The sequence below is a fragment of the Pelmatolapia mariae genome, linkage group LG6, assembly GCF_036321145.2.
Source record: "Pelmatolapia mariae isolate MD_Pm_ZW linkage group LG6, Pm_UMD_F_2, whole genome shotgun sequence".
Taxonomy (NCBI): domain Eukaryota; kingdom Metazoa; phylum Chordata; class Actinopteri; order Cichliformes; family Cichlidae; genus Pelmatolapia; species Pelmatolapia mariae.
Window position 1 is genome coordinate 27,739,669 of NC_086232.1, and position 72,089 is coordinate 27,811,757.

The 72,089-nt window shown below is 39.5% G+C and overlaps 1 protein-coding gene across 2 annotated transcripts; it reads left to right on the top strand.

Annotated features, from left to right (window-relative positions):
* Window positions 1-8,982: 8,982 nt before the first annotated feature.
* rab11fip4b (RAB11 family interacting protein 4 (class II) b) lies at window positions 8,983-37,753 on the top strand. Of its 2 annotated transcripts, XM_063476486.1 has the most exons (14): window positions 8,983-9,425; window positions 22,709-22,959; window positions 23,483-23,668; window positions 25,986-26,120; window positions 28,597-28,632; window positions 29,545-29,644; window positions 30,003-30,106; window positions 30,546-30,686; window positions 31,022-31,103; window positions 31,872-32,009; window positions 32,194-32,352; window positions 33,898-33,978; window positions 34,428-34,571; window positions 35,278-37,753. In XM_063476486.1, exons 1-14 carry the CDS (start codon window positions 9,348-9,350, stop codon window positions 35,392-35,394), a joined length of 1,752 nt encoding a protein of 583 aa, XP_063332556.1. In that variant the 5' UTR covers window positions 8,983-9,347; the 3' UTR covers window positions 35,395-37,753. The 2 variants fall into 2 exon arrangements, with proteins under 2 accessions (XP_063332556.1, XP_063332557.1); XM_063476487.1 differs by lacking the exon at window positions 33,898-33,978 and having other exon boundaries at window positions 8,984-9,425.
* The last annotated feature ends 34,336 nt before the right edge of the window (window positions 37,754-72,089 follow it).

The following is a 72,089-nucleotide window of genomic DNA, read 5'->3' on the forward strand; positions in this document are numbered from 1 at the left end:
CTACACAACTATAATTGTACACTCCCACTTCCACAAGCCATAGCATTGCATCACACTTGAAGGCTGAGACGCTGGAAAAATAATGATAAGAACCAAAAATCTTTAAACAATTTGCACTGGCATTGTTTTAAATTCAGGAAGACATTTGTAAATAAAACTGAACTGCATAATGTAATCAGGCGGTAACAAAATTAGGGCTGGGAATAGACAAGGATTTAGCAATTCTGATTCCATTATCGATTCTCATTGGGTTTTCATAGGCTCTACTTAGAGAGTCCCGACCATCGCTAAGCAGCATATCAAAGACATTACATTTGTACAAACTAATTGCATGCTGTGTGGCCAAATGTTTGTGCCTGTTGGAGGTATCTCCCCTCATTGTTGTGATCAGAGTTGGGGTCATTACTCAAAAAAGAAATGTATTGCACATATTACACAAAACACATTACATAATGAGAAAACACATACAATCTTTCTCTTAAGCCAGCAGCTCAAGCCAAAAATAAACCCCCACACAAAGAGACTAAAGTAATTCTACTGTAAGAAAAATAAAATAAAATGTACAGGTACAGAGGTGCAGCCTGACTGCTCATCAGTTTGTTACCTGTTGAAGTTCAGAGTCTGGCTGCTGGACTGAGGTGAGCAAAATGCTAATTTGTGGGCACGAAACACTTGACCGATAACCGTGATCCTTCCCAGGCCCTTGCAGTTGGTTGACAGTAAAATCTATCCCGGCGTCCAGGTCGTACTTACGTCTGTAAAGCAACTGGGCTCTCAATATCCTGTTTAAATGTCTCTCCGTAATAATGGTTCCTTGCATTGCCAGGCTTTTCAAAATGCATTTGTAGCTCATTCCCAGCCTAAAATAAAACTCAATCATACTGTCTCTGTCCATGGTGTATAGGTTTAGTCTACTCTTATGCTTATGTCTCTACGCAGCTGTCCAGGAATTGTATCAATATGATGTGCGCACGTTTTCTATTTCGTTGCCACAAATGCGTAATTCGTTGCCACATTATACCCAATTCGTGGCCACAAATAAGTATTTCGTGGGCACGTTACACTATTTCGAGGGCACGAAGTAGTATTTTGTGGCCACAATTTATTTATTTTTTGGACCATGTCATCAGAGGGGCTCCGTAGAAATTAGCAATTTTTAGCGGAGGAACAAAGTTGAACCAATAAGCACGATCAATAAGCAAGGAGACAAAAAATTCCAAGAAACTGGTTAACTGGGAACTGGTACTCTGGAAAAAAAAAACAGTTCTCGATTTCTATCCCTCAACAAAATATTACTCTTATAGTGACAGCTATAAAATCCAAGTAATAAGATTCTATTCATCATCTATACATTATTTTCTTCTTACTATGCAAGTATCTCCATGCCATCACTGGAAGAAATGCCAAGCTGCAACACACAATAAATATACTCATTCGAGAGTAATACGCATTAATCTGTCTATTAGATTTAATTGCTCAATATCCAAAGGTGTCAGAACACCGTTCCAAAGAGTTTTGACTCATTTTAACCTCCGATTTTTAGTTATTTACTCTTGTGTCATTCTCCACTTCATGTTATGGCAGGTTGTAACAGTCCCTTTGCCTTTTAGGAATTAAGTGCTATCATATAGTATTCACAATTAGTTAAAAGTTGGGGTTAGGGCAAGTTTTAGCTTAACTTCAATGTGACAAGAATTAAAAAGGTGTCTTGTTATTATGAAGGAGTAGTCAAGCGCATCTGTTTTGATAGTGTTAGCTTGATGATCTTTACTGTAAACATCCCTGTAAATGATTGAAGTGGCATGACACTTTTCTCATACCAAATTAATTTGTTCCTGCTGGTACCACATCCTGGTTTTGCACATTATTAAACCTCAGGTTTGCAGTATAACCGCAAGAGAAGTTTTGCACAATCAGTTTCAGCCGGTGTTTTTTTGTCCTCTGTAACATCACAACATGGCAGTGCAGAAAAAAAATGCAATAACCGCAGCGATGGCTCAAATAGGTTCTCCACATGAACAAGAACTATAAAGAGGTGATCACTGCCACTTTACTGTGTCAGCATCCAGGTGTCTTTCAACACCAATACTGTGATGCTTTTGTGGAAGTAAAAGAAAAACACTTCCCATGTTGAGCAGACTGAATGATGTCTGCGTTCATCTTTAGGCAGATGCAGAGTGCATACACCGCACTCTGTTCAAGCAGTGCACGTTCATACTGTCTGATGTGTTCGATTTGTTTGCTGCAACTGTAAAGCACCACAAATAGGTGAAAATCACAGTTCTCTTCATGTTTGATGAAAAGTGTGATAGTTAATAAATTAATATTCATGGGTCACTATGGGTTATGGTAATGGCCTCTCACCTGACCTGATTGCAAATGTATATTGGTTTGGTTAATTGGCCACAGTAACCTAAAAATCTGACATTGTTACAGCACTAGTGTCCATTTAGGGTAAAGACTAAAGCTCAAAGGCTGTTTGTGTTTGCATATCCACTTCTCTTTGTTCTTCTCTTTCCACAGTGTATTTGTATTCCATGACCTTCGCCAATGACTCCTTTCATGGTTCAGTGTTTTTTTCCCCCCGTCTGTCAGGCTAATTAGCAGCCATTGTCTAGCTGCATTGTTCCGCTCAGTTCGCACCCTCCCTACCCAGAGTAACCTTTAAAAAGAGGAAGTAAAAACCTCCTATAAACACCAAACATCCTTCTTTTTCTGCTTCTTCTTATTCATTTTTGACCCTCAATTCCACCATGGGCAGTCAGTCAGATCCTTCACTTTGTCTCTCTCTTGCTCGCTTTCCTGTAATCAGACTTGTCTGTATCTCCACCTTCTCCCTTCCTCATTGATTCGTCTGTCGCCCGCTGTCCCAGTGGTGTGGCAATTTGATAGATGGATGGTCAGGTCACGTATTGATCATAAGGATTTGATGTGTTGTCAGTCACCTGTTTGCTGGGCCTACTCAGCATACTGACAGAGTATCAATGTTAGTTATCACTCACTGATAGGGGGGTGAAAAAGCAGTGACTTTACTTCACCACAGGTTGCACCATGTTATATTTGATACAGTTTAAACATCCAGCAGTACTGTTTTGCTGCCTTCATGCAGGGATCAGAAATTAGACCTCGAGGTATGAAACCTTAATTGTGGGGCTTGTTAGATGACTTATAATATTATTCTATGTTAGTTTGCACATAATTGAAAGATAGATGCATTAATCCATCCATGTTTTCTGTATGACATACAAATTTTATCAAACCAAACCAAAGTTGTTCTCTTAAGGTTACCTAACTGCCAGCGTAAACGTAACTTTAAAAGTCAAATAAAATCTGCAAAGAAGAAGCAGGAATAGCAGAAAGCAAAAGTTTGCTTCCCCTGTAAGCTTTACTTAACAGTTTTGCATTTTTTACTGAAGGCACTTTTACCTGCAAAATTACATTTTTAGTTGTATAACACTGACAGGGCCCTGTGACCTACTGAACCAGGACAAGAAAGAGTTTAATGTCTGTTTCCAGGTAAATGTAAATTAGTGCTTCCACTGCAATGTGCAGTCATTTGCATGGTTGCCACATACACTGTCAAAGTGTGTCTGTGTGTATATGTGCAGTTGCATATCTGCATATCTATCCAGCAAGACAGTAAAAATGACCAACTTCTCACCACTTCCTGAACAGTTTTTAATTTACGGTTTTGTACATTCTGGACGTACACTCAGGTCATCCATCGGCCTGTCAGGGTCCACTGTGCCATAACAAATGGATGAATTCTCGCCATGTAAACAGAAATCAATATATCGAGTCACTGACCCAGTGACCTGATTTCACTCCTGTAACAATCACACGGCTACAAATAGAGTTACACGTCTGGGTTATTTTCATAGTATTTTAATTGCAGGATTCCTTGAAAATATTTTCAGTGTTGGTTGATCTTTTCTGTGTAAAAGTAATAAAAGTAAGCTGGTAAATTCCTGGTTAGACTTTCTCTTAATATAAATGTGTGGTTTTCATGACACAAAATCTTACTTGTCATTCGTTTCGCAGAGGCTTTTGTGACATCGCCAACTCTTTTTTTCAACCGATTTTCCAAACCTTGTGAATTTATTACACTTTATTCTGCAAAAAGTGAAAGAAATCGTTTCCAAGAAGATTAAGTCAAGTAATCGATTCATTGTTTCAACTCTTCTTGATGTAGTCTTGTGATTTAGTCAAAATAAGGGGGAAAAATGAAATATCATATTGAATGGCATCTTTTTCCTGGTGTTTGCATGTGTTTCCTGTGCATGCTGGATAGCCTCCAGGTCTTCTGCTTTCCTCCCACGATCCAAAGACTTCCATGCCCACAGGTGTGACTGTGAAACTGAATAGGTGTCTGCCTCTTTTTGTTAGCCTTAAGATATACTGGTGACCTGGCTTAGGTGTAACCTGCCTCCCGACTCATGAAAGCTGGAGTAGGCTCCAGCCCACCACAGCTTCGCAGTCCCAGATATGGCCCACATGTATGTCTCTGCGCTCTTCTCTTCATGGTTTGGTTTGACTTGTCACGCTCATATTCTACATTTTTATTCACATGTATTGAGACTCAGTTATTCATAGCCTCACTGTTTATATCAGCCCTTCGGATAGCAAGAAAATGTTGCAGCAGATTTCATCCTTTTCAGTCTACCATTAGCTCACTCACACTCTGCCTGACCCCTTTCTCTCAACACCTTCTCTGCCAGCATTTCCATTATAGTGACTCTCACAAAACTGCACTTAGTGCTTTCATGTTGTCAGACCTCAGGTTTTATATAATAAACTCCTCCTCCTGTATCATGATAGCAGACTGTTGTGTCTGTAGGACAGAATTAAAAAGGTACCTGTAGTTCTGCAGAATGACCTTAAATTATATTAAAGTTTGTAACAGATGAGTTTGTAATCTTGCACAGGCTTATTTAAATTATTATAATTGGGGAAAAGGGGATAATAAGGGGACATTCCCTCGACAGTACAGCAGTACTGTAAATCTGACAGTACAGTAAATTTATTTTAGGATGATGCATGAAAACAGGACAACGGGGCCCACTACCACCAAACAGATGGTCCTTTGATAACATCAAACAGAAAACAGGTGAGCAGGTTTTAGAAAACAACATGTCCAGGCTCACAAACCAGAGGGTGGGGCTCATCTCTGAAGGGAAAGTAGCGGTGATAATGAAACATGAAAACTCAATAAAAAGAAAAGCTCAGTGAAATATCATTCGGCTTCACTCAGTCCTCATTCTATCATTCTGCGATCAAACAAGACCTGATGTCCACCTAAAGGGACAAAAGATTAAAAGAATGATGGAGTATGCTTCTTTGAAATAAAATCTGAATATCAAAAAATGTTTTCTTCTGGCCTTATGAAAATGTGCCACCATGTCCAAAGCTTGTGTTTCTGCACTTAGCAGCAGAGTTATTGGCATTCAAAGCACTCAGCGCAAATAAGCTGCCCACCAACAACCGCCACCCCCCGCCAACAGTACTGCTGCCTCGTCTACTTTTCGCGAGCTTCTCGTGCTCTCCTTTTCCTCCCTTGTTCTCCGCAGCCTCTTACTCCCTCTCTCTATCTTCTCCACCCCCACCCTCTCCCTCTATCATTCATCTGGCTGCACTGCGAATCCCAGCAGCTGGTTGAGAATCCCCACAGAGCTGTTTCAGCTAAACTCTGCAACATACACATTTGTTAGGTGTTAGGTTTGTGCTTTTTTTTTTTAAATACCCACAATGTGTTTGTGCATTAGAAATATAATTTGGATTCATACACCACCATATCCCCTTTTCCACCTACTCTAATTGCTTTAATCTTGCACCTGCTTTCAGTCCATTAAACCCAGTTACAGAAACTAATGTGATGATTTTGAGCTTGATCTTCCCCTTACTAAAAAATATTACTATAACACTTTGTGAAGGTATGTAGTTAAAACCAACCCTCTTGTCCCTAAGTATGTGCTGCTGAGGCAGGTAGACATGAATAGAATTGTAAATGGCTTCTCTGAAAAGAAGGAAAGGGGCCAACTCTCTAACAAATTGCATGTAAACAAATAGCCACAGACCACTGGCTGAGCAACTGCCAGCATCCTTGAGAAGTAAAGAGGAGAAAGAACAAGACTATACGGTGCATTCCTTTCCCCATAATCTGATTTATTTGGCTGCTTTAATGTAAATCATATCTATTCTTCTTTTTGCCTCTTTCTGACCACCTCTCCCCTTGTTTTTCATCACTGTGTTATTCTAAGACTACACGCATGGGAGACAGAGAGAGAAGCAAAGTATGAGTCACAAAGCTCACACTGAAACACTGAAAATATGTCAACAAGCAGAAGAGAGAGTCAAAGACAGTGAGGAGGTAATAGGTCCACTGGCATTTCCTTGTAATTTTAGCAGGATTAAGATCTGGCTCAGCTGCCTGCAGCTCATGCCAAGAGCTGCTGAGTCCAGTTACCAGAACAAAACGTGGAGTGGTGAAACTTTAGCAAACACCATACAAACAGATACTGTATCACCATTTTATCATTAGAGAATATAGCTTAGATGTCTGTGTAAGGAAATACAGCCACAGGCATTTAAAAATAGAGACACAGAGGAGTTGCCATCTTTCTGAAGTAGAATCAGCAGGGATTTTTTTTGTTATAGGTGGCAGTAGAGTATGATTTATGTTTAGGCTGCATGGGGAACTAGCTGGTTATATTTTAGGTAGCCAGCCAGGGAGGTTCTCATGTGACACTATTAAGAGAAGGCGAATAATAATAATGGTAGTTGTTGATTTGGGCCAAATGAAGCAGCATAATAAAAAAAAACAGCTCATCTCATCTTTCTTTTTCTTTTTTTTTTCTTTTTTGTTAAGAAAATGTAGCCAGATAAACTGGTAGTTCAGGGTTTTTCCTGGATCAGAATAGCACTATGACTTACAACAACAAACACTCAACACATTCTTATTCCAGGCTGTCAAAAACTGCTGTTCTGTCAGTTGCCTCTGACATCTCACAGATTTGGCCAGTGGTGCCTTCACATGCTGGTTATGGCTATATTGGACACCTAGAGATAAAAATCTGTTTTAAGAGAGGAAAAAATGATCAGCTTGTTACTTGGTTGGGTTTAAAATAAACCTTTTTTTAAATTGTTAATATGACGCTTAGCCACTGCATTTAAAAGTGGACCGCATATGATAATCTGGGAGTGAGAGACCCTCTCAATATTGTCATATCTCTGTGCGTCACAGAAACGATACCTAAGGGTACCTTGATTTTTATCTTTGAGACACCAGAAGCTTTGACAAAACAGCAGTATTTGATTCCCTGGGAATGAGAACCGGCTAGATCAGCCCATATACTATAAAGGCTCTGAACTTTGTTATCCTACAGTCAGAAATATATGATTTTTCTCATCATTTGTTAAATATTATGCAATCTGAACTCATTTCATTACAGTGCTGGTAAGTTTCCTTTAATCTTACTTTGGCATAAGTCCTCTTGGGGACACTGCGAATTCTTCTGTGCAGGAAAAACCCTGTAGTTACAACCTGCTGACTGACACTTTGGAATGCAAACTCAATTAGTGCACAGCCAAGTTCAGATAAGTGTAAAGCTGTTTGAAGTCACAGTCATGTAGCCTAATAATAAAAACCTCTACTATATGTTTTTTTTTCCTACAGAGCAGACTATTGAGTTGAGTTTTAGTGTAGAATTACTCAACTATTAAGAAATAAGTAACCAAAAGTAGACAACACACCAAATCGCAGTTTGTTTCTGTATTTCTGTCTCTTATAAGAGACTCTGTGGCAGTGGCCGACTCACAATACAAGTAAGGAGTAAAGCATGGAGTGGAAGTTGTGAGAATGATTCAGATATTCTGTGGAGCTAAGCTAATAATGGTTCACGTTATAGAGAGCCCACTCACAGGCCCTTTTTCCGACATATATAGAATTTTTGGAAGTTACATAAGAGTGCAGAGGAAATGGCATGACTGGAAAAAAAAGTTGTTTTGTCAAATGTTAAAGCAAAAATAGTTTTGCTTTTTAGAGCATCGAGTTATAACATTGAATTATAGCATATTAAAGTTATTTATCCAGGTTTTACCTAAGAATGTAAGCAAGTAAGCACCTTATGAACGTGAAGAATTGGATACATTTTCACTGATCTTCAAAGTTGTCACTTGTCATAGCTGTGAAATGTAAACTTTACAGGCACCAAGAAAAGTATCTTTTCTCAGAATGCATTTTTGAGAGGATTTTCTGTGCCTCCAAGCTTTATTTCTTCACATCCCATAAATGAAATGCAAACATGTCAGTCGCCTACACTGATTTTTCTGAAGTCCAAGCCATATGAGGTATGTTGCCTACAATGGCTGTTTTGTCTGACCAGCCCCCCAAACACATTCTGTTTAACAACATAGAACTGAGTAACTCAGTGAGGGTTTTTTTTTTTCTTAAAAATTAATTTTCTATCATATAATCACTTTATTGTATCTGCTGTCTGCTCCTCTGCTCGAAAAATACATTACAGCCAAGATATTTCCTGACCTCATTAAGTAAAATGAACAACCAGTGCCTCCAGCTTCTTTTCTATCCCCTCTCTCCCTCTCACTCATGCTTCCTGTCTTCTATTTGATCTTCTTTTCCGCTATGACTAACCAGCACATCTTGTATTTTTGACCTATCTCATGCAACCTGCTGCATCACCGAATGCAAACTGTTTCAGTTTTAGTGACAACCGTCACCTTCCTCCCCCTCTTCACAGCCCACACATGCACTGTCCTCTTCTTCACCGGGAGTCCGACTTTTAGGCAGGCCGGGCTTCATATGCAAATATAGCCTGAGTGGGCGGCAGCCGAGAGCCGAGTGTGCAGCAATGTGAGAACTCTCACAAGCCCCGCCCACAGCAGCCAGTTGCTAAGCGACCACCTGCAAGGAGGAGGGAGCGAGGAGGAGAAGGAGGAGGGGCCATGAATTCAACAACTGTTGCCCGATCCGAGCTCTCGCTGTGTGAACGCGAGTCAGCCGGCGAACAAGTGAGCGAGAGAAAGTGTGTGAGGTGCAGAGAGTGTGTGTGTGTGTGTTTGCGCGTGCACGCGTTTGTCAAAAGAGAGGGAGAGAGAGAGAGTCTGCGCTGGTGCGGGAAAAGCCAGTGCAGTGTTTTTAAAGAGAAAGACACAGCCTGCCTCGCTCCTCTGCCTCTCCGTGGACTATACCACTACCGGGGACTCACCCTTTGGACTATTCCGTCGTTTCCGCCTCCCCCCCTCCTCCCCTAACACTTGCCTTTGAAGGGAACACCTGTGCGCGTGAAAGCCAAGACAACGGACTTAGCCCTGGTAAACAGGGCGGCTGGATGACTTCAGTGGATCACGGTTTGGCTGGTGGAAAGAGGGAGACTGCCGATCATGGACTCCCCGCACTAGTTAACGGGGTAAGAGACCAGAGAGTGCAGCAAGCCTGCTGAAATGTGAGGGTGATAAAAGATGACTTGACAGAATGAGAACAAAACACAGAAAGAGGTCCGCAGGGAGAAGCTGGGGTTTAGTGAAAGAAAAGCAGTTTACGCGTTGGGGGAAAGAAAGCTGAGTTAAAGGGGAGTTAAGGGGGGTGATGCTTCAGCGGCGGTCCATTGTCCCCCGGTTTGTGTGTTTGAATGTGAGTGTTGCACGTAGTTGACCCTGCCTCACAGCTTGCCTGTCTGTGTTGCTCAGCTGTTGGTGTCATGCCTGCACACTCCTGTCTCCTCTCTTCTTTTTCCTTTCTCTGCTTTCCTGTGTCCCCCCCCCCCCTCCTGTCATATTCCCTCTGCTTCCTTTGCATCCCAGCATCTCTCCCTGAGGGTAATGGGATTAATTGGAAACTAGGGTAGCTGGAAGGAGACACGGAGAATGACAGAGAGAAGGATCAAAAGACATGTGAAGTGAATGTCCAGGTGTAGTTTATTTAAAAAAAGAAAGAAAGAAAGAAAGAAAGAAAGAAACGGAAAGAACAGCAGATAAATGTGACAGTGAAAGTTATTTTCTACAGTTGTGTTTATAAATGTCAAATAAACTTATCTATCTAATCATCATCATTTTGTGGCATTTCATACTTAAAAATTCCCATCAGCTGATATGAGCCAAACTTCATTAATAACATCCCACAAAACTACAGATTTCCCGTCACATGACCACTGCACATATACAAACTTCTCTTTTTATACATTTAAATTGTTTGCAAATGCTATGATTTATTTAAGCACGCACACTTAAAATACATGGAAAATCCTTCTTGATATTTTTTGCACACATTCTTGTTTGCTGTAACTTTTGAGCGTATTTATTCAACTCTCCAAAAATAGAAAGGCAAGGGGAGTTTTATTTCTATTGTCAGTGGCAACATATCATGACGTCAGACTCTGTAGTCACTTTGAATACACCTGCTGCTCTGTGACTGGACGTTACATAATGAGATTTGTCCTCTCTTAGTTGAGCAGGAAAGTTGCTGTCGATTCCCCCGGACCAAAAAAAACTAAAACATTCTCCAAAGATCTTTCTACTGAAAAGACAAATGTGTTTAATGGCATACACTTTAACAGATTTGCTTTTTACAGTAATTTGATGTTTGTTTCCTGCACTAAAACCGCCCCATAGCCAATTATTTGTACCAGTGCACCTGTATTTCTCAGGGACTAGAATAACTAGATTAACATGCAGTTCTGAGCCGTACTCGGTGAATGAAAGCTAATCTCCAGGAGCCACAGTCACTCCTCTTACACAATTTCTTCCAGGCCTTCTAACACAGTGCTACTGAGAAAAGACACAAAAATCGATAGACAAAATGAGCAATTATCTAAACAGGACCATTCATACTGTAGCTTCTTTGTCACTGAGATCATGTACTCTAGGTTTAAAAATAAATATTAATCGAATGCTGTTGAAGCTCCCCTGGCTCTCACCATTTACCAGTTATAAGTGTTTTAAAGTTACTTTTTAAAAAAACAGATAATACGGTTTTAATGCAACCGCCTATGGCAGACAGGGGCTAGACCACCTGCTGAGTGTCTGCCAAACAGCACGCTGAAATGCTTCCGTTCAATAGCCGACAGCAAGTGGGCTCACAAGCTGTCAGTTAAGAGAAAGACAATGCACTATGTTGAAGAAGGATGATGTCCTTTTTTTCCCCCTTTTCTTTGGACGTGAGTTTGATGACTCATAAAACACTCTAGACACAACACTCTCAAGCTGTGAAATAATGAACCTGAACAGTAAATTGGACAGCGAGTGTTAAGTGCTTGTGAAACTCCAAATGAGTCAGTGTTTCCTCTTTTCTGGAAAGATAACTAACTTCTCTTTTTGCTGGTGATGATGATGATAATTCAAGGGAAACATTAATCAGTGGATTGCAATGCTGAGGACAAAAAGATGAAACAGTCATCAGATTTGATGGTATATTAATTATTTAAGTCTATAATGGATAAAAATATGATTGAGAGTAATTATTTTCTCCTTTTTTCGTGTTTTATATCTCTGGGTTTTAGACTGATAAAGCATTTGAAGTTGCCGCATCTCTTACAGTCATTGACTGCAGTACTTACAGGAAAGCATGCATGATTTTGATATGACAGCTAATACCAACTTCTTTGTTTTGTTTGGCAGGAGCACATAGCACATGTCAAACGAGACCAAGGGCAAATGAGCTAATTCACATACCTACCCACTTTGTGTGACAGCTTCTCATAATTGCACTTCCTCGTAACATATACCTTGGGTTAAACTTAAATTATTGTGACAGATGCTTACACAACTATTATCATTTTAACAGTTTCATTTTTCAAGATGAAACAGACGGTCACTGGGCTTTAATCATTGGTCAAATTGGGCCTGCTTTTTATACCATTGTCATTATATATAAGGTATATTTTTATTATTATTTATCATTATGAAGTGTTTGAAAACCGACACACATGCTTTATTGGTAAATATCAGTGTCACCAGCAACAGTGAGAAGCAACATTTAACTAAAACTAAACTGATATCCTTAATTTTATGTTTTTTTCAGTGTAGTGAAATTTATCAACTCTGCAAGCTTCAGGAGGCTTTGGTGCATGTTGAAACGAGGATGTGTACATGAGCTGAAGTAGTGTTTGTATTATGATACCTTATCTATCTGAACTTGTCCCTAATGCCAAACCCCCACATTATATTAAAAATAGAAAACACATTAAACTAACACAGAAACTGAAGATAAGCCAAATTTGCATTTTTCTAGTTTCGAGCTTTGGCTTCAAGGGTCTGTTGGTACCAAGTACTGTAGGTAACCAACATGTACACAAAAGTCTTCCTGTCCAAAAAAACCCAGCCTGATGATAAAACGTAGAAGGGATGTCAGGATACCAGGAAAGTAGTAGTTTGCACCAATACCGATTAAAACTGCACGATTTTTGATACCCAATTAAATACCGAAACCAAATGATCATTCCATGTATTTAAACATAAACTCATTTATTAATTTTGAAATTGTTGACATGGTAATGGCAGATGTTTATTTAAATTGTTGACGTTGTATTTTGTTGAGTTGACACCGAGTCAAATGTTAGGATGGTTGCCGAGTAGCCTACTGATGTTACTACAAGGTATAACATTAATTGCGTAAGCGTTTATATACTGTTGCCCACTGCAAACATTTAAGCCTGTGGCTGTTTTCTCAATGTATCACAGTCACAAGTGTCACATTAAGTAATGTCCATTTTTTGCCCCAGTGGACCAATTGTTAAAAAAAAAAAAAAGAAAAAAGAAATTTCTATAGAAAATAGTGAAAAAACAGGAACTTTTCAGTGTGTTAATTTTTATTGTTGATCTATAGTTTTGGTGCAGAGTGAATGGCAATCAGGAAGGTCTTTTAAAAGTTGTAAAACTTATGAAAATACATTGAAGTTCAATATTTGTGCCCTCCTTCACATTTTCTAAAGCCATCCAGTGGACCAGATTGGAGTCTTTGCCAGGCTTAATCTGGCCCCTGGGCCTTATGTTTGACAACCCTACTATATGTAGAATAAAAACTGTGTTACATGGCTATAGTAAAAACTTTTCAGTCATGCTGAATCATCTGACTGAAGCTTGAAGTTAAAATGAGAGCATCTGCCAACATAAAAATAAAATTGAGTCACTTGAAACTTCACCAAACTGCTCCTCCCTTGCTCTTAGCTTCCTTCATGTCATTCAGTCTTTCAAGTCAAAGCGATATTTAATCCAAATATCAGATCAGTGCATCTTCAACAAAAACTAAACATTTTCAACCAACCAAATAAATAAATACACTGAGATAAACCTAGTCGCTCTAAAACACTTCAAACTCAACTGAATCAAAACTAAAACTTCAAAATTAAAACTAATGACAAATATAACTAACTCTGATCAGAAACATATAGCAGTTGTTTTTACAAGCTGCTTGTCCTCACTGTTTTGTCACTTTACAGACATGCAGTTCTCAAATTTATGAACACAATGAACTCTGGCACATTAATCATAGGATGTATTTCAGGTTCTCCCTGTTTTTATTAACCACTGCCTTGAACCGTCTAAACTGAATCTTCATTCAGTCAATTCAGAAATACAGAAGCAAATACTGACACGTGCACAGTGTTTTAACTCTAGGGGCATTCGCGTTTCACTGAACGTACCTCCACAGAGTCTCCAGTGTGTGTCTGCAGTCCCTCCCTACAGTGTCCTTTGTCCAGTGTGGCATTTCTTGTAACTCAAGTAGCTACCTGAAACAAACGTCTTTTTTTTTCCCATGTTTCAGTTATGGTTATGGCCTAGTGATGAATGAGCAAGAAGACAGTGAGGCTGTAAAGAGTCTCATGGTTTCCTCATGTTTCAGCATTTCAGTTAGACGTGTGTGTATTTGTGTGTTTAATTCACACAGCATTTCAAACAGCGTTGACCTAAACGGAGTTTAAACATGAGTCAGATATGATTCAGGAAGAATAATGCTTACTGTTGAATCTGAGTAAGGCAGTTACACAGGCAGAAACATGCACATTAAACACAAAGAGCGGATGTTTAAGGAATACATGTAGGTGTGGCTGCAACCGTCTCTCATCAACTCAAGGAATACCGAATGGTTATTTGCTTTACAGATTAACCTAGTGATAATTTTGGGCCCCCCCCCCCCAAAAAAAATGAGGCTACAAAGATGATCATCAAACAAAGGTTAAAAAAAATGACAAAAAAGATAATTTTATTAGTTGCTAACAAGTTATTTCACCATTTATTTATTTGTAAATGTAGCCTTTTAAGTTCTTATAAAGCCTCTTTTGCACTCCATCTGTACCAGAGCTTCTTCTCTGACAGGATCAGAGGCTCAAGGTAATCAAAGCACCAGGCGGCAACAGAGTCAAAATGCTGCATATCAAAGCGGAAGCTTAACTTTTCAGGTTTTAGGTGAATACTTTTGTGGCGCTAACAAACGAGGAGCAAATAGATGTTTGGAGAATAGAGAGTAAAATGAACAAAGAGCGAGAAACTGGGGGGGGAAAAGCCTCTGCAGAGAAACGCCTCTTATCTCTGTGGCTCAGTCTGACAAACACAAGCAGGGAGACACTGCAGCTCTCAGTCTGGATTTCCCATCCTGCTCTTCTCCTTCAATCCCACTTTCCATTTTCTCTTCCATCTTTCCCCCTTTCATTCTGCCTCTCACTCATCTGCTTATCCTCCGGTCCTTTTACTGCTGACTCACTCTAAATCAAAGCTTCATCGGTTTGGATCGATCCGCTCGACAGCAGTTCGTGCGTCTGCTCATCCAAACCCTCTTCAAAGTGGCGTAGCACTCCATCTTTGTTAAGCCTTCTCTATGTACCGCACGACACTTGTTTTGCTCAGTAAGACAACAAAAAGGTGGTTACTGTCTAACTAGTTATTCCACAAACCTGCAGCTGGAACAACACCTTTTTAAAGCCTTATTGAGACGTATAATTCCTTTAATCTGGCTTTGCTCATATGACATCCCACAAATATGTTCTTTAAATATCCTTAAAGGGTGGTACCCAGAAAAAGATTTACTCTCTTAAAGTCATTACAAACTGCAATGTCTCCTGAATAAAATTAAACTTCAAATGATTGAAATATGTAAAGCAGTCGGCTTGAATCAAGATTTATGTTTAAACCAGTCGTCGCCTTCTTTTTACATTAACATCACTTAATTCTTGAAATGCACGGCTGTCCACATAATTCTCCTCTTTACCAGAAGAGCAGATTAATGATTTGTTCAGCACTAAAATGGTATCGACCTTCAGCACCCAGCATAGACTAAATTGGCGCGAGAAGATGTGAATCCCTTTAATTGTGGTCATAATAACGTTGTAGTTGTTTTCCAACCGGATAAATCCTCGGTGGCTCTGCTGAATGAGAGACTGAAGTTGCTGTCACTATTTGTGTGAGTGCTTTGCATATGTGCATTGTCAGCTTTTATTATGCACAAGGATGTATTGTAGCCATGTGTTAATTATACTGAAAAAGACTCATTTTCATTCAGTGTGCTTACAGCAAACTTTTTTTTAGAAGATGTGTATGAGAGTGCACAGCTGCAGATGCAGAGTGGACACGCTCGATTTTGGAGAATATTGTTGCCTAAGGCAAAGTGTGAATGCGCTAACGGTTTGTTTAAAATGTAACCACTCTTTTCTTTTAATATTGCAGGCAAAATAGTCCTGAAATTGCTTTAGAAAAAACATCTCAATTTTGCCATCTTGTTAGCACAAACCATCCTTGAAAGCAACTGAAATGGAAAAAGTTGCACTGTGACAGCTCTTTCTGAGGTTTAAAGAAATGAATACACAAATTCTGAAAAGAAGGGTACTCTAACGTTCGCCTTCACTGACGCTGACACTGCTCGGGTTAAAAAGATGTAGAGACCATTCTGTGGGAGTCATCAATTTCTCTATAATGTTCCCTCAGCTCATAACCCATAATAAGGTACCTGGACTGAGTGGTCACTAAGCAGTCTGGAGTTTTGCAAAAACTTGCCAACAGCACAAAGCGCCGATTAATTTAGTCGATACCTCTTCAGAGAGCCGCACCTCTGCTCATGATCTGCCTGCTTGTTGTTGTTGCCTCAGGGTCCAACATAACAACACTCTGGGGTCCTCTTCAGCTACAGCAGGGATCTTTCTTCTGCTAGGCTTTGCTGCCCAGGCAAAGCAAATACAGTACTTGTAGTATACCCCAAGATAGGTTTACCGCCACCGGATTCCTCCTTCCTTCTTTTCTAGGACAACACCCAGATTCTGTAAAATCAAGAATGTTCAGATATCCCTATGTTCTCTATGCAAACGAGATACCAATCTCTCCTGTACGTCTTTAAAATCACTTTAAGTTCATAGGCTAAATGTTTGTTTAACAAACCTGAGCTCTTTTGATCATAAACCTTCCGTTTGTACTGGGATCCAAGACTTAGAGCTGTGAGTACATTGTTTTCTCGATAACTGAAACCAAATCATTGATTCACCGCCCGGCGTTTTGAGGTTTTCAAAGGTAAACTTAAACTTTTACTCAGCTCTTTTGCCAGCTTGAATATGTCTTCTGAAGCCTCTCTAGGACTGGGTTTGTGTTTTTTTTTAACACTGTTTGATTGTGTACTTTAATCATGATGATTTACTATAGCTATAATTAATAGAGTTGATCTTTTTGTGCTGTACTCACTCTGTTTTTATGTTGTTTTATTGCCTTTATTCCCATTTTACCTGATTGAGTTGCTTTTGCATCTTGTATGTGGGTGGGTCTTTTGACTTCAGGTCACAACACTGGGGAAAATGCTGGGTGTGAATATTGGTAGCAACACTTTGTGTAATTGTATAACAAGAACACATCTGGATGTTTCTCTCCTTTCTTATAATCTGTTACACACCCTCATTTTGTAATGAGAAATTACTGTATACTGTTTGCCTCCCTGGTAACTAATACTCTAGTATTACAAGGGTAATGGCTGTGCAGTAATATCATTTGTATGTCACTGTTTTTTTTATTGCTTAATCTTCCGAAATGTTGCTCAACAACTCTAGCACGAAAAGTGCATGACTCAGTGTTGTGAGTTTCAGGGTTGCGCACTGGCATTATGTCATGCAGTCTCAGCTGAAAAACTAATGTCACTACCAAGCTCAGCTGAAAGTTTATGATTGTAAAATTATTATATGTTTATTTTTTAAAAACTCAAAAGTTTTGAAAGGAATAGCAGTGCTTATTCTAGTTGGTTTAATTTACATTTGGTTGCTTTCTATTTTTTTCCCTTTTGTTTCTCTCTGCTGTTCATTTTCTGTCTTCTTATCTCTTTACTCCTCGCTGCTTAGATTGTTGCAGTGAATATAAATAATATCTGATATTAGTGCATTCTCTTCTTTTTCTTATTCATGACTGATTCTGCACAATTCTGTCTGTATTTCAAAATGTTTAGTAGCATTTAATGGCATGCTTAAAAGCACTACTTATTATAAATAAATGACAATCAATCGGCTTCATGTTAGCACATCTACAGTGATTTGTAGTTGAGTAGTTTGTTTTCAAACCCTGTATGGTTACTAGACATGGTTTTACTAAGGGATGGCTGGATGGTGAGCATACACATAAATACTGCAACACACATGAAACTATCTTTAGCTTGCAAACAAATACACTTACTGTATAGTCTGCAGTGAACAGAAACCTCAACTAACAAAAGGCCTTGCAGGAAGGTACTGATTGTTCTCTCGGCTTCATCTCTCCATCTTGCTCTGTTGCTGATGTTGGCCTCGCTTGGGAGAAGAGCAGGAAAGGAACGATAGGACGTCTGTATTTTAACTGGGTCAGACCCTGCAGCAACAGGCTCACGAAGAGATCAGAAAGTATTTTTCCTATTTGATTTAAATATTGAGATCTGTGTATAACAACGTTCGTGCTGTGCAGTATTACAGCAGAAGCTGGATGCGTACAACATTGTTTAAATTGTTTTTAATGTTCATTTTTTGGGGGAGGTATTGATAATTTATGAATAATATGACTGATTTGGGGGCAGCACGGTGGCACGGTGGTTAGCACTGTTGCCGCACAGCAAGAAGGTCCTGAGTTCAATTCCTACATCAGGCCGGGGTCTTTCTGTGTGGAGTTTGCATGTTCTCCCCGTGTTTGCGTGGGTTCTCTCCGGGTACTCCGGCTTCCTCCCACCGTCCAAAGACATGCAGCTTGTGGGGATAGGTTAATTGGATAATCCAAATTATCACTAGGTGTGGATGTGCGAATGAATGTGAGTGCGAATGGTTGTCTGTCCTTGTGTGTTGGCCCTGCGACAGACTGGCGACCTGTCCAGGGTGTACCCCGCCTCTCGCCCCATGACAGCTGGGATAGGCTCCAGCGCCCCCCACGACCCTGAAAAGGATAAGCGGAAGCGAATGGATGGATGACTGATTTGGTCAAATCAAACATTTAATATCTGGATTTTAAAAAAATCCCCTTTTTGGCCAAATGTGCCAAATGAGATGTGAAGGCATGCCAGCCTTCAGATCGAACAGCTACAGTTAAAAGTACAGCAGATCTTGGCATCCTCAGTTTGTCAGTTCAAAGCCAGTGGCAGTTCAGATGATTTTTTTTTTTTTTTTTTTTTTTTTTTTTGCTTCAGGGAGTCGAGCAACTCAAAATGCTCGGTAGGCTCATGTTTTGGCAGTTGAAGCCCCCTGGCTGTTCTGGAGCAGGCGGGTATAAACAGAAGCGTTCAGTAAACGCATACAAACATGCACTCATAGGCAAAGCTCCTTCCTTAATCATCACTTTTTTAACAGTCTCATCAGGGTAGCTCAAAGTGACTTGTAGAGTACAAAGTGTTTCTGGTTGAAGAAACAAACACTGTAGGATGTAACTGTCCAGCAGCGTCTTTGCCTCAAACGAGTGCTGTTAGAAGAGTTTGCAGCCTAAATGATACCACGTGATCTTCCTGGATGAACTGAATGCCGAGGATGCGTTGGCACCAAATTAATTTCATTGTGAATATTATGAACACACTCTTTAATAGTAGTGCTGAGCCAGCAACAGCTGTTTATCTAAAATGATTGAGTACATCAGAGGGAGAGCTTGGGTTGAGCAGGTTGGAGACAAGGTTAGAGAGGCGAGGCTGAGATGGTGGCGGCATGTTAAATATGGAGATGCCAAACATGGGGAAAGGTGGAAGATCGCAGATGAGTTTCATGGCTGTGGTGAAGGAGGACATGAAGTCAGATGATCCACTGTGGTGGTGACCCCCGAAAGAACATCTCTTGGCAAGTTTACGTTTCCCCCCGCAAACCAATATTTCATTATTTCATATTTAATTTGACTGTTCTGATTGGACCTTTTTGCACATTAATCTGTTGAGGAAACTCAGTTACAGTTAAATCTCCCAAATTTATCCACAACTGTGGCGATGAAGTGAAATTATTTTTTACATGTCTGTACGGAGATCTGGTGTCGGTTATATGCCGTCTTCATGCACCATATCACCTAATTAAAAGGGCAAGTCATGTGGTTTCTCTTTGTCATAGTGGCAGCTTGTATGTCTCCAAGTTACTTTCATTTCCTCTGGTCTTATCTTTAGGATTGTATTCAGCATATAACCCATATTGTCTCACATTTCGGTACCAAAATGAATGTAAATGACACAAAAAGGCAGCGTGTCAAAATGTTTACTTTGGACAAAGTTTATTATTACGCCTTCATTACCACAACAATGCATGGTGTTCCGAGTGGTGTAAAGCTTTCCAGTTAATGTCAGTATAGCGCTGTAATGTTGATGGTATATTCTTTGCATGGGCGTGATTTCTGACATTTCCAGCCTCTGCCGAGGAGCATTTGAAAAACCTTCTCTTGTCTCTTCACAACAGGTGTCACGTCGCCCACTGTGTTAGCTTGTTCGGTTTTCTGAATTGTTGCAGAACAGAGTACCGAGAGTGGGGCTGCCTGCTTCCTTGCCGCACACTGTGTTTCTTTCTCTGCTGCAGGGAAGGAATGCTAAAGAGACCTTTATCCTTTGTTTTATTCTCTGTGACTCACACCCCATGTTGGCTCTTTGTAACGATGCAGTGCCTCAGTTTGTGTAGTAAATGGATAGGCTACTTTTTTTTATTTACTTCTCCATAAGCAGACATGCAAAATCCTTCCTCATAATTTTATAATCATCTGAAACTTTGTTTTCCAGTGGACTTACATGCATAATTAGTCTTTTTTTTATTAATGCTTTATAACAGCATTGTCATTTTCACAAGACCTTTTAAGAAAAAACAGCATTTATCTTCTGTTACAGACTTTATTTCCAGCATTTAAAGGAAAGTTATAAAACATGCATTTTCCAGCTATTTTCCAGCTGTTAAACTGTCTGACCATCAAAATAAAACCATTAACCTGCTCTTGCACAGTCCATCCATCCATAACAGTTATTCAGTTAGGGTCAACAGTCCATCACAGGCCTGATTTATACATTAACATAACATAGGTGCCTTTGGACTGTGGGAGAAAGGCAAAGCATCATTGAAACACTACACAGAAAGGCTTTTGTTTGAACCTGCAGAATCCTTTGTGACGTGACAGTTGTCACCACTACATCACAATCACAGTGCAAATGAAGCAATAGAGATATTCTGTGGAAACTTTGGGTGTAGCTCCTCACTATTTCTGGTTTAAATCCAAATAAGCACATAGAGTTTTTGAGAGCGAGAGAGGGGCAGAGATTCTTTAATCCTTTGTTTGCAATGTTGTTACAAACTAACCTGACTATCCTCTGCTGTGTTGCCTCTCCTCCTGTCTTGCATCTCTTTTATTCTCATGGCTCATTCTTTGACTAATCTCATCCTCATACACGCTGTACTGCTAGCTCCTTTCCAGTCTCTCGTTGCATTGTTGCATTATTCCTTCTCCTCCCTCGTTAGCTCGTTATTCACTCTGCCACCCACTTTTCCATTTCCCTGACTCTCTATAACATATTACTTACCCTGCTCTCTCTTCTCGTTATCCACCTCTTCACCTGCCCCTCATTCTTTATCCTGCTCCTCCATGTTTCAGCTGTTCGGTCATGCTGAGATAAGGCTTTGTTCTCTGTTGCATTAGACCAGATTTTTGGAGGGTGAAACAAGAAGGAGTGAGACCCATGACCTCTGGCCCATCACCCTTTCACCCCCGTAGACCTCCAGACCCCCCTGGTGTGAACTTAGGATGATTCCCACAGTGAAGGAATTTACTAAGTGGGAAATCAAATGACTGAACAGCCCTGCTAAAAACAGTGAACTCAACACAAACTTCACTGTCTAATATTTAAAACATTATTCAGATATAAACAACTGCAAACATTGAATGCCTTTGGTTTATTGCATTTGCTCATTTTTGATTCTTCCTACTTGCAGGTTTATGGTATATTAACTATATACACTATCATGCTCTGCACTGTAAAGGAGTAAAAATATTTCCATGATTTGCCATAATTTAGTCAGTTAAATTGTTTGACCTCTTTATGCCTGAAGGTGAAAATAACTGTGACAGTGGTGGTGGAGTTACAACTTTAAAAGTCCTGAAATGTCAGACGACCCATAAAAGCATTCAATTCCATCATTCATCTGTTAAATTGTCCTTTTACAGTTTTGTGGCTACTAAGCAAATAGGTGAGAGCCCTCCACTGGATAATCACTGCAGTGATTCTTATGTTTTGGCTGGAAACAGGTTATTTAACTTTCAGTGATGCAGTGAGTAGTTTCTCATTGTAAGAAGACATGGACATGAACATTGTCATGGAAATTTTTTTTACTTTGGTTAGATGGGTCAAGTTATTGGCCTGCATCAGATAAAAAAAAACAACTTAAAGATGTTGCTGAAACTGCATGAATATAGGTTAAGAACTGTCCAATTTTATTTTTTTAATGATCGCAATTGGAGAAAATTGTGAAATTAAATCAGAAAATATCAGCAGTAAAGTCACAACTGTGTTTGAGTGTGAGCATTTTCACACGTACAAAGGGAATAAACAGCTGTTTAGCCTTAAGAAAAGCACTTATCAGTCAAATTAATCAGAAAAAGGCTTCAGTTTGTCAGGGCACATTAAGATTCTACTCTGAAGTGATGGAAAAAGGTCACATGGGCGGATGAGTCCAGATTTACCCTTTTCCAGAGTGATGGGCACATTAGAGTATGACGAGAAGCAGATAATGCCTTGTGCCTGTCCTACCAGCCTGTAGGGGCAGGATTATGATCTGGCATTGTTCAGATCATCTAATCTAAAGTCTAATGTTATGGGCCCAAATAAACTGAGGTCAGAATACCTGAATATGGTATTCACAGATGGCTTGGCCACAACAAAGTCCAGATTTTAACTCCACTGACAGTTTTGGGGATGTAGAAATATATGTTTTGACATTGGATAAGCTTATGGAAATGATGCCGGCGTGTATGCATGCATGCATTTTCTACTTTTGATAGCTTAAAAACACAAAAGTCTCTGATACTGAGGCCTGGAAGTGGTTCAGTTTAGGTCCAAAAATGCTTTAAATTCTCTGGTACAAACTCTAAAGATCATACTTTGATGTTTTAAACTTAAGACATGTGGGATATCATTCAGGGCAAATATTATGTCTTTCGCTACTAATAATTGCATATGTACTTCAACTCACTAGTTTTCTCACTATGAACAGTCTCTGTAGTGTGGCCTTGTTCAAACTGATGCTAATCTGTGCTTGTCCCCTTCTGGCATCTGCAGGGTGCTGAGGAGGATCAGGTTTGTCCGGTCATCATGTGCACGCGGGCCTATCCTGACCCCGTCCGTGAGTGCCAGCTGTTCCCAGAAGAGGTGGAGGAGCCTGAGGAGGAGGTGGCAGACGAGGGCAAGGAGAGGGAATCGGACAGAGACAGTGCTGTGGAAAGCACTCAGGGTTCGGAAACCTCAGACGGGCTCACCAGACTGGGAGACAAGGAAGACACACTAGGGGATCTCTTTTTTCCCGGGGAGAAGTAAGCAGTCTTGGGTCATTTTTAACTTACGCCTTCTGTTTTCTTCACTGATTCGTGATCACTTCACTTTCAGGTTCAGATGTCTTTTAGTTTGTTTCACAGACTTTGCTCTGTGTTGTTTCTTTGAGCTTGATGCTCCTGTTTTGTTATATAGTCTAAAATGCCTAAATCTGACAGCCACTGCCAGTTCCTCTATTTAATGCATTTATTCTCATGAGAAACTTTTAGAGTCAAAGTAAAGTAGGATCTGTTACCATAAAAATGCCATTATTTGCATTACTTGCATATGAAGCAGTTTTGTTTATTTGGATGCAGTTAGAGCTCCGTCAGCACTTGTAGTATATACAGAATGACTTTATCACTTGACCCGACTGGAGCTTTACCATCTTCAGACTATAATCTCTTCTCTGTGCACACTGGGAGAAGTGGGTGAAGTTGAGCTAGAAACTTCTCCATTTTAATTTATATCGAAAATAAAGATAACTTCAGATTATAGAGCCAACATCTTCCTCTCTTTCTTCAGGTGTGGTCAGACCAGTATCTCTGTGACCTCTGACCTGTCAACACGTTCGTCGGCTTCTCTGTACGAGGAGCAGTTTGAAGACTACGGAGAAGGGGAGGAGCCAGACTACACTCCCAGCAGCCCTGGTCCGGACGACGAGGCTCGTACCAACGGTTATTCCGACCTTGGCTCATCTGTGCCCTCGAGGTGGGAGCGAGCTAAAGAAAAACATTGTTTTTCATGTTGGGGTACTCGTAACTATAAGACTATGTTCTACATTCATAACTATATTCAGTGTCAATGGTGATCCTCAATATAGTGAAAATCATGACATTAAAAAACATACTTGTAGCTATTTTGTGGATTCGGGTGTTTTCGGTCCCACTGGGACAGGTGTATGGGATCAAGCACCTGACCGTGGAGTCTGCCTTTGCAAACATTTGTGAAAGAATGGGTCGTTCTAAAGAGCTCTCTGAAGCATTTTGCTGTAACAGGATGCCACCATTGCTACAAGTTGGTTTGTGAAATTTCCTCCCTTCTACATATTCCACAATCACTTGTAAGAGATATTATTTCAAAGCTGACACATTTAGGAACCACTGCAACTCGGCCACAAACTGGCAGACCACATAAAGTTACAGAGCAAGGTCACCAAGTGCTGAGGTGTATAGTGTTTAAAAGTCGCCAACGCTCTGCTGGCTCAATAGCTTAAGAGTTCCAAACCTCCTCTGGCATTAACATCAGCACAAATACTGTGTGCTGGGAGCTTCACAGCATTAGTTTTCATGACAGAGCAGTTCCTGTAGGTGTAACATGTAGGTGACCCATTTCTTTTATTCATTATAGTCTATTATTCATCAGGTCCCAGTTTAATCTTATTTCAACAATTGACTGCTTTTATATGGACAGTGTTGTTTTGGACATTCATTGTGGTGGAGTTGTCTGCTAAAAGACCAGACGTGTTACAGTATTGGTACTGCGGGTGCTGCACAGATCTTTGCAGCCCCAGATATGACAGCGCACTCTTGTATGACACAGTGTCAAAGGTATGCAGCCAGGAACCAGTAATTTGGCTCACTTTTGTTCATGTTTGTGCTGTTGCTGCCTTTTTAGCTTAGACCCTGTTGTGGAAAGACAACAGTGAAAATGAAGCAGCAGAGAAAGAAGCATTCTTTTTTTCTTTTTGTGTTTTATTTTCTATTTTTGATGGAGGTTTTTTCCACTCGTCTTTTTCTTCAAAGTGAAACCTGCTGTGGTTTCCTCTTTCCTGTTCTAGCCATCTTTTTAACCAACAAAATTCAGCTTGCATGTAGCATGTGGCTCGTAGGCAACTTGCTCTTGTTTTGTTTGAGAACTGTGTGCAGACTTGGGGTTGGTTGAATTCCGATAATCTCTGCTTTGCTTAAAATCTGTGGAAATGGGAACAAATGTGGAGCCAGTCGAATGCTTGAACATTAAAACATCACAAACACGTGCTCCTGCCTGCATCATCAATAGAAACTCTCTAGATCTGCGAACATTGAATTGAGTCATTTTATTTGAGCTTTTTTGGGTTTCTTATACTAATTGCTGCACAAACTAAAGGGTTTACCAAAACAGTGATGACAAATTGATAATTTTATGTCCTGATGTGTTTGACGTAGAGTGATTTGAAAGAAGTAACCCTCTGTAAGTGTCTCGTTATTGCTATGATTCAGTATTCCTACTAAATCACTTGGGGCAAAGGGAACCACAGACTGGGAGGGTGCAGTCTCTGTCCTAGAATAGTACCAACTTCATATTATTCAGAGTTTTGACTGTAGCACTGTAGCTTAGGAGTTCTTGCCCTTAAGGCCACATTAATATTCATCAAAAGCCCGTGTTTAATGGGATTACGTCTCCCAGCTGAAAGACTGGCTTTACAGCACCATGCTCCTTTCACACATACCAAGCAGATAAAACTTATCAAATGGAGTTGGCAGGGAGATTTAAATTCAAAATGAGGCCCAGATTTACAAGAACTTTTAGACAGCTCAGCACAGCAAAGACATTTGAATAACCGTCTGCAAAAAGTACAATTTCTAGTTTCTAGTCAAGATATTGATCTTAAAGTTTAAAAAAAGATGAAGATTAGAGGAATGCTTAAAACTTCATGTTGAACTGTTTTGACTTTTTTAGTAGTAACAAACATGATTTCACAAAGTTATTCCAAACTACATGAAGATTTATGTTCAGATCAGACCTTAAAAGTGATAATCCAGCAATAGATGGGCAACAATGTTGTTATTTTTTGTTTTCGTGAGAGGTTCAATTTAATTCAGTTTTACTTATATAGCTCCAAATAACAACAACAGTTGTCAGAATGCTTTATATTGTAAGGTAAATAACCTACAATAATCCAAATAATAACTAATGGTTAAATGTAAATAAGGTCCAGAGTGCATCATTTGTGGTTTATAACGTTTGATCATCGCTATTTCTTGATAAATGGTCTGATTGGTTTCAGTAACTGTGTCTATGTTTCTGTGTGTCTGTGTGTTGATAGTGCGGGTCAGACTCCTCGTAAGGTGCGTCACCATTACACCGGAGAAATGACGGATGTCTACTGTTCTCAGTGCAGTAAAAAGGTCAACCTGCTAAATGACCTGGATGCTCGCCTCAAAAACCTCAAAGCAAACAGGTAGGGCACGCATAACGCATACACACAGTGATGTCATCTTATAATTTAATAATTTCCAAAAATGCTTCGTAGTCTGCAATTTTCCCAGACAGAGTACACATTTCCCACTAGCAGAAGCTTCAAAATAAGAGCACACATGCCTTATTTCTTTGGAAATTAGAGTTATTTATCCTGGCAGGTAATTTGTCTAAACATAGAAGACAATAAGTCATTTATACAAGAGACAGGAAGGATCCACAGGAAGGATTAAGTGAGAAGAAACAGATGCTGTCAGCTCGTAAGTGAACTATCCCGGATTTAAAGTGTATTCATCCACTCACATTGTACTGACCCAGGAGACACTGTTATCTGTGGCTCTGTTTCTTAAACTGTAATTTAATGTGAATGATCTCACATTGTTACAGAGTCTTAAATGATTCCTCGCCTGGTTTCACACATGACTGAACACATCATCTCTCCACATGCTCACACACAAACTCTAATTGATCGTTATGTAAGGCTGTCACTCCTGAGCTTACCTCACCGCCCATTGTAATAGGGAAACTATTATTAGAAACATAATCCGCGGTGACCATTAATAACTGTACAGTCCACCTGGAAACACAAATATACACATGCACAGGCATGCAGACGCACTCTTTTTAGAAAATTAAACTAAGAAAAATGTCTTAGAGTACAGTTTGAAACATGGATGTTGGACTCTATGGGGGTTAGTCCCTCATAGATATTGTAAAAGAGAAGGCTTAAAAGATTTAAAGAATTACTTGTTTATATTCTTCTCCTATGGTCAGAGTTCATTAAGGGTTAACCGTTTGAGCACAACATAAAGTTGCTTAGACAATGTTTTATGTTTTGTAAACAGGCTCTTAAATTGTCACCCGGATAGTTTTTTCATTTGATGTGTCAATCACCGAAGTTTAGCTGCCACGCTGGCGGGTAAATGTTTTTACCAAAATAGAAATGTAATAAAAATCCAAAGCTGAAATTCTCGAATGCATTGTGAGACGTGCTGCTTCTGTTCTCTGGCTGGAAACATCCACATACTGTTATTTTTCACGTTTTCGTGTATCCGACCCTGACAAGCACAAGCCAGTCACAGGCAGAGTAGTGTTAGGTCTTTACAGAAGGGCTGTGTTAATAAAGGGGTATTAATTTGTTTGATGAGGTTCAGGATGGTAAAGAATTGAACAGGTTATCCAAACCTTCAGATTTTTGTCTGAGCTCTTATTATATTTAATAGCAAATACATTCAAGTAATTTAAGGCTGTAAAAAATGTGCTTGGGTTGGTGAATGTCTTCATCTATTACTTGCTTACAATGCTAATTTGGGATTCTGTTTTATAAACAATGCTACAGATGATTGTTGTTTATTTTTCAATTTTGTAAGAACACTGGTAAATTACAGACTGAAACAGAATGAGCTTTTAGATAAAGTCTTGTACTTGAAAGTGACACAATTTTTGCTGCCCATCAATCTGAGAAGGATTTTAAAGCCATTTCCAAATCATGTCAAGTCCATTATTCTGAAAGGAGAAGCATTCAAAACAGCTGCCATTCTTCCCAGGAGGGATAAATTCACCCCAAAATAAGAGGAATTGCAAAAAAAAAAAAAAAACCCTTAGAGCTACATCTCAGACTCTGAAGAAATCACAAGATTTATAGCATGCCAGCACAAACGCCTCATAACAACTGCCAAGCACAGAGGTAGAGGGATGATGATCTGGGCTTGTTTTTTTTAAGAACTGGGCACCTTGGAGTCATGAGTTGGTGTGAGTTTAACTGAAACATTAGCTGTAAGGAAATCGTTTTGTCGCTCAGGATTACAGAGTCTATGAAACTTTGCTTCATCTGAATGTGAAGATTATCCTCCTGAAGCTTTTATACCTTTAAGACCTTTTTGTAGCTTTTTTTCTTTGAGAAAGCTTTTATATTGTACATCTTGTTCTTAAACTGTTAGCAAGGAGCAACCGTATGACATCATCAAACATAAGCCCCATAGTCATACTGTAGAGACAACAGTGATCATTTTTTGCACAGAATAGGCTGTTTTTATAAAAATTGTCGAATTGCACTCTATTCTGCTGCGTTAACTTTGTTTATCCTCCAGCCTTGAAAGCCTAGTGTTTTGTGCCAGGACTTAATGATGATGTTCGCTTTATATCAGTGTCAGCTGTCAACTGGGTAACCCTGCAGTGTGTTTGCTCATTTTTATTAATCTAATGTGAATCCCAGGCACATCATACAGAAACTCTTTGGGCCTTTGTCCCCCCTCTAGAGCTGACAGAAAGCCCTGTTCAGAGACCAAGGACTAAAATAATATTAATAGTGACGTGTCCTTCAGCGATCATTTTTCCTATGCTTCCTACTCTCTCTCCACTAAATAGCCAAAATCCTTATTTCAGTTAGTGGTTACATCCACTGTATTGTTGAGCTATGTGAAAAAAAAAAATCTGAAATCTTGTTCTTTTCTTTGTAGCCCCAACAGGAAAATCTCCAGCACTGCTTTTGGAAGGTAGGCTTTTCACCTTTGCGTTTGTGTCCACATGCATGTGCTTCTGTGTGTTACAGGCAAGGTCACTCAGTTGTCCTCTGCGTGTTTATGCATTATACAGCCCGCCCTACACGTGCTTGTTCAATTTTGTTGACATAGTGACGTACAGAGAGCAAGATTATCAACTAGTGCTTCCTTATCTCTCAGCTGTCCTATCACTGCACACTAAATAGGTTAATTACTAACTAGTTATTCAAAGAATTATAGAGCCAAGCACACTGTACAAACTTTTGTTTTTGTCTCAGAGCTGATGAGACGAGTTTGGCATCAGCTTTTTTTAGTGGCAGGAGTGGCCCACTACATGGACTGTTGGTCTGTAGTGGGTGAGATGTTTTGTATCTAGGCTTTTGTCCTATTTTCAGCCACAGAAATTGAGTTATAGTGACAGAGTGAAAATGGCCTGTCGGGCCTGATCTATGTATTCAATATAAGGCTTGGCTGTCTCCCTGTTCTTCTTACTTTCTCCTCTCTCTGGTTTGATGGCTGCTTTCACTTTATGGCTCTCTTTAACTGTTCTTCTGCCCTTTCTCCTTTTTGTTTCCTCTCTTCTCCTCTCCGTTGCTAATCTCAGTAATAGGCCAGCAGCTTGTTTTTCCCACGTTATTCCATTAGTTTACAATGGGGAAGCTAAAAACTACATTATGGCATAAATATCACAGCCAGATGTACACACACCTGTGTGGGTGTGAGTGTGAGAATGCTCATGTTAATCCTGTTTGCAGCAGCTTCTTTTCTTTGGCACTGTACTTTTTTTTTTTAGTCCTATATCTGGGTTACCTTGCAGCAGCTTCACTGCTAAACACCCAGAACCGGTCATTGCCTGGATCTATTCCGAGCATATTCTCTAAGCTGTTTATCTGTTTGTTCGAGCAGGCAGCTGCTCCACAACAGCAACTTGAGCAGCAGTAACGGCAGCACAGAGGACCTTTTCCGAGACAGCATCGACTCCTGCGACACCGACATCAATGAGAAGGTATGACTTTATGTCCATGTGTTGATTTGTATGACTGCGCTTTTTAAAACAAATATAGATTCCTCATTGGATGTGACCATGTCAGATCTAGTATTTCCAGCATGTTAAAAATGCTACAGCTTAATATGATGGTATATATTTACTCATTTCTGTCAGTTTTTATATTTGCAAACTCGAATCTGTTTTCAATTACAAACTTGCCCTGTTAACTTTATTACCTAATTTAGATTGTTTATTTTGATGAAGGATATTTTTATGTTTTTCATGATGGCCAGCTATGTGAAATCTGAATTTTTGCATAAGATTGTAACATTTAATTTAGTTTCTGGTGTAATTTCACAGTTTGTTTTTCTTTCAGGTCACTTCTCTTGAGAAGAAGGTGGCAGAACTGGAGAACGAGATCCTGCTGAACAGTGACCTCAAGTCCAAACTGAAGCAGGAGAACACGCAGCTAGTGCACAGGTAGAGGACTTTGTGTCTCCTTTGCACTAGTCTTATCTTAACATAAGCATAAAATTATGTAACATGCATGTAATTTGTACATACACATCTCTCCACTGACAACACTGTTTATGCTCATATATGCTATACTCGCTGTACATGCCAACATGCTTAAAGTGCTGCTGTATATTTGCATTTGCACATCTGTATATAGACTATTCTCTTCCAGCTAACTGCATTTCACTGGCTTTGTACCAATCCTCAGCACAGTCACATTAAAGTTGAATCTAGTCTAATTTATAGCAGCACAAAAGAAAATGAAGGGCAGATAATTTTACTGAAATTACTCATGTAAAATTGCAGCAGTGATTTAGACATTTCCAAAGTAAGCTCGGTTTTTATGCTTTGTAACAAAAAAATAAATCATTTTGTCTGATGCATTCATCATCCTCATCATCAGGGTTCATGAGCTGGAGGAGCAGCTGAAAGACCAAGAGACCCGGGCAGAGCAAAGTGTGCAGGAGGGCCTGAGACGCCACAGAGAGGCTTACAGCAAGCTGGAGAGAGACAAGAACACACAGATAGAGCTGCTGACCAACCGGTGAGAAACACACAGTTGCACAATTTACTGAGCACATTTCCCAATTATTTGTGCATTATCTTTTTTTATATGTGAAACTCATTATAGTTTGATAATAATCGGAGAGAATTAGACACCGACCATATCCTGGATAATGATGTTTATGTCCCTGCTCGCTTAAGAAAACAAATGCAGAATGGAGAACTAAATGCTTAACAGCTCTGAGAGTCCTCCCAGGGTTTTAGTCATCTGCCTCTGGACAGCTACAGCATGTATTTTACCCAAAACAGTGCCTTAGCTGACTGTGTGCCACACTATAGAAATGCACGCTGACATACTGGATTTTGTGTGTGTAGAGTTAAGCAGCTGGAGGAGGAGAATAGTGAGATGTCCCTTAACATGAACCGACTCAAGTCGCAGACAGAGAAGCTGGATGAGGTAAGTGTTACTTACATTTCCGGCTGTATTTCCTGTGTTGCTCATTTAACCTTTTAAAGCCAGATGTATTATAGTTGATACATGGGTTTTTGTGAGTTTTTGAGACTTTTACACCATCAGTGTACTTTTTTTTTCTGAAAAACCAAAAGAAATTGCACAATGCATTTTTAATGAACAAATTGCAAAAAAAATGCCTTATGTGGAAAATATGATACATGTTAATACTCATATTTGCAAATTATTATTTAATTTATTTTTTAAATATTTTGTCAGAAGGTGCAGTAAACACTCTATTTTCCAAAAAATTGTTTTTCTGCCATTTATTTCATGGCTTAGGCTTTAAAGGGTTAAGTAGTTGTCTGTCATTGGTTGTGTGTGTGAATCTCTCCAGTTTGGTGTCTGTTTCTCTTGCAAACGCGCCGGGTTTTCTCATTTCTATCCACGCCTGTGAGCACAGCGACAACTCCTTCAACATTCACAAAGCCAAAGAGAGACGCCAGTAATTATATCTGTGGAGATAGCCTCTTAGTTTTGAACCACACCTCATTTATGAACTTGTATCTATGCAAATGACACCAAACCCGACTCTAGCTTACAAAATGTTGTGCAAGCAATTTATCACAGAATATAAATGCGAACTTTATCTTGGTGTTAAAACCTGTTTGCTCAAAAGAAATACACTCCCATGACCCTGAATACCAAACACACAGATAAATAAAGGAAAATAAAGTTCAAACTATAGCTGTGTGTATATATGCCTATCCTTAGGAGAAGCAAAGGATGACAGATAAGCTGGAGGATACCAGCCTGCGCCTGAAGGATGAGATGGATCTTTACAAGAAAATGATGGACAAACTGAAACAAAATAGACATCAGTTCCAGAAAGAAAAGGATGCCATGCAGGAGGTAGGAGGAAGTATTTTATGTAACCAGACACACACAGCAAGGTGTGATTGTTTGTTATGTTGCTCATTCAGTTTCTCTGTAACCAGTCTCTCGCAGCAGTTATGTCAGCTGATACACTTACACCTACAATATACTGCCTCTGCACTTATATAACATTTTTATTCGTTCTTTCTGTGCTGCATAGCTGATAGAGGACCTGCGTCGAGAGCTGGAACACTTGCAGGTCTTCAAGCTGGATGCAGAGAGGTCAGGCCGGAGGCCGAGCTCCTCCACAGGGCTCTCAGACTTCAACAACAGGAGCAGGGAGGTGGAGCTAGAGCATGAAGTCAAGAGGCTCAAACAGGTACTGATGAAATGTTCTGTTGGGCATGGGCAGTTCAGCGAGTATTGTTGCTAATGAGTGTGCTTTAAGACTGTTTGTTATGAATAATGAACAATAAGAATATGAAACAGTGTTTAAAACTTTCTAAAATCCTTCATTCAATGTATGTAAGCAATCTAAGGATTTTCAAAAATATCTAAATGCTGTTTTGATTTGATCGTATGACAGAAATGAGGAGTTTCTGCTTTTTGAAAATATAATGTGTTTACGTGGAGCTTTGCATGCATGTGGAGGTGGAGGATGCGCAGAAGTGAGAAGTACAAATTAAGCTGTCACAGACTGAATGTAACATAGTGTATGAACATTTAACAGATTATTCATGTTTCATTCGATTAGAGTAGCAGTTCATGTACCCTGGCTTCTTAGACTTGATTGATTCAACGTTGAATGTGAATATTTTTGACTGATTTTATAAGTTATTGGCTCATATGTATATTTTTCCACTGTCTGTCACGCTGAATGATGCATTCAGTACAGTAATCGCTCCTAGAAATAGAAATTCAGCTCATCGACAGGCAAAAAAAATACACTGTTATCACATACGGTTTTACAACTTTTCATAAGCACCTTTTGTATTTTAACTTTTTCTGTAGCACACCTCCACAAAATTTAACACAGCTAACTGGCTGCCAGAGGAACATAAACCTTTCTGCTTGTGTAAATGAAGCTGTTTTTGTGGCTACAACCAAAAGATGAAAATTGAGAATATAGTGTCACAGACTACATTCAGCCAGAATACATTGTTGTGCATTATAACTGCTGTGACCTCCGATGTACTGTGCCGATCTTTTAACCATTAAAGAGAAGTTCAGCATTGCTAAATGCAGTGCCAGCTGCAGAGGACATGTGATCTTTATCTTTTCTTAGATCTGTGTGTCTGACATTTTGCCTGCTACAGAGGCAGATCTTATTGTTGCAGTCCTGTTAAGTGGCCAGACCTGGTGTAAAGCAAACATTAGAGATAAGCAAGTAGATGAAAGTGTTTTTCAGATGTCCTCTCTGATAAGATGCATAAAAGCAGTTGTGCAGAAGCTTTTGTGTGACTTTTTATCACGAGTTCATATGCATTAGAAATGTCGCTTTGATGTTCCTAAGCCAGAAATAGGCACCATAAAAATCTGGAGTTATCAAACCCACGTGGCCTTGAGGTAACTTTTAAATGGCACAGCCAGCCAGAACTGCTGATTCATTCAGTGCCCGTTTTATCAGTGACTTAACATGATACGGTCCATGTCCTCCTGGCTTCGAGCCAAACTTGTCACACCTTGCAAGCAAGCAGGTAAAGGAGTAATAGCAGTAGTTTCATTCTGCCTTCGTGTCCTGTCTTTCTCTAAATCTGCTCCTCCCAGCAGAGTTACCAGCATGTCTTTTGAATTCGGACAAGTAATAAAACTGTCTGTGTTTTATATGTGACGGATCACGCCCCTGCTCACCCACGAGAAGGATGAATTCACTCTCTTATGCTTGCCTGTGCACCTTTTTGTGAATGTCTGTGTGTGTGTCCAGCGATTTGTGTCCCAGGACTTTCTTCCCCCTGAATTCCAGCACCTGGTGTTGACTGGGGCTCGGCTCCGTCCCGGTCTGATGGTAAAATTGCTTCCGTGACCTCTGACCTACCGATTAACCACTAATCACGACAATGGAGTAGAGTGAAATTGTCCATGCTGACCGGGCGCTGCAGTTCCCTCACTAATGTTTAAGGATAGACTTAAGGGAAACGCAAACTGACCTTTCGTCAGCAGTTTAAGGCAACTTGATCTTGGAGCTTTCATAACACACAGAAAAAGCAGGGAAGAGTTTGTTCTGTAACCCGCATAACCCATGTTACATCTCGTAGGTGCTGCAAACATAGACATGCATTGCTGAGTTTGCTGCTACCAACCGCAGTGCTTTGTCAAATGGGTTGAGTGTGGCTTGAGTAGTGGTCTTTTCTTTTTTTTTTTAAAGTCATTTTAGTGCACTTTTATGGCCTAGGAACTTATCTTGTCCTTTCTCGCTCTCTGTCCTCCACCTCCTCCCCTGATTTTGCATTTTAGGAGAACCAGAAGCTTAGAGAGCAGAACGAGGACCTGAATGGTCAGATCATCAGCCTCAGCCTGCATGAAGCCAAGAATCTGTTTGCCACACAGACCAAGGCACAGTCTCTAGCTGCTGAGATCGATAATGCCTCCAGAGACCAGGTAAAATCAGTTATGCAGACTTGTAACAAAGAACATGAACACCCCTGCGGCTACAATGTTAATTTTTTTTTTCAATATTCTGCATCTTACTGACAGCTTCCAGACAGTGTTTTATCTCAGTGCTTACAGGTTCCTTAGTTACAGTGAGAAATAGCTGTTTTTCAGGCCATATCACAACAGTACGATGTTCCGCATCTACCTCTGTTTTACAATTGAATCTATATCTGCATAATGAGGAGAGCTTTACTATGAGTTATCATATTTCTGTGCAGTTTTTTACATTTTATTTTCATTCCTTGTTTTCAGAGGAGTTCAGTGCATTAGTTAGGTTTTTTTCGACATTGGCATTACTTTTTTGGTTGGTTTGTTGGTTGGTTCAAAGTTACATTTTTTCTAAAATTATAATACAGTCAACAGCCACTTTATTAGGTACACCTTGCTAGTGACATTGAAATTGCCTTGATTCTTCATGGCACAGATTCAACAAGGTGACAGAAACATTCCTCAGTTTTTGGTCCATGTTGAAATGATAGCATCACAAAACTGATGCAGGTTTTTCGCTACATCCAAAAGTTACCACATCTGCATCCATTAGAGTAACTGTAGTGGCCATTTGAGTACAGTGAGCTCATTGTCGTGTAACTGAATCATAGTAACAGTTTTTTTTTTCTAATGAAAAGCTTGTATTCTACATATTTCTCCCTAGTTAATGGAAGCCCTGAAGGAGCAAGAGGAGATCAATTTACGTCTGCGACAGTACATGGACAAAATCATCCTGAACATCCTGGACCACAACCCCTCCATTCTAGAGATAAAGAACTAGCAGTGACTCAACTGGAATGAGCAGCGTTCCTGATCTTGGGAGAGTGAGGATCATTCCAGTTGTCTGATCAGAGCAGGGTGACCTGAATCGGGGGGAACGTGTACAGAAAAACAGAGCCAGTCTTGCGTAAACAGACATGCATCGCCCCCTGCTGTTTGTGCCAAGAAGAGCGTCTCTTCCGGATGGTAGAAGGGGATTCTGTGTTGTACAAAAGGGAGTTTTCTCAGCCAGTGATTGTTCACTGACTGGTTATGCTACTGTGACTGTTCTACTCATTTTATCACATTTTTATTCTGTCTATGCTGTGAGCTGGAGTTAAAGTCACAAGATTGATCTCTTGTGAAAACTCCAGGAATATTTTGTGTCCAACGTGCTTTGAAGATTCACTTAATTTAGTACACTGGACATGAAAACTGGAAAAAAAGAAAAGAAAATATAAACAGCTTTATCCTGATCTAAAGCTGTTTGGCATGGCGTAGAGAGGCACAATAAGACAGTAGAGCAACATGACAAGCAGACTTTAAATCCAGAGTGAGACAGGCACCAAGACAGGCTAGGCCACGGTTGCCTGTCTCTGAGTGCATGTGATGACATATTTGGACAAGTATGTGCTGAAAGAAGGTCGAGAAGCGAGGCACAAGCGGTCAGAGAGAGAAAAAGAGTGATGCCCACATTATAAATTGAAGACCATGAAGTAAGGAAGAGTGTTGACCCTAAACAGGTGGGGATGTTACATGATAGGCCAGGTATGCTACCAAAAGAGGCTTTTTGTGAAGTCGATGAAGGTACACTGAAAGTGAAATTTCGTTTTTCGTTCACTCTTGCGCACGTCTTCCACGAAACCACACTTCGTACGTCAATCAGTCCTATAGCAGTGAGCAGTTTTCACTGAGAAGTGGCCCTTAGTTGGTACGGATGAGTCGCTGAGTGTCGCATTATGGCGCCGAAGCTGCAACCAAGGAGTGTCTTCAAACTGTAACTTCCATGGCTGCTATTTGCTAGCTAAACTTGAGCTTAATAAAAAGTCACTGTTGCTGGCAATAGACCCCAAATGATGTTGCACAGAAATATAAAGATGTGAATGTACAATGTGAGGTGGAGTGACTGGTAGCCATTGTAACGTGGTTTACCAAGTTGTCTTTTCATGTTCAGTAACTTGGATACCGGATGTGAGCGTGCACAGGAGACTCACTTTTTGGTACAAAAGACTTGATTTGTCACATTTGCACCTGCAGCAGGTTGCAGATTGTAGTTTAAGTCCCAATGACTCTGAAGCCCTCTTAAACTGTAAATATCACGAATGTACGATTCCTTATTAACTTTCTGTGTGGCCAAAAAAGCAGTTTTCGATTGAAACTGGTTAATACATTTGGCAACATGTGTACAGTATTTAGTACTGTTATATGGAGGGCATTGTTTTCAGAGGGGAAACAATTACAATCTCATGTATTATGTAATTATTCTAAACTTGAGTTTTGCTTCCTTGCACAAAAAAAAAGTTTTGTTTCCTTTTGCATGGTCACATTTACTTCTGTCTGTGCCTTTTGAGGACATTTTTCGAGATAATCTCGCTATAGATTTACGCTGTTTTTTGGAAAGTGCGTTTTCTGTCTATGTATGACATTTTCATGACTTGTAAATGTTGTAATTATCTAGTGATAATTTGTATTTTATGTGCCACTCACCAATCTTTTTTCAGATTGATACTGAGAAAACACTTTTATACAGATTAATCAAGAAACTAATTGTTGTTGCTTAGCTGTCCTGTTTGCAGTATAGCACAAGACTTTGTGACGTATGCAAGCCAGTTTATCTTCTTTTCTTTCCTTTTTTTATATAAACACAGTGAGCAATGATTTTTGAGTTTTTTTTCAAGGTTTTTGTTAGATCCAGTAAGTCCACTGATTTTCAATCAGCTTCAAAGTGGGTTTTTTATATATGGTTGTTTACTGTCTTCCTAACTTAAACGGTGACTATTATGAGCAATATTAACTTATTACCAGTACCTGCTGATCTGTGTCCTGTTTTGCATCTTAAATCTTTTCACTTTTAATCTGCTTATGCCATTCTTCAAGTAAAAAAACAAAAATTCAACGACACACTGAGCTGTAAAAACTGTCACAAACTCATGGCTTTTAGCTTTCTGTTATTAGGACTATCCGATTGGATGTAGTCATCTTAAATAGCAATAAAAAATGGCTTTGGCAGTGATGTTGCCTCATGAAATTTCTGTTACTTTCATTTGAATTCAGCTATAGTTTCTAAAACATAAAAATTGTGCCTAAAGTGTATGCTGCTGCTGTCTTAGCTGCCATTATGTACTTTGCTGTAAATAAAAGTTTTTGCGCTGGCATGAAAATAGTCATGTCGCCAAATGAGAGTGTTTTAACTTAAAGGTTTTATTTTATGTGTTTGTGTGTATTGTGTATTCTCATATGATAAATCTTAAAACGCAAGATTTACAACCTTTTGAGATTTGGGGATAACTCCTTTGCATATATGTGTGCATAAATCTATGTTTAATTTAATTTTACAGCTACGGGATTATCAAGTATAGGCTGCACCTCACAAATCAGAGGATCTGAACAGCAGTGGGTGGTGCTTCTGTGCTCACAGCTGGAGTTGTGTAGCCCAGACTAAAAAAAACAAATGCAAACCTTTAGATTGGTTTGAAGCTGAATGTGTTACAGGTGCCCTTTAAAATTGCTTTCCCTCCCCCTTTCTCCACAGTGCAAAGCTTTCCTGAAGAGGTTTGATGCTAGCAGCATTGATGTTTTTTAATCATTGGTTTCAAGCGTGTTTGGTAGGTTGATGTGAGGACACTGTGGAAAACAATTGAGCTCTTTCACACCTGACTAAGACCTTTTCTTTGTGGATCTTGCTTTTTTTGCATGTGACTGCTATGCTGAGACAGGAAATGACTTTGTTTAAATTGTTGTCACAGAGTTGTGAAAGTATAACTGTGTGAAATACCACATAGCATATCAAGTAAGATTTCCCTTAATTTGATCCAAGGTGGCAAACCATTCATTTTGACCCCCCTAGAGGAAAAGGGAAGAGTCACATGTCCACTTACATTTGTTTTGCCCTGTTCAGTTTTTTTAGATGGTCCTTCAAATAGAACATTATTTTAATAGACAAATCATATGCAAATGATAAATATTGTAATGACTTTTGCTTTTGACTAGTTGCTTTGAAAACTTTTCAACTTCCTTGTCTAAATCTATCCCCTTCATAGGGATCACCTTTTTCCATTTTATGTACAATTTTCAGGCATTTCTTCAAGTCTAAGTGTAGTTTCAAACCATTTATACTTAAGTCACACTTAAAGTATCTCTAGAAGAATCTTCTCATGATCTCAATGTAAAAAATAGGCTGTTGTTTCCAAATCAATCCAATCTTATGAAAATCAAGTTTGTGAAATGAGTTCACCACTAAATACTTAAATAATCAAGCTTCCCACGTGACCTTTTGTTTTACTTTTAGAGTTTTGAGTTCAGCAGCACATGAATGGTTGGGAAACAAAGTAAGAAAGGCAAGGCTGAGATGATGGAACTGTCAGACACAAAAAAGAGGAAGACCACTGAGAAGCTTCATGGATCATTGCTGAAAAAGGCATGCAGAAGGTTGGTGTGGCAAAGGAGGTAATCTGCTGTGGTGACCCATAAAAGGAGCAGCTGAAAGAAGAAGCACATGGTGGTTGTAATGGAAACTTCAAAACCTTTTCTAGAGTTGACTCTGGACGACTATTCACGCTCACATTTAGAATCACCATCTAACCTAACTCCACTAACTACATGTCTTTGGACTGTAGTTAGTAGGGACATTCAAACCCATGCAGACAGAACACAGAGGAAGGATCTGGCCAGATGATGGATTCAAACCCAGGGTCTCCTTACCTGAGTTCTTGCTGTGAGGCAGCAGTGCTATTAGCGCCACCGTGCTGCCCTGCGCTGTTTAGTTATGTATGGTCAATACCCATGTAGGGCCAGACATTGAGGGGAAAAAAAACAAACCAAAAATAATAATTAAATAAATCTTCCTTGCAACATTATATTGGAGCAACGACAGAAAAAACATTTTTATCTGATTTGACTGTGACTGGTGCTTTTATACATGTAGTTTTACTGAATTTGACTAATTACATTACAGTTAATTTAGGTGTTATTAGAGAGTTTGCGGATTATAAATGCCAGTTATTGTTTTATTTATTTATTCATTTATTTATTTTTATACATCAGTTTTATTTTTATATTTTATTCTTTATCTTCTTCCATTTATATTTATTTGTACCTGCTCTCGGAGCAGTATTTGTGTACTCTGGCGCCTCTTATCGGCGAACTGCGCAGCTTCATTTGATCAGCTGGGTGCTGCACGCGGCTGGTGTGCCCGATACCGCGGTGCAGGTAAGAGTTAAATTAAAATTAAGCATGTGAGTGAAGTTTTAAGGTAAACTTGCATGTGAACGCATAACTTGGTGCTTTCCGTGTATGTTATCGGCTCCCTGTTGTTTTCTTCTCACAGGAAGCTCACAAACTTTTAGCAGCCGGCATGACGATAGCTGTTGATAACGGCGCTAAAGTTGTTAGCCCGCTAACGGAAAACAGGGCGCCTACATTCACTGGGGTTAAAAGAGTACAAAGCTAGCTAAGTGTCAGTTAGTATGTTTGGTTATTGTTAAGGTAACATTGTTTACGATTTAAATTATTTATTGTTTATAGTTTTTTTTATTAATACCAATGAAAATAACTATTTGACAGAAAAAAGTAAGAAAGGTGTTGACTGAAAAGGTTTAGGCTGAAAGTTTAGCTTAATGGACCGCCACTGTTTTCTATAGAGACACACCAACTAAATTTCACCAAAAACAATCATCAGTCAGTATATGCACTAGACAAAAAATTAATTTCACAGTTTAAGTCCTCATTAAAACCATTCCCCAAGTTTAGACTTTTTATATAGTACTGTGCAAAAGTTTTGAGCCACCCCATCTTTTTTTGGTATTGTAAAAGGAAAAAGAATGAGATGGGTGCAGAGATTTATTAAGCATGTGCAAACATAAATGGAAAAAACAGTATAAGAGGCAAAAACAGGCTTTTTACAGTTAATGAAAGTAAATATATGGTATGGATGCCTCTTTTAGACAGATTTTCTTGTAATTTCTTTAAGTAGTCTTCAGGAGTAGTTTTCCAGGCATCCTGAAGGACACCCAAAAGCTTTTGGATGTTGGCTGGCTTTTGTTCCCTCCTCTGACAAATTGATCGCACACTGTTTCTGTCACACTGTTGAGGTCCGAGCTCTGGGAAGGCCAATCCATGACAGATACTGTTTCACTGTGGGTGGGGGGATTTTTCGTTCTACGTGGCGTTTACTTCATTGGCAGTGTGTTTGGGATTATTGTCATGCTGAAAAATGAAGCTACTGCTAATCAGACGATATCCAGATTTGTCAGCTCAAAGCTGCCTATTCACACTAAAAGTAAATGTTTGTGAATCAGACTTTAATACAGGAAATATGTTTAGAAACGTCATTAAAACCAACATTCCTTAGTATAAAGGGAAGGAGACTTGTCAGTAAGTTACATTTGAAAGTATTATGTTCTCAGTGTCAGTCACTGTAAGAATTAGGTAATCTCTTTGATATGTAAATAACCTGAGGTCTGTTGGTACCGTTAATGACATGTTTTCATTATTAACTAAAGTCTCTAAAGAAGTCCAAGTATAACATTTGTGTCACTTTTGGTCTAATCACACTCAACTCACACAAATCCATCTAAGAAATTCAGCCAATCTCTTCCATCTGTTTCACAGGTGAAGCAATGCCTCAGGCTTGTATGAACTTTGAGCCTAACAGAAGGGGAACCTATCACAACAGCCGTAAAACCAATGATCTGATCAACAACACAGGTTTGGTTAATGGAGCAGTTGTTTACAATGGATGCTCAGCTTCTGCCAGCAGAATCAGTAGGAGCACACCAGCTGGCACACAGCATGGTCCTAAACCCACATACAGGATTAACGATTATTTTAACTATGGCTACAAAGGCAAGAGTACAAAAGCAGCACCCTCAGGGACCCTCAAGAAACAAGGATGCAAAATTCCAGCTCTGTGTGATGCCCCAGCATCTGATGGAAACGGCAGTGAAGATCTCCTGAGTGGTAACTCAGCCAAAGTTAGTGCTCCGCCCAGTAACATTGACCAAAAGGTACCAGATCCCAGCCTATCAGCGTCAGGGAAGAAGAAAAGGTGGAGGAGATCGAGACACAAGAAGAGGTGCATCACTTATCTCAATCTTAAAGTTCTCAAGTCCAGCCTATATATACCTATATGTGTTGATTCTACTTCAAATCAACACGTATTTTAATGGTTTTGCAGTGGACCATTAATAACAGCCCTGAAGTAGCAAGATTTACTACTGCAGAGGCCCTGAGACAGATAAGTAATAGGTAATGCTCAGCTGATGGAGATGAGTCAGGTTTACTCCCTTCTGCATAAAAACAAATACAAACATTTGTGAAAGAATGGGTTGTTCTAAAGACCTCACTAAATCTGAGTGGGGTACTGTAATAGGATGCCATTTTTGTAATAAATCGGTTAAGTTTGTGAAGTTCTTCCCTCATAAATTACGAACCATTGCAACTCAGCCCTGAAGTACAGAACAAGGTGCATAAAAGTCAACTGTAAAGTTTGATGGAGGAGGGATAATGCTATGGGGTTGTTTTTTAGGGTTAGCCAGGGTCCTTTACTTCAAGCAAGGGGAGTTCTCAATTCTATGCTTCCAGCTTTATGGGAACAGCCTAGGGAATGCCATTCCAGTGGGACTGTGCACAGAACGAGGGGGATTCAGATGTGTCCATAGATTGAATATGTGAAATTATAAAAGCTCCTGTAGTCCAGACAATTTCACACTATAATTTTGTGTTGGAAACAGTCATTAAAAGTATTCCTGTACAAAAATTATACTCATGAAGTAGAAGAATAAATGCTTTCAGTCCCAACTTAAGTGAAGTTTCAGCTGAGACGACAGAAAATTGAATGCTTTAGTTATTATTTTAGATAACTGCTTATCTTGCTGTGAGTAACATATGAGAGTGATATCAATATTCTTGTGCATATGTCTCTTAAATCTCCAGCCAGCACAGTATGAACACTAAAAACATAATAGTTAGGCTCAAATCTGTCTGTAGATTTACACACAGAGACTTAAGGGATATCATTTTGTCCAGGTAAAAAGCATAAATCATTTTGGATCCATTTCACTTGTTTCGGTGCAAATTAAAGTGATAACAGGTGCATCGGAGCGACATAAACATGTACATGAGCAGCCCACTGGAGGTTAATTCTTTGCACAAAGGAGCAGATAACTGTCCTGCTGCCCTTCTATCACCCTGACCAGCTGCTCTTGTATAAACAGCCCATCTTCCCATAGCTCTTTAATGCTTGAGACTGAGTGGAGAGATGCATCAAAGCTTCTTCCAGCACCAAGTATGGATGTGACGAATGAGTTGTGCATATCATACTGAATTATTATATTCAGTGAAAACGTATGGGAATGGTAAATTATTTTTTTCATCTCATTCACATAATGACAGCATGAATTAAAGCATAAAAATACTCTATAATACTCATAAATATACCTTTATTTGTATAGCACTTTTTAAAGCACACAGTTACATTAATTCCAACATTAATGGTTTTATGCACACATCAGATGTAAACTGTGGCCAAAAATACTGCCTCTAACAACCAGAAATGTATTTCAGATATGTAATTAATTTCCCTTCCCTCTGATTATGGAACACTTTAATTAACATGAGCCCTCTTGCAGAGACAAAGAAGTCGTCTACCCGGAAATTCTTTCACCCGCACCCACAGAAGCGGAGGAAGACTGGGAAAAAGAGATCCAGGAGGGCACGCGCTCTGACTGGAAAAACATGTGTTTTGGGGTCAGACCTTATGGTAAAGAAAAACATTTTCATGACATCTACTCTCTTTACAGTACTGAATTTAAATGTCTTAGTTATTATATGCATGCATATGTAATAAGTTTATGAATTTATGTTGCTGTAAGGTTGATTACTGAATATATCTTCACCACTGAGGTCAAACAAGGAAATTTTAAAGTTTACCTGATGTGTATTAATAGTAGTATTAGTCATTACTTTTTCTCTCATAAAGGAAAACTGCTGAAACCAAAGTCCTTAGAAAAGCGAGTCTTGCCACACAGAGCCACTTTGAAATGGCTCATTGCAGTTATAAAGTGTTATCTACATTTCCTTTCATTTAAATGGTCAAATGTGCATAAAAGTGCCAGGATATATACTAAATTAAAAATGAATATTAGAAACAGCAAATTTCAGTCCTTCAGCATCCTGTTTTCATTGAAGCTGATGTTACTGTAGGTGTCAGTACTACTTTTAGGATTCAGGCCATGACGTGTGTTGCTGCCTGTTTCAGGTCCAGAAGACGTCCTCCGTTTTGCTTTGCAGGACCTGACACTGAAGCAAAGGGACACAGCGGCCCTGCCGGTGTCAGCCAGTTACAGCCCAGCGGTGCACCACCCACGCCCCCTGATATGGTCCCGTCACATCATTTCCACTGAGCCAGACCAATTCGCAGACGCTGACTAGTAAGCTGGGTGTATGCCTATATGTTAGAATAATGGTTGATATGAGAATTAACAACATCTAAAATATTTGTTTCATTCTCATTTGGTTTAGTGGAAAACATTAAATTTAACTTTATTGGTAAAAGATTGTGGGGTGGAGTCTAGGTTACCATCTGGTTGTTTTTTATTGTAGGTTCTATTTTATATTTAAAATTCAGGTTTTATATTACAACAAAATACTTTGGATTTTGTGATCTTAAAGGTTGGTTTTATTTCAACTACTACTTTTAGTTTCATTGCTGCAGTTAGTGCTGTTTCTCACACAGGTCATGCATTTCCTGTTTCGTTTTCATCTTTTATTTCAATTCTTTTTCTTGTCTTTGCTAAAAGAGCAAAAATACTAGTTTTAACTGTTTCTTTGTGTTTCAAAATGCCTGAAATTGATACCATGTTGTTATGAGTTGCTCATTTGAGCTGAAAGATCTGTTTAATCTGTTTATAAACACCACCTGTTCACAGCAAGTACATGAAGTAACTATTTTAATTTGACACTCATGGGATAGTCGATTTAACCAAGAAGGTATGGTTTGATTATGTAATAACAAAGTGATTTTTCTGGTTGTTCATATCATTTTTATTACCATAATAAATCACATTTTCTTCTAACTTGTGCTTAAACCTTGCATGTTTCCATCGCCACTGTCAAAAAATGTTATTAAACAAGAAGGCCCACCTTTTTTCACCATTTAACCACAAACAAATGGATTTGAAATCTTACCATCTGTTGCTACTTAACGGCTCTTTAGAAGCAACAATGGCTTCTGGCCACTAGATGGCAGAGTGGATATAAGATTTTGCATTCTGCTAGTTATTTCCATACACCTCAGGGAGTTCAATGGGTTCATTCCCAAGGACTTGAGAGACAGAGGCATTTACTTGCATAGTGCTCAGCCCATTTCTCCCTGGTGTTGAATTCAGAATGCAATAAGACACTGAGCTGATTAATGCCATTTAGTTGTACTAAATATGTTTACAGACGCAATGTCAGCAATATTTTTATAATCAAATGGGTCCATTTAAAATGTTTTAATATGAAGTAGCTCTGTTTTTTGTTGTTGTTGTTTTTAAGTGTGAAAATCAAAAACCTTCAACATCACATCTGAAGTTGCTCTTGATGATTTGCTGTCTTTTGAATTTGGTTGTTTATATTGGGGGCAAATATGACAGCAGGAATGGCGATGAGAGGGAAAGATGATGATACCCTTGAGCTGTACTGTTGTTTGCAGACACAGATATAGCTTGGGATGGAAATGTTTGTCAATTGAAACAATTTTCATAATTTTTTCTTTAAACACAGTAGTAGATCTGAAATGAATCAATCAAAACCTGTTCAAGTGCAGATTTTCAGCTCTAATTTAAGCAGCTGAACAGAAATATTGCCTCAGCTGTTGAGGAATTACCACCATCTATACCCCGTCCCCTATTTTCAGGGACTCAAATGTATTTAGACAAATTAACTTAACAAATATTTTAGATTTCTTTGTTGAGGATCCTTCACAAGCAGTGACTGCCTGAAATTTGGAATTCATAAACATGACCAAGTAATAGGTTTCCTCCTTTGTGATCCTTTGCCAAACCTATACTGAGGCTGTCTTCAGTTGTTGTTTGAAGGATTTTAGGCCATTATGTTTGCTTTAAGCGAGTGGAATGCTGTTCTGTCAGGTTCAGATCAGACCAAATAACAGGTTTCCTCCTTTGTGATGCTTTGCCAGACCTATACAGTGACTGTGTTCAGATGTTGTTTGAGGAGCTTTAGGCTCTTTATGTTTCCACTCAAAGCATTCTGCCAGGTACAGATCAGGTAATTGATTGCAGAATAATCCACTTCCTGAAGTTTAACATGTCCCGGGTTGCTTTCACTGTATATTTAGTTTCATTGTACATTGTCTGTCTAGTAAAGTTTGCTACATTTGTCTGAATTTTACCAGCAGTTATATCCCTAAACACAGAGTCATCCTGTGTCTTTTGTGTTTTAGTGACCCAGTGAAAGGCGTACATGACCATGCATCACACTGCCTCTAGTGTGTGTTACAGAGTATGTGTCAGATCATGAGCTGTTAAAAGCATACTCCATGCTTTACTCTGGTACAGGCAGATCTTAGCTTCCTCTCTTACAGATATTGTTGGATAAATGGCTTGCCTTTTTTTGGATGTTTGTTCTGCAAAATTGCAGATCTGGCATTGCTGTTCAAAAACCCGAGGAGTGGTTTAAATCTTGTAGTGTTTGAAGCCTTCCCTTTATCTCTTTGTGTTATGTTCACTTTCTGGAACGTGTTGTTCAGCAGAGGCTGAAACTTAAGAATTTTTTTTTCCCATGGAAAGGATCCTACGATCATCATTGTTGTCTTCCATAAACAATCAGACTTTATTATGTTGCGAAGCTCGTGTGAGCTCTTAATTTTCGTACCAGAATTATTTATATTGTTTCTCCACATGTTCTCCATTATCTTTTTGGTGGTTTTGAGTTCTTTTGTTTTTCTTCTCTTTTCTTTTTTCTTTTTTACATTCTGAGGATGGCTATTCCACTTGCCTTTTACCTGCCTAATTGATTAAAAAATACAATAAAAATCTCCTTGCCTGTTCATAAACAGCTTTTGAATAAATAGTCCATTTACATTTGACCACTTAAAATAGAACACTAATAAAGTAAATATTAAAAAAATATAATAATATAATCTTTTTTAACCCCTTGAATTAAAGCTCAAAGTCCGTAGTTCAGTAACATCATGCCAAGTTCTGCCCAAACATTTCAATACTTTACAGCATGTTATTGCTGACGGAGGCTGACCAGTCATTGAGCACAACCTAAATACCAATGAAATGGTCATAAAAGTTTCAGACAGTGTCGAAAATGGGAGAAAGGTGGCCTCAAGTTCTTCAAAATATAGAGATGATTCAGTCTGGATATGTCACTGTTTCAAAGGTTATTGTGTTCCATGTCCCAACAGAACGGAAAAATTTGCACGTTGTCTCCGTGTCTGTGTAGGTCTACTGGGGACTGTTTGTTTGCTACCGAGGGTTTGTGGCATAGGTTAGATTATTTACTTTAAATTATTTAGTTTTATCATAGATATTTTTAGTTTTAGGTTTTTTTAGTTTTTATTATAGATATATTATTTATTTTATTTTGTAAATCTGTGAGCTAATGCATTTGTTTTTCTAACTGCATCCCTATGATGGCCTCATAATAGCACTACAAACTGCTCAAATAGCTTGTAGCATGCGCACACCTGAACAGGATTAAGCGATAGAAATTGGATGAATGATTTCCTGATTGTTCATTTTAATCTGTGCTTGTCTCCATCTGTTTGAAGCATTCGTTTCCAGGAAGCTGACCCATTCTGAACGTCATTTTTAATTTACTGTAGCGATCATCACTCTTTGTAAACTTGGCTCACCCTACAGTGAAAATCCACTGCGAAGCAGAATTCACATATGTTATTTGTTTGATCATAGACAGTTGATAAACACTTGTGGTCATGAATAGCTGCCTTCTGCGAAAAGAATCCCAAAACGAACTTGGTGTCACTTTGACAAGATGCTTCTTTTGACATGAAATATGTCACTTTCACTGACTTTACATATGATCTTCTTTTCTAAAAATGTGTTTCTACATTCAAAGTCCCCCTAAACGTGCTGGGTCTGTACCCTAAGACATCTGTTACTCATAGTTGTGGTGCTCACTTTTAGCTCTGAGGTGCTGCTTCACATTTGTAACCACCATTTGGCTTTCAAGGGATTTCCCTGAATGCTGAAGTAGCTGTAATAGTTTTGCATTACCATTTTGAGGGGGTGGCGATGGGAGCTCTAATGTTAAGAAATGGCATGTCTCATAACATGGTGTAATCTCTATGAGGGATTAATACTTCTATATGTCCCAGTGGACCCTTGCACCACATCCTGTATTTGGACAAATAAGTAGATACAAAGGACCAGCCTGCCCTGCTTGCCCTCCTACGTCCTCATTGTTGTTCATAATTCATCTGTTTTCACTGTTTTCCTTCCTAGAGTTCATCTTTCAATTGAAACAAATTAGATTGACGTTCAAACACTGCACTCGCAGTTCACTAGCCAGCTCACGATATGGGATAATGATGAATTCTTGCCAGATATCCTCTAATTGTTGTAAAAATGTTCTCATGCTGACATGACTCTGGGAAATCAGCCTGAGGTCTTAACAGCTACATTTCTCAGATGTGAATCACCCCCCAGTTATTTCATCTGGATCCGGTGTGACCAGTAATTTAGCATTCATCGTCTTTATTGATCTGGCAACATAATGGTTTGTTAGGCTGGCACATGAAGAGACCCTGGAGGAGACAGGAAGCAAGAATGTGGTCAGTTCAATCCCCTGCAGCTAACTAAAGCAAACACACTGCGGTAGTGGATGGATGTTTGTCACAGTACTGACCATAATACTAAGTCAGGGATCTGACTTTGATAACCTTGTGTATTTATATTTTTCAGTTATTTACTATATGGTCTTCCCAATGTAATTATAATCAATCAAAGAAATAAAAGAAAAATATTTTCATAAATAAAAAAATTGTAAATTATATCATAAGATGGCTATAGACATATCATCATAATAATAACATATAATAATTAGATTAAAACTTCTCAAAAGTACATTTATTCCTTGTTCCATCTCATAAAAGTTTTATATGCTGTCTTTTTTGTTTTCATATACCAATAATCAGATATAATCTGCCTATTTAACTGATATTCACAGTTAAATGTCTTAAACTAGTATTTCAGCTGAATACAAAGGAGCATTCAGATTTCATCAAATACATGTGTACACATTTTAGTCTTCTAGTACGAAACCTTGCACACATTATTGTGTAGAGCTCACTTATCTAAGGAATGTTTGAATAAGGAAGTTGATTTTTTTATTTTTTGGTTACAAAAAAATCACTACCTTGAAAGTAGTCACTATTTTTTTTTCTGCTGTAACTACTTAAATGTTTGGCTGTCTGTTATCTAGGTTTTTTTTGTTGTTTTTGTTTTTTTTTAAATAGTCACGAACAAATACAGATGTATTCCTGTTTGTAAGTAACATTTTCGTGTGTGTGTGTGTGTGTGTGTGTCTGAAACATGCTGATTTTGGCTAACAGACATTACTTATTTGCACATCATCTAACCTAATTATACTCAATTATTGTCCATGTTAATGCAAGCATCCAGCACGTTAACAACATCTGTAAACGACAGAAAATAAGGAAGAGCATATTGAATCAATTTAAGCAACAAATCTGCCAGTCCTACAGGCAGGGAGTCAAAGATATTCATGGATGTACTAATGTTTTGTTAATTTAGGCTTTTTCTGCAGGATGAAAATGGAGTATCAATATTTTACAGTATATTGCGTTGTATTTGTGAGGTAAGTTAGAATTTGCTTGTTAACCCTGAATATTTTATAGTTGAATCAAAGTGATGGAAAACATTGTATCACCACAAATGAGCTTGACCCTTAAAACTTTTTTAAACATTAGTCTACAAAATAGAAAGAAATTTCACTGAAAAGTTTTATTCCTAGACAAAGGCACTTTTAACTAAGAAATGGAACTGTAACCAAATATTAAATGTGCAGCATTTTATAACAACATTAAAATAAGTTTTTCAGCTTGCACATCTTTCCTCCTAATCCAAATATTGTTGTTCCACCAGCTGACACAAATTATTCTGTTCCCGTATATATGCTTCCATACAAACAATCTGTACTATTTGTTCTATCAATAGGATGCAGACCCGCCTTCCTCTACCTCTAAATGACCTCCCACCATGCATGATAAATTGTACAGCCAGTTCAGAAAGGCATCTAACGCTGTATTCTTCCTTTGTGACTCACCTCCAGTCATTGCTTTTTCATCTCGCTTCAGTGTGTCCGGTCATTTTCTGTGCCTTCTCTTGACTGATCTGGAAATGGTGTGTTGGCAAGTACAGAAAGATGTAGTACCGCCAGAACTAACCACTACAAAAACATAAATCGGCAGTTTTCGGGGTGTAGAGATTCCAGTAAATTTGAACAGTTACCAGCAGTCAACTAGTTAAAATTGCTTAAAGATGGAAATTTCAAGACCCGTTGGAAAAATATCCTCAGTTACTTGTGATCTGTGCCAGTTTAATTTAATTTGGGATTTTTATTATTTTGGCAGGATTAAATATAATGACTTGTTGGCATTTTTAAACCTCAACTTTAAGGAAATGGTGGATGGCTTTTATGGCTTGTTTTTGACTGTGAGGATGAGAAGACTCTGTTGAGTTTCCCTGTTGTTAGTTTCTGTAAAGCCACTTGTATCGCTCCCAAAGAAGAAGGCTCATAATTTCCTGTCATTGTGACTTGACCCAGTAGGAAGACAGCCAGAGTGCAGAGATCTGGGTGACAGACCATCAAGAAAAAAAACCACACACAGCCTGTGGAAATAGCTGGCAGTAGTGACTGTAAAGGTTGCAATAGCCTGATGACAAAGCACTCTGTTTCTTAACTTTGTGATGAAATAAAAAGGTTCTGCAATGCTCCAGGCAGTCCTTCCAACTAGGTGAGCTTATTACACACTAAATAATTTCAAAGCTTTAACTCTGAGCCAGGTTATTGATGTTTATATTTCAGAACACGGGCTCTGCAATTAAAGTCTTAGCATATTAATGTTTATTTTTTTGGTGGATTGCTCTGAAAGGAGCCATTGCCACATCTGGTGAGCAGAGGAAAGGCTAATGGATTTTGCTGAGTCAGAGTGATTGGAATTTGCCTGGACTGAAGTCTTCACCATATGGTGAAACTGGAGCACTGCACAAGTGCTGCAAGCCTGCGTCTGGTAAAATCACTTCCTGAGTGTGAAAGTAATGCTTTTGTAGTCCATTCTTGTGGTAACATGATGACTTTTATTGGAGTACAGTTGAGGAAATACGTATGTTTTAACATTAATCCCTCCTGACATGAATTAAGGCAGCATTTGATGGTTATGATGAGGTCCAGTTTGCTTCAGCGTTATCAAAAAAGTCTGTTTAACATCACACGGCAACACTTTTCCACAAAGAATTCGTAGGACAAAAGGAAAATTTGTCAGTGCCATTCACAAACAATATTAGCTTTGTACTTTGAAATGGTCTCTGCTTATAATACACTATTCGTATTCTTGTCATGGCCTGCTCTGCGACATAGCAGTATTTAATCTTAAATTCACCGCATTGTAGTTGTTGCTTCAATAGTCACCTTATACTAAAACTGTAAAAATAAGTGAATGACTTTTTACAAGTTTATTCTGCTACTCATTAGACCCGTGAAATGCCAGTAAATATCAAAAAGTGTTTATGTAGGAGCTGACACATTCAAAAACTGTTGTTTGAGTAACAGTCTAAGCAAACTGTGGATGAAAACATGTTGCACGTTAATTATCTCTTCAGCAGCTAGTGGAGCTTTGCTTTCAAGGTGCTGGAAAGCTGAAGCTTTATTTAAACGCCAAATGACGCTGACCTTAATGTTCGCTCCATTCCTCTGACCCTTACTACCAGTTTTAGGATGAGGTAACTGAACAGCCTGTAATTAGACTGTTATTCATCACTATGCGGGCATCAGTGATTGCCTGCAGTACCGTGCCAGGCCCAGACAGCGGCAGTGTTTGTCAGCCGTGCACCCACTGGCCCTCTGGCATGTTGGGATGCTGGGCTCGTAGTTTGGCTGGCTGCTACACACCGGCCTGTGGCGACCTGTCTGGCTACTCTGCCTACCTGCTTCTCTCCTACTTGTCTGCCTTTATCTGTTTTGTTACCTGTTTGGTAACCTCTTACTGACAGCCTGTCTTGTCTTTTTGACAGACTACTCTCTTAGCTGTCTCCATGGACGTCTGCCGTCCAGTTGCAGTTTTTTTGCCTTTCCTCCTGCCTGTCAGTATTGCTGCAGAGGCTGCCCGGCTGTCACTCTTTCCTCCTTGCTGCTCTTCTTTTGTCTGTCTATCTGCCCTGCCGCCTGTCTGGTTGTCTGGCTTCCCAACCGGGGGATGTCTGGAAAGGTGCTGGATAACAAGCACCCTGCAGACCGACCAGTCACTAGAACAGAGGCGTGGAGGGAGGGTGAGAGAAAGAGAGGGGGTAGGAGGTGGCTGTGACAGATGAAAGGAGAGATAAATGGAGAAAAAGGAGGAGATGAGTAGGGAGGGAGCACATAGAGTTAAAGAGGGTGTGGAGAGCAATCCTGAGAGGCAGAGAATGAGCGAGCACATGGAGATAGACAAGCGTTAAGGAGGAACAGAGGTAGACGACGAAGGCAGGGTGAAGCAGATGGATAGGTGGGAAAGCAGAGCGCAGTGAGTGAAAGCAGTAGTGAGTCGAGAGATCGGGAGACAGACAGACAAGGCATGCTGCTTAATAAGAGGCTTACACACCACGGCTGTTCTGTTATTGAATTAGTGTGCGAGATGTACTGTTAGTCTGAAGAGCAGAACTGTGACTCTATGGGGATTTTACATGCACAAAAACACACATCCTCTCACTCCGTGTCTCTCACATTTTCTCTCACACTCTCTTTTACACATGCACACCCACACAGGCAGTTATCTAGTGTCAGACTCCTGTGCCTCTGCACACAGGCGTTGTGATGAGGCTTGCATCTGAATTACAGATGAGACCATCTAATGTAAAGTGCTGTAGTCAGAGACTCATTTGTATACATAACTTTGACTCTAGTTAATCCCGTCAAGACACCCTCGGCCTGTCTTTCTATATAATGCTGTGGTCAAATGCCCTGCTTAAACCCTCTGAACAAGCAAACAGGGATACAGGGCATCAGCTGAAGCTGTACTCTGAAATTCAAAAATTAGATATGAATCTGTGTAGGATTCAATTAATCAGTAACATTTTTTCTGTCAAGAAAATGTATTCAACTAGCAAAAATGCACAAAAATTTCTGCTTTCCTCCATTTTATAGAAATTTACCTTTTACAGAGGAACTTTTGGACCATCTTCAATGAAGGTCCTCAGTTTTTGTTTACTGAGGTTTCATTTACTTCAGCCCATCTGGCCAAAGGACCAGTGAGCTTATGCAATAGCAGGGTGTCCATTGTCCATTCATCCATCCATCTGTTCCTACACAGTTTACAAGAATTGCTTGTCCTTAATCTTAAGTGCGTTGGACCAGTGAAATTTTCCTTGTCTGTCAATGTAAAGAAGCCCACACTGTCCTGTAATTAAAAAAAAATTAATTCACAGAACATCCCCTTTAAAAAAAAAAACAAAAAAACAGACATCTCTCTCGTTGATAGGTTCCTCTTTTTCTCCATTTAATTGTTTACCGATTACTTAATTACTTTGGTGTAGTCTGAATGGCCATGGCGGAAGTCTTTATCAGTAGAAAAAGTTGAAAAACTTACAGCTAACACTCCAACAATCTATGCCCTTGCAGTGGGGCAGATTAGAGCCTTGCTGGGCCTATTCTGTCAACTTTGTCTTATGTTCGGCCCCCCTGTCTTACAATAACCTGCAAATTGCGTTAAGTCTTGACCCAGATGAGCTACTGCTTCATTGACATTCTGGTTGTTTATCAAAAAACCCCACCTTTTTTGATTATTTTGTTTTTTGGCAGATAAATTACTATTTAAAAAGTAAAGTAGAGATGAGACAATTCAATTCGATTTTATTTATACAGCATCAAATCACAACAACTGTCTCCTCAAGGTGCTTTATATTGTACAATAGATCCTACAATAGTACATACAGAGAAAAACCCAACAATCATATGGCCCCCCTATGTGCAAGCACTTTGGTGACAGTGGGAAAGAAAAACTCCCTTTTAACAGGAAGAAATCTCCAGCCGAACCAGGCTCAGGGAAAGGCGGCCATCTGCTGCGACCGGTTGGGGTGAAGGAAGATAGGATAAAACGAGTAGGAGGAGCAGGATTTTGAATGCAACCCAATTCTGGATTTAACAGGGAGCTGATGAAGAGAAGCCAATATAGGAGAAATATGCTCTCTCTTTCTAGTCCCTGTCAGGACTCTTGCTGTAGCATTTTGGATTAACTGAAGGCTTTTCAGGGAGTTTTTAGGACATCCTGATAATAAGGAATTACAGTAGTCCAGCCTAGAAGTAATAAATAATACATGAACTAGTATTTCAGCGTCACTCTGGGACAGGATGCTTCTAATTTTAGAGAGATTGCACAGTGGAAGAAAGCAGTCTTACATATTTGTTTAATATGTGCATTGAAGGACATATCCAGGTCAAAAATGACTCCGAGGTTCCTCACAGTGTTACCGGAGGCGAAGGTAATTCCATCCAGAGTAAGAGTCTGGTTAGATACCATATTTCTAAGATTTTCTGGGCCAAGTACAATAACCTCATTTTTATCTGAATTTAGAAGCAGTAAGTTAGAGGTCATCCAGGTCTTTATGGCTTTAAGACATTCCTGCAGTTTAACTAATTGGTGTGTGATATCTGGCTTCATGGATAGATAGTTGGGTGTCATCTGCATAGCAGTGAAAATGTATGCTATGCCTTCTGATGATACTGCCTAAGGGAAACATGTATAATGTAAACAGAATTGGTCCTAGCACGGAACCCTGTGGAACTCCATAATTAACCTTAGTGTGTGAAGAGGACTCTCCATTTACAAACTGGACAAATTGGACTCTATTAGATGGATATGATACAAACCACTGCAGCACAGTATCTGTAATACACACAGCATGCTCTAATCGTTCTAATAGAATATTATGGTCGTCAGTATTGAACGCTGCACTGAGGTCTAGCAGGACAAGCACAGAGATGAGTCCACTGTCAGAGGCCATAAGAAAATCATTTGTAACCTTCACTAAAGCTGTGTCTGTGCTGTGATGAGCTCTGAAACCTGACTGAAACTCTTAAAAATAAAATTTTATTTGTGAAGAAACACTTTTCAACCATCTTATGAGTGTTAATGTTAAATACTTTGTCCACTAGAAAGCACTCTACAACTTTCGTGTTGGCAGCGTATTTGGAATGCCACAAACATGAAAACGTGATCCAAAACAGATTTTGCCAGAACATAAACGAGTAATCCACAACAACAGAAAAATTATAGACTTTCAGAGCACACAACAAATGTGTGGCATATGTCTTTATCTTTTGTGATTTAAAAAATACAGATCCACTGATACAGAAGCTTTTTACTTCACCAAATATCGGTGTTGGCCTTTAATATTCTATATCGGTCAGGCTTTGCTTCTGACTAAGGAAAAGAGGTTAGCTGCGGGTCACTGACCGGTCTTTAGGTCTGCCTGACTAGGGATTTAGCAATCAGTTGCACAATGACTGCCAGCAATTTTCCTCTACTAGTCAGGGAATACTCATTTCTCATGAGTGGCTGGCTGTTGCTTGGTGGTCACCAGCTGATGTCTAGACCTGTGTGACTGGGCCCTAAGCTAGTAATTTCATGATGTTAAATTATGTTATTTTATTTAGCATGTTATGCCAGTGAATTTGCCTAATTAACTTACAATAGACGTATGTACAAAAACAGATGGTGTTTTTCATTTAAATTTCTCACAGATATTTAAACTGAACTCCCTCTGCCTTTCAGTGGAGTGATCACTCAAAGTCTTAGCCTACATGCTATTTGCTGAGCTTGTAATTTTATGTGTGTGCGTGCATCGACGAGAGAACTGGAAAGGAGGGGAGCAGCAGGGGGATTTTGTATCACCGTCTACGTGTCTTTGATCATCAGGGAAGAACCCAAAGTCTTCATTTTCTACATTGCTCTGTGAAGCAGTAAGAGGAGTTGCAACTAGCTAGCTTGCACCTCCCACACCCATTTCTACAATACACAGACTCTGTGCATCATACATCACACAGGAATCTGCCCTTTTAAAGATGAATTACATCCACTTTCCTGTCTCTGCCTCTCCCTTCTTCTAATGCATACACTCACAGGAACTGGCTAATACATGATCAGGGCCAAGGTTCTTCAACTTCTCTGCCATCCATTCAGAAAAAGTAACCCTTTTTTTTTTTTGTTCCACCCATCTTACTCCCTCGTCTGTCTCAGGCCATGTGTTCTCTTTCCATGCCTTTTGTAGCTGTGGTCATTGGAGCCATCTTTGCAGCTGTATCCACAGTCATAACCAACTTTCCGAAGGGGAAGGCCCATCAGACAGCACATAACAAAGGAATGTGACCTCACTGTCACAGCTGATAGAGTTATCTGTGGCCTTGTGTGTTGCAGTGGCTGGTGGTGAATTTCAGCTGTTTACGACTTTATTAGATGTCAGGTAGTCTTTCAATACAAGCTTGGTATACTGTGGAGGTTCTCACATTGAGTGATCCCTCCCCATGACCTACAGTGTAATATATTTCTTTACTCTTGGGCTAAAGTCAAATACTGTGTGGCAGTGTCATGATGGCTACAAAAATGCTTTTATTTGGATATGAGAGGCCACATCCTTCATTTGTGCAGGAGCTACAGGATTCCCATGGATCCCTTTGAAGTTTTAAGAAGTATTAAAGTTTATTTCTTTAGAAAAAAAAACTAAACTAAAATTGAGTATAACATTAGTGCAGACAGGCTGTAAAGTCAGTCACAGTCCCTTAAAATCAGCTATCTCAGTGCCAGGTGATGGATCATCTGATGCCCTTTTATACACCCATTTGGCAAATATTATGCAGTGCACACTATTTAACATGCTTCAGCCTGCCCGCAATTGCTCTCCATCTGCAAGCTGCTTTGAGGCCCACCTCCACCCCAGCTCCTCTCTTTGCTATCGGATGATTTTTATCTGAATTCTTTGCTGGGGTCTTGCTGCTGTGCTCTCTGCCTCTGGCAATCCATGTATCCACATGAAAGTATGGAAAGGTATCAGAGACTCCTCAAATATAAATGACTGCAAATGGAAATTAATCATGTTTTTTGTCTTTAGTGGCCCAACTGAAGCGAATCAAGCGTCTTAAATAGTATATGTTACTTTATGGATTTTGGGTTACATTTGATTTCACATAGCATGTTATGTACACTGTCATAAACAAAAGAGAGCAAAGGAAGCTTGCAAGAATGGGAAATACAAACCTAATGGCACATGACTCCAAGATGAAATATACCAGGAACAGCTCGAGACAACTTCCAAGATGTGCCAAAAGAACGTGGGCTTTTCACTGACTGCTACACTGAGGACTGAAGTATTGGGGGTTCTGCAAATGATAAGTCTGCACAAGTCAACAGGCAACCTTCACACACTTTTCAAGGCAGTGTTTCCTGCCTTAGAACATGTAAGACTTTCCCTGTGACAGAGCTAAAAGACAATGCATTAGATCTGAAATTGTTTGTCTGTTGTAAAGTAATAGTTGTTCTTAGTTTTAGTCTTTAAATGCTTAGATTTAATTTTTTGAAAAAAGTATATAGCACATATTGAAAGCAGCCGGTTGTTGAGGTGGTCTGGGCATCTGATTAGGATGCCTCCTGGGCGAAGTGTTCTGAGCACGTCTCTCTCTCGGCCTGCCTGGGGAGGTGGAGGAGGTGACTGGGGAAGGGAGGAGTGGGCTTCTCTGCTTAGGCTGCTGCCCTTGCGACCCAGCTCTGGATAAGCAGTAGAAAAATGGGTGGACGGATGTATAGCGCTTGCTACTTTTGCTACTACTGTGAATTAAAACAGTGGCTGTTGGCACGCCATGCATGCAAGTTTTAAGTCTGACTTGGTCACTTCTTTCAGGATCGTACACATAAGAGTGTAAAGATGTGATCACGGTTTTATGGTTTATCAAGTGTGTCACTTATGTCTCTTTATGAAGCAATCAGGAAAATAATTTTGAAGTTAAAGTCCTAATATTGATTCATATGTCGTTTTAGCAACATATATTATTGTGCGCTCTCAAGAAATTACTTGTAGTTTCGGCTTGGTGTCCATTAACGTTGTCAAGTGAGGCTTATGTATGACGTTTATATATCTCCTTAAGACAAGCCCCAAAGTTTCCATGTTTCTTCCTTTAGCTCCAGATGCATGATGTCATCCTTTTCAAGTTCTGAGGCACATTAAAAAGTGCTCGCATTATATCCGGCTCTAAAAGTACCAGGTCTTAAAGGGTTAACATACATGCACAACTCTCTAAAGGCTCACTTTGGTTAATCAAAACCATTCTTTCATTATGTACTGTATAAATCACTTTCTAGCCGTCTGTCAGCAGAGTATACAAAGAGGAATAAGATCCCCCACATAGTAATTAACGTGGGTATGGTTTGACATAAACCCCTGTCAAAGATCTCTCTTAACACTGATGGAAAACAGAGCTGTCTGCCTCTGAATTTTTGGCACAGCGTGAGCAGAAAAGTGGGCATCTTGTGGAACGACACCTCTGTGCCTGTGGCATTGTAACCTGGCACCAGCTGCAGAGAGATGGCAGCAGGATGGTAGTGTAGCAGGCAGACAAACAGAGGGAGCGGGCACTGTATCCAGGACAAGCAAGGTCGCCGCCAGGTTGATTGAGTGCTTGTAGGCGTAGGTGACCTCCTTCGCTTCCCCTTAGTGGCAGAAGACAGTAGAATGAGGGGAGGATGAAGCAGGAGAGGAGAGGAGGGAACTAAGATTTTGTATTGCTGCTGTCTGTCCCACTTTCACCCTCCCCTCTCTCACACTCTCTCTTTCTCTCACCATCTCTGTTCCTGTTGTCACACAGACACACTCTTTATTCCCATACACTTACATATTTACACACTACAACAGAGTATACTCCCATACACACTTTTCAAGACATTCACACATACAGCGTTCATGCTTGTTGTACTTTGGTGTGTCTGCCACACCACATATAAACACACTGGACCTTGACCGTGTTCATTGCATAGCATCGAAGCGACGCCCTATAATTTAGAGCTTATGTTAAGTTAATCTGTTACTTTCTCTTTGTGTGTGCCACTGCATTCAATGCAGCCAACTGCAGCTTTTATAAAAGCCATATTATTGTGCATTAGCGCAGCCGTGGTTGGCACACAGCATTGATCATCCGTAATCACTTTGACAGACGAGCAGGTTAGTGAGTCAGCGGGCATGCACGCACGTCCGTGTGTGTCAAGTGGATCTGCCACTGAAATGTAACAGACAGGCTTAAAACCTGGCCGTCATATGCAAACCTGAAAAGCACAGCAGGGCTGAGAAGTCTAGAGCAGAGAGGAAGTGGAGGTGGAAGATGGAGATTTAAAGTAATAGTTTAGGAGATATGCTAATTGGCCCCTACAGCTACACCTGTAGGGTAAATATAAAGAAACAGGTTGCAGCCAATTAGCTCAGCTACACCTCTGTATATATTGTTATAATGGTGGTGCTCTTATTAAATATGGCCAAAGTTTTAAATATTGAGGTTAGAGTATGTACAAGTAATTGCCGTGAGCCAAAAGCTTAGGCTTCAGACTGCTCTAAACACTCCTTTTTGGACAGTTTTTTTTTTTTTTTTCAACTCAATTCTGTGTTAAGTGAGTGGGATGGGATATACTTAATATATCAGGAGCACACCTCTTACTGTGTACAGAGCTCCATTCACCTGCTGTTCAACCTTGTGTTTCCGAGGGGCAGCCAATGATAAGAATGCTGACTTAGAGGGGAAGGGGGAGTGGAGCTAAAATGTCTTGTTTTAGACAGTATGTACACTTTGGAGCTGCACTGAGGCCCAGTAAATCATGCAAAACTACTCTAGAAGAGTCCAAGAATATGAATATGGTGCTGAAGCATAGTAGGTCCCCTTTAAAGACCTGAAACAACTTGTCCGAAAGTAACATATTCTTGGCTGTGGTGCAGTTAAATTTCACCAGTTTCCCTGAAACCTCACTGTGAAAATGAGGCTAGATCTAAGTGATCATCATCTCATGGTTGAAGCTTCTTATTGGGTTTAAAGACGTCAGTAGCATCAAAGCTATCGTTTGTTCCATGGCAGTAAAGCAAATTGGCATATCTCCCCAAGTTTTTCCTTAAACAGAGCAGCAGTTGTTCACAATGTTTTTTTGTTTTTGCATTAAGTTCTTTACACCCCCCCCCCCCCCCCCCCCCCCCCAACCTCCCGGACTCTTGCTTCATTTAACATTTGAATCCTTAGTTGTCTGTCTTTGTGCCTTTGCTCAGGTATGTGTCTCTTCCGTCCATTCCCTTTTTCCACCGTTTTCTCCTGTGTTTGTTCCTTCAGTCTCTAGAATAAGCTTTTTAAAATTCCCCGTGCTCCTCAACAGCCTCCAATATCGTTTAAATGTGTTTTGTGTGTTTTCTCTCCTCATGCACAGCTTCCCATTTTCATTCAGCTGCAAATTGGTCTGTGCGGGGCTTTAGTCGCCTGCTGGATGTAAGGAACATTTCTCGCTCTTTTCCCCTCTATCACACATCCACACAACACCTCACTCCAGGCTGTGTTTTTAGTGCCACGATAGGTGTGCATGCTTTGTCTGGAATTGAGACTTCCGGATGTTTCTAACAGGTGGCCTTCGACACTCTGTATCAGAGTCTGGTGAGATGCGAGGCTGGGATGATGTGTGCGTATATGTATGTGTGCTGGAACTGAGCCCTGTATCCTCTGGGGGGGTCATCAGGGGCACTTACTGTAAACAGATCTTCGTGGGCATCAGCAAATCCTCTGGCTGGAGCGTGTGCTCTTTACCATTCTGTAATTTTCTATTTCACATACACACAAACACATACAAGGCATGCAGGCAAATAAACACGCCCACTCATGCATTCACACATATTTCTTATCTGCTGGACAGAGGCTTTAGTCACTCTCTCTGTGCACACTGTCACATAGTCTCTCTCTCCCTCTCTTTCGCTACCCCTTTCCCTGACAGCAGGGCCTCCCGCTTGCTTTACCGTTTCCAGGAAGCGGGTAAAACCAGTCTTGAGTTTCCCTCCCCACCGTTCCAAGCTTCCAGGTGGAGAAAATAGACTCTGCAGTCGCCCTTGTCCAAATCTGTCCCCACGTTGGAGTGGAAAACAAACAGTAGAGCTGCCTGAAAGGTCCAAGGGGACATGCGAACCTGCCGGCTATTTGAACAGAGCCCAAGACGAGAAATAAAGGGTTACACTTTTGAAGCGCCGCTGCATTTCTCGCGGTTGACCTTCTCTCGCTGTTTTCATTCATTTATCATTTCTTCAACTTGTTGCTTGTTGCCAGAAAAATCACAATAAGCTTGCCACTCTGACAAGCTTCCACTCGCAGCTGGTCCGGAGATGCAAAACTCTCTGATGGTTTAGTTATTTTTCAACATTTCCATTTGCTGAGTGTAACTCCTCATGTTGTAAACTGTTTCTTTTTTTCTTTTTTTTTTAAATGAAGCTTGTAAGGATTCCTAGAAGGAGAGGCGTGGCTATTTGCTTCATAGAAACCATCAATCATGTGGCAGTTTTGTCGATTTCCTCTTCCTTTCTTACAAATAGCTGCACTCCTAACCCACAATAGCTGTAAGTAGCATGCAGTAAACACATTTACAGCACTTAAATGACATACTTTACCAACATTGTTCAGCATTTTAAAAAGACAACTGTCATAACCGCAACACAAAACTATATATTTTAGGGATTGATAATTAATGGTTGTCACACACCCAATCACCTCTCCTCTCACTGCAAGACTGAAGCAACTTGATTATAACCTCTCTTTTTTTCCCATAGATGAAGGTTTTATTCCACGTTTTCTCATTGCTTTTAAGGTTACATTGAAAGTATTTTTGTCTTACTGCCAGGCAAAGAAAACAACAATTTCTACAAAAGTCCTTCTAAACTTCCCACACAACAGCTTTCTACCACTTTGGCAGGTCTCTCAGTGAGCAGAGTTTTGGCTCGTCTCCCATTTGTGTGATAGTTGTTTGCTGAGTTTCAGGAAGGCTCACTTTGCCAGCAGGCCTGAAACAATAGAGCACGGTTTTCTCAGCTTGTTGCTGCTCGGTGTAGGCCTTCGACTGCAAGAGCAAGAGGGAAACTCCAGACTTGCCACCTCCTGCTTCTCCTCCTCCCCCTTCTTCTTCTTCTTCGTCTCCTTCTTCTTCTTCTTCTTCTCCTCCTCCTTCTGTTTCCCCTCCTCCCTCTCTCCCCCTCTGTGATGACTCAGAGAAATGTGCTTGGCTTTGCTCCCATTGCCAGAGCGCAAACCAAGGTTCGATGAAAACGGAGTGAAATCGACAGAGGATTCCTTTACAAGAATTTGGCTGCATTGCGGCCTTAAGCTTTGTCAGATGTATCGAGTTCAATAAGTGCAATAAAAGGAGAAAGATCTGTTGAACGCAGACCAAATGGATTCATGTTTCATAACTTATTCATACATGTTTGTGTGCTGTGCTGTTGTGCTGGAAGCGGCTGCAGGCATCCAGTTGCTGCCAAGCACGGTTACAAAAATCATAGCACTTTTAATCCTGTGAGTTCTCCGGGAGACAAAAAAATACTGATATAATTCAAGTCAGGATAAGGCTAATTTACTCTGTCAGTTTTTACTGTAACAGACCGAAACTGAAATCCTTTCTGACACTGATGTTTTTAAAATATCTGTTTTCTTTTCCTTTTGTAAAAAGACCTTTGGCTTGAAAAAACACACCGAGGAAAGTGATTTCAGATCAATTATGATTGACTATAGGATAGTAAGTGTTACTAAAATAGGTGGTATTTTTTGAAAAGAGCTGTTCTCTTATTTTTCTGTACGCTTTCTTGACTTTATCCTTATTTTAAATCATTTTGATTTCCAGTTTTATAGTATGAGTAGTTTGCAGGACACGTGGAAGAAGGCTGTTTCAAACAGTCACCCTCATATGACGTGTGTGTGTGTGTGTGTGTGTGTGTGTGTGTGTGTGTGTGTGTGTGTGTGTGTGTGTGTGTGTTTAAAAGCAAGGATTCTTTTGAAGCTATTAAAAGGTTGCAGAAACCAAATAACAGAGTGCAGAATTTCCCTCACACATTTTATTCTCTTAAAAAAAATTCATTGCTGACTAAAAATTGTAAGCAGGATTATTTAGACTGGTTAAATTAACGGTCTGGTATTCGGGGAATGATTTTGAAATAGAAATAGAAATTTGTGTTCCTTTTGTAATATATTAAGGTCTACTGTAAAATTACATTTTTAAATTACAGCAAAATAACATTTAAATCATTACAGGGAGGTTTTTATGGGTCTTCTTTTCTCCTGTAAAATACATTTATATATTATTAAAGTGTTTTTTATAAACCTGATCTGACACGGTGTTCACATCACAGGTTCATAACTAACAACATCAAATTCTCACATTAGCAATATAACTTCTTTATTATTATTTATTCCTTTTTGTCTGTTTGTACAAAATTATTATATTATTTATATTACAAATAAAATGTATAGTAACAGCTAGAATGCTGATTATCAGTCTCAACTTTTTAATATATTTTAAAAAAATTGTATTCATACATATGTAAAGCAGACCCTTTCTCATCCGTTCTCATCACTGTGAAATCTCAGCTTATCTCAGCTGCCTATATTTAGGCATTTTACAACAAATAATGTGTTTGTTGTAAATATATTACATATATTATATTGTAATATATTTGCAAACAACTACAGATAATAAATGTATGTTCTTAGACTATTATGTAAGAAGAATATTCATATTTAAAATCATAATAGTTAAAGGAAAAAAAGTGTCTGTCAGGCTGGTAAGTATTTAAACAAATAATTTGAAGACTTTTTTTTTTCCAGCGAATGACTCACAAATAGTTTTCCGGATGAATTTTTATTCTTGTTGTTTCTTGTCCGACCACTTTGCTTCTTCACTGAAGTTTTACATGCCATGGCTAATCTGCAGTTCTGCATCCTTAAAATGGCAGCTTTGGGATTTCTGTCCAGTCGGCCTTCCAGATTTATCCTTCCGTGCCAATGGAGCTCAACAACAGTGTGCTGAAACTAGTGTGAAGGTATATATATTGCACACTTGGCTGTGCGTAGCTTTTTTCTCAATTTATTTTATTTTTATTTACTTTTTGCAGAAGTATTTGTCACTGACCTCTATTACTTTCCTCCTTCCTTCTTAAATTTTTCCACTGTTATACTCCATTTAAAAATTCAGCACACATTTGCCTTTCATGAAAGTAATTTGTAGATTATGTCTGTTTTGGCTGTCTTTGTCCTTCTTTATCTTTAAATCTGTTTTTCTTTATAGTTAATATTTCTTTCTTTATTTGTCACTCACCTCTGTGAGGAAGAGATCTCACACAACACATCCAAAGTCCCCCGACAGTTCCTGTCAGGAATATCAATGCGTTGTCACAAACATCCCTGTTGGGAGGGCCTGATATTATTCAACTTTGTGAATAAGAAATTTGGACCAAAACCCCAAGACAGATGGTTAAACGTGACAATAATAACACATCAGATTTTCTTGGCAGTCCTTTATACTGTGTTAGATTAAACTGTTGGTGCTCATACATTCGGCCAAATACAATAGTTGCTCCAAAGCTAGCACTGTAGAGGGGTCCCCCAGGGTTTGTATGTTGGCCTTGTGCAGTTTCTTCTTTGGAACAGCATCTGCTTTGTTCACTTCTCTGAAGTAGCATCCCTCAGATCACACATCTCACCACTATACTGATCTTAATAGCTTGAGCCTACGGCCCTCTGATACACACAAACACCCGCAGAGACACTATCACAGAAGCTCAGTTGGTCACTCTCTCACGAAGGGCACACAGACACAGATAATCGAATGGGTTGTGCAACACCGGTGATAAATCTGTTGAAAGAAATGGCCTACTGTAAAGGAAAGAGCGAGATCTCCCAGCTAGGGTGCTGGTTAAATGTGTGTACGTGACAAAGAGAATAAGTTGCTGAGTTAGGTGTTTACTTAGCACCCTATTTACTTTACGATTACACACAAGAGTACAGAATCCATACAGTAAGTCTGTATGTCTGTGAATGTGTACTCCAGTACATGTGCGTGTTCTGCAGGAATTGATCCTTTACGATACACCGATTATACACTGAATTGACTTGGTTTATTTGTTATTTGTATGCTTAGAACTGTTCTATATGTGTGCCTATAAGGTTGCATGTGTGTGCAAGTATTAATGCATGTGTGTGCAACACAGGGAAAGAGGTTTTACATGGTCAGAGGTGTTGCTGCTAGAAGTCTATGGCTGTGCTGGAGAGCCAGATTGTGTGAGTGTAGTGTATGCGGGTGGTCACATGTGTGTTTGTGTGTGTATGCATTGCGTGGAGAGAAGCTGAGTGACAGGTTTTTGTTTTTGTTTTTTTGAAGCCTGCCACTGAGACTAGCATCAAACACCACCTCAACTCTTTGCCCTTCTCTAATCTCACACACATATACACAGTGTGCTCAAACTCACACATGATGTGATCTCACACACACACACACACACTCCTGTTACAGCTCAGACTCCCTTTTACTTCCCTGAGAGCTAGACTGAGATCTTTTAAATACAAGAATAAAAATAACAATAAAAAAAAGATCCGACACGCCTTCTGCAGGTATTTTACTCTCTCTTCACAGCAGTCAGTTCATCTGTCTGATGCATCTGTTCAACAAAGGAGACACACACACAGAGAGAGAGAGAGAGAGAGGTTGGTTTGTCAGTTATCTGATGTAAGGTCAAAGAGAAGATGTACAATGTGGGCAATAATTATTTGATCATTTGTAAGTTTGCTCCATTAGAAAGAATGAACAGTCTCTAATTTTTAAGGTATTTGCATTTTAATGGAGAGAGACAGAATATCAACAAAGAAGAACACAGTTACATAAAAGTTAGAAATTGATGTGCATTTTATTGTGTGAAAAAAATATTTGATCTCCTACAAACCAACAAAGACTCTGGATCAGATTCAGTTTCAACTTCTCCACCACCATGGGCAAGACCAAAGAGTGGTCAAAGGACATCAGGGACAAAACCGTAGACCTGCACAAGCTTTGAATGGGATACAAGATCATCAGAAAGCAGCTTGGCCAGATGGTGACAGCCATTGGTGCGATTATTTGGAAATGGAAGAAATATAAAACAACCATCAATCACCCTCAATCTGGAGATCCATTTAAGATTGTACAGGACAACTTCACCACATTGAGCCAATGGACCATAAAATCTTGGAAAAGAACTTCCTTTCTGGGTAGTGGGTGGGTCTTTCAGCATCACAATGACCCAAAACATGTAATCAGGACAACAAAGTAGTGGCTAGAAGCACATTAAGCTACAGACCTCAATCCTATAAAAAAAATCACCAAAATGGAACCTGAGATGTGTGCAAACCTGGTATCCAACTACAAGAAACTTCTTACCGCTGTGCTTGCCAGCTAGAGTTTCTCCACCAAGTACTAAGTCATGTTTTGCTTGCGGATCAAGTATTTCAATTAATAACTTTTAATGTAATGTGTTAAAAAAAACTTAACTCAGCAGGGGATTAAATAATTATTTCCCTCACTGTAGATTAAAGCATTTAGTATAATAAGACCAAAGAACTACCATTAAGTAGTTAGTCTAGACAAAGTAAAAATAAAATGCAATAATTGCCTGAGTAAACATCCTATAATTAAACAAACACAAGTAAAAACAGACTCATGCATATTTAGACGATTGCTAATGTTTGAGGTGTGTCTGAACTGAAGGCCTTGGTGCATATGACCTAGTTTACTTGATGCCATAGATCTCAAACAGGATGTTGAAAGTAAGAAAGACTGTCTTTGGTTAAAATATGTGTCAGGGAAATTCCTTTGTGACTCACACTCAGTTGGTGTCGGTTTATTATAAATTGGTTTGGTAAAATACCACCCTCTGGTCTCCTTAGTTGGTATTAGATTTCTGGGCAAGGCCGGAGGGGTGGATGAGAGGGATGGAGAGTGGGCGTGGGTGTGGGGAAGACAGGTTGTCACCCCTGCCCTTTATATTGAGATACAGTCTGGCTGATGACACTGACTCATCCTTGCTTTCCAAGCTCTCCTCTTTCCTCTTAGTAACCTCCGTCATGGCTTCTGTTCTCACCACACCCAGCGTTGCACATGCCACAAAGCGTGCTGCAGGTCTACACAATCCCCATTAGGCATTTTTGTTGGAGGTTTTTTTTTTTTAAATCTGGGTCAGGAGCCAAATGAGAGTTATGGGAATATGAAAAAATGCCTCTCAACAATGTCTATTATTACTATTGCCTTTTCTTTTTTAACAGAGACTCAAAGTCTTCCTGTATTCATGCTATGTAAGGAGAAAATACACCATTGCCTGTAGATATGTCCTTTTACATGCTAAGTGAGGGAATTGCATCAGTTCTCCACATGATGCAACCCATGCTGCAGATAGGCAAACATAATAGTCTGAAAAATCTGTCTGGGCTCACAAAGAAAAACATGTTGAAAATATGAACTATGAACCACGCAGCCGACAGTTCCTTTTTCTTTTTTTAATTCAGTGCTGGTCTGCCTTTGTACAGTTTAGAGACATGGGATCCCGAGGTAATAGCGATACGCCGGCTTAACAACTTTTGGCTTTTTAGCAGTGTTAGCAGATTAATGAACAGCAGTGTTGGTGTGTCTTCCTATTGTCGGTGAACAACTTCGGTCCAAATTAAAACATATCAAGACTGATTTCTGAGAAATTTTCTGGTTTGGTGACCACTTCAGGCACGAACATGAGGTTCATATTTGTGGTTCTAAAGAAGATGTCTCAGCAACTCTAACTTTAGCCTCTAAACCAGTCACCAGTTTAAAATTTTAATTTGTCTACTGGCTTGGCTATTGGGTTACTAAATACTGGCAAAGCAAATACACCTTCCCATCAGCCACAGCTGTACTTTGTTCAGTTCTAATAAGTAAATGTTAGCATGTTGATACATTGGATTAAGATGGTAAACAAGGCTTGTTGGCACTATCATGTTTAACACACTTTTCCCACCAACTTGAAGACAAAATTTGATCTTTTGCGTTTTATATCAGAATTTACTCTCCTGCCAACTATATTGCTAAAAAACACACTAAAATGAGATTTTACTGACTGCGATTTCTTGCAATTAAATGTAAGCCAAAAAGCAGAGGTTAGTCACCGCAGGCAGGAAACATCATGAAGTAAACTGTACTGACGTGCCACTCATATCCATAACTTTATAACCTTGATCATGATTGTGCCGCTTTGCATACACTGGGAGTTAGCCAGAGTAAACATATATTTGGCTGTGCTGCCACAGCTCATTGAACTGAGTGAAATACCTGAAATAACTCTGAGTCACAACTAAATCACTAAAGCATGTCATGAGAATTTGATCAGAAGCATTTTTAAACTTTAAGGACACTTTTTGAGCATGTTTATGGGAAGCATTTGGTACATGTAAAAGTTTTCTTTAGGAGTATACATGTATTCTAAGCAGCGTGCAGCTAGAGAACATGCAGAGACGGTTAAACTCCTGAACTGGATGTCAGTAATAGAGGGTCTGTGTGTGTTTGGATAATTGCCTCATATCTCACAGGTAGACATTTTCCCCCAGGGATAACTCCGGCCTTCCACGCCCCACCACCATAAGCACAATATCAACGCAAATGCGCCGAGTACTCTATTTGCTTTTCAACTGGGAACTTGACTCCCATGCTCTGAGCGAACAGTCATGACAGAAAGACATTTTTCCAGTCAAATTAACTCAACTGTTAGATAAAAGAAAACACATTTCCAACTTTGCTCATTTCGTGCTTACATTCATGGACTTTCTAGTGTAAAATACATAGTATGTAATAATCTCAAAAATCAAGTCTGCAAACATCTTTCACTTGTTCTTATTTGCCAGGTTACCTGATGGAAACTGCAAGCAGTTTGTAAGCCTTTCTTCAGAAATCTTTGAACCACAGGTTACCAAAGGTCACACTACAAATGATTGTGAGATCAAAAAACTGTGTGAAGCACCTCTCTATGAACTTATTCTAAACGAGGCACACACATACTAGCATATGACTCATACTTTGTTACCTACACAGGGATTCCTCTTGTTAGTGTGAATACTGGCACAATGCCTGGAGAAAACATGTTTCATACATTTATGATAAACAAGTGTAAGTACACTGGAGATCTTTAGAGAGTTCTTCAAACCAAAACCTCACCGAGTGAAGTTCAGAAAAGAAATTATTTATTTGTGAGTTGATTCTATTGTTGGGTTGGATTTAGTTGTCAAACAGAAGTAATTTACTAAATCATTTGAATACTATCATTACCTTCTTCTCACTAAACACTATCATTACTCTCATTACTTATTTTTGTACTTATACTTTCATAAGATGATACAGTAGTAATCACAATTACTGACTTTTTTATGTATTGTTTTCATGTAATTGTATTCATTGTGTTTTGTATTGTAGTGCTTTATACTATTTACTAGTACGTGTCTACACTATAGTATTGACTGGTCTGTTCATGCCCTTGGAAAACTGATCACATTATAACATGTCGTGAATAATTCAACTTTTGTGAATTTAAATTTGATGGTATTGTTGTGAACGTAAAACCACAGGATGCCTTAATAAGAGCTTACAGAGTGATAAGATTATTTTAGCCATTTGCTAAAATGGCTGAAACCTTGGGTGGCCTAAAGCTACGTACACACTGGAAGTGAGTCGCTCATTGCGTTGCTTTGATGCTCACAGCTGGTGGCTTTTATACATTCCAGGCTCTGGTTGTCTTGGTAACCTTCTAAAGTCCTTACTACCAGGTCATATGTCAATCATTGGTATTCTTCACTCTCATTGGTAGTTTCCTCAGTCACTCTTCTGGAAGTTGAGAAGTTTATCTTCCCAACTTCCCATCAGCAATGGATATTTATTTCTTCCGTTGTTACCATGTTACAGCAAATAACTTCCAGTGTGTACAAAGCTTAACACATACCCGTGTGCCACGTTTGGTTGCTCCTGATAATCGAGGAGGGGTTTGCAGACAAAGACGTAAAAAAAAACCAAGGCAGACAAACACAGATTTTGTATATTATAGTAACACGGATATGGAAATGGATATCTCTAGGTGTATATGTTTTTAATGCAAAATTCTATATTTTAGTTTCTGTCCACGAAATTTGTATTGAAAGATCTTCACTTGGTTTTTCAGACTGCTGGATCCTCACAGAGCTTCAGATAAAGGTTAAACCTTCTTAAGTAATTAAGTATGTTTACCTTCTACCGTTGCTCCTTAATATAAAGTCTTTTTCCAAGACTTTATATTAACTTATGTGCAAGACTTTGATTTTATAATGAGATTTATATTTTCATCTTAGAATAATGCACATATTTTTTTTAAATGCTGTCTTGTCTAAGTTCCTGAATTCTTCAAGTTGACCTTTGGCATCTATGCCTAATGCACCCTTTTTAGGCATGAGCTATACAGATCTGTCACTCCTAATCAATCACATCAGCACGCTTCTGAAGAACCCCTTGGCATCAAATTTAAATGCACTTGGTAAGAATTTTTTTTTTTAAACATGCAGGGTTAATATTGTGATGGGGCATGCATTAACTTAACCCTAACCAGCATGTAAATGCAACATTAGAAAGAGAGTAAAAAATTACTGAAGCAAAATTCAAAACTCAAAGACAGTTGATCTCCTAGCTGACACACGTCCACCCCCCAACTGTTGGACTTCATGGCTCTAAACATCAAAAAATTGTTGTGGCTGGTATATCAAAGCACAGACATTTGAAGACACCAGCTGCAGCGGCCAGAAAGCAATTTTTGTTTCTCTGGGGTGAGAACACACTAGCATTTTGCAACTTCGTCTTTGGATTATAAATATTGTAAATATTGCCAGCAAGAGAAAAGAATCAGCGAACCAGATAGGTCTGATGACTGAATATTTCTCAACATTGTGAAAATAAGCCAATAAAATGAATAAAGTACCCCTGTACAGAGCGTAGGCTTGTGGAAAGGCCAGTGAGTGATCATGATGGTGTGTCATGTGGGACGAATGAGGCAGCTGAGGACTTGTTTGAGGAAGGAAGTCATAGTACTTCAAAATAGATTTGGTTTGCTCGTATGGTTTTTATCTTTTAATCCTGCCTTTTTTTTCTGTGTCACACACACACACACACATACTCATGTGCCCAAGCAGCAGGCTTTGTGATGTGGTAGGAGGACCTCAGGAGGTTTGGCTCCTGATGATTTCTGGGAGCAGCACCAGCATGGTGACTTGATCCCTGCTCGGCAATTGGATTGGCCTGATCTGGCTGTGGCGATCCAGTTCTGCCTGGAGATTGAGGGGGGGTTACTCAATAAGAGAAGGAGTTTTTATTAAAAAGCAGGCTGGCTAGAGTTGATCAGGAGTTTGTGAGTGTGTGTGTGTGTGGGTGTGCGTGTGTGTGTGTGTGTGTGTGTGTGTGTGTGTGTGTGTGTGTGTGTGTGTGTGTGTGTGTGTGTGTGTGTGTGTGTGTGTGTATACATGTGTGTTTTGAATGGGGCTTTTTGTTCCAACGTGACTCACCATGTTCTAGCTACGGTTAGTGCCTAAAGGGAGAGAAGAAGGGGGGGTGAATGGCACACAAGAGAAATAGTTGATGTGGTTAAGTTATTAGGAAACTGCATGTTCAGTTGGCCTGTCAAGCTTCGGCCTTCTTATATGATGAATCAATACGCCAAATTCCTGCCTGTGAATGGGACATACAGAGAGTTGAAGAGGGATCTATCTTCTGCTGTCGCTGGCTTGAGGTCATCTATACTTTTAGCCAACTCTTTGGCGGACTGGGCGTGCTAGTATGGCTAAAAGTAACTTCGATGGGACTTGATCAAAGCAGATGGGGCATGTGATTGCTCGCTTACTGACTATAAATTTGTTAGCAAAATTTTATTAAGCTGATGTACACAAATAAATTTTGTCATGGTTCTGATTGTTGTGAAAACATAAAGGAAGTCAACAGGAAATGATTTCATAGATTCTTAGAAGCCACTGTTTGTTTATTTGTTTAACATATTTTGGAGCTTTACTTCACTACCCTGCTCTCGACATAGTTATATGGTTTTTGTTGAAAACTCTTATTGTCATATGATTCCAATCTAGAGCTGTGTGAGTGGAAAATAATCCAACATCCTGCACAGGGTCATTTGCTTGTGCTATTTTCATAGAGCCGAAGTG

Bases quoted from the DNA above. Each gene is read 5' to 3' on its own strand.
- rab11fip4b (XM_063476486.1), top strand. From the start codon at position 9,348: ATGACTTCAGTGGATCACGGTTTGGCTGGTGGAAAGAGGGAGACTGCC. The intron at 22,960-23,482 runs GTAAGCAGTCTT...CTCTTTCTTCAG, and splicing joins CTCTTTTTTCCCGGGGAGAA to GTGTGGTCAGACCAGTATCT. The intron at 29,645-30,002 runs GTATGACTTTAT...TTTTTCTTTCAG, and splicing joins ACACCGACATCAATGAGAAG to GTCACTTCTCTTGAGAAGAA.